Source organism: Furipterus horrens, unplaced genomic scaffold (assembly GCF_987537825.1).
Source record: "Furipterus horrens unplaced genomic scaffold, mFurHor1.1.pri manual_scaffold_13, whole genome shotgun sequence".
Lineage (NCBI taxonomy): Eukaryota > Metazoa > Chordata > Mammalia > Chiroptera > Furipteridae > Furipterus > Furipterus horrens.
In genome coordinates, this window is record NW_028327183.1 from 16,380,619 (window position 1) to 16,452,707 (window position 72,089).

At 38.2% G+C, this 72,089-nt stretch overlaps 2 pseudogenes; one reads left to right on the top strand and one right to left on the bottom strand.

The window, feature by feature from the left end:
* Nucleotides 1-29,488: 29,488 nt before the first annotated feature.
* Nucleotides 29,489-30,392, bottom strand: LOC149994146 (large ribosomal subunit protein eL20 pseudogene; annotated as a pseudogene).
* A 6,312-nt stretch (nt 30,393-36,704) lies between these two features.
* Nucleotides 36,705-38,293, top strand: LOC149994147 (tubulin alpha-1A chain-like; annotated as a pseudogene).
* Nucleotides 38,294-72,089: the final 33,796 nt, after the last annotated feature.

Sequence of the window (72,089 nt, forward strand, 5' to 3'; positions counted from 1 at the left end):
GAAGCAAGGGTCTGCAGGCGGGCAAGAGCGACCCGGGCGAATACTTTGCCGACGACGCTGAGGAGAGAGATGCCCCGGTAGTTGTTGCAGTCGCTGCGGTCTCCTTTGTTCTTGTACATGGTGATAATGTTGGCGTCTCTCATATCCTGGGGGATGTAACCCTCCTTCCAGCAGCGACAGAGTAGATGGTGGAGCGGCTGTAGCAGGACTGGTTTCCCGCTCTTTAGGATTTCTGGAGGGATTCCGTCGCTTCCTGGTGCTTTCCCGCAAGCGAGGCAGTCGATGGCTTTGCCGAGCTCTGCCGCAGTAGGTGGGGTGTCTAGCTCCTCCATGACTGGTAGGTCTGGGATGGCGTTAAGAGCAGTGTCTGTTACGGTGTTCCTTGTCGCGTACAGCTCGAGGTAGTGCTCGGTCCACCGCCGCATTTGCTGTTCCTGGTCAGTGATGACCTCACCTGTCTTGGACTTAAGGGGGGCGATCTTGGAGGGGATTGGGCCTGTTGCCTTCTTGATACCCTCATACATTCCTCGTGCGTTGCCTATATCAGTGGCTTCCTGGATGCTTCTGCACAGGTTTAGCCAATAGGTGTTGGCACAGTGGCGGGCGGTCTTCTGGACTTTGTTCCTGGCAGCCCGTAGAGCTTGAAGTGTACTGGGAGTGGGCGTGGCCTTGTAAGCCAGTAGGGCCTTCCTCTTAGCCTCGATCACGGGTTCCATTTCTTCCCAGTGAGCCTCGGACCAGTCAGCGTTCTTCCACTCTTTCTTCCCGTACGCAATAATGGCGGAGTTGTATATGGCGTCGCGGAGACGTGGCCAATTGGATTCGATAATGGCCTATCATATGCAATATTACAGGTCTCCTATGATTTTTTTATGGAGAAGGTTGAGGCAATTCATACTAAATGAAGGACAGGTAGAAGCCTTTGGTCAGTATTTATTAGATACAACACCGTAAAAATGCAGGGTAAAACAGAGTGGTAAATGGCATTATCTTTGTATCTCCATAGGTCATAGGATCAAATCTTTACATTGATATGTTTCCCAATTGACACTGCTAATTCAGACTTTCCTTCTTTGTCTTTTTTCCCCTCCTCACTCAAAGATATGTTTATTGATTTGAGAGAGAGAGAGAGAGAGAGAGAGAGAGAGAGAGAGAGAGAGAGAGAGAGAGAGAGAAAGAGAGAGAGAAAGAAAGATAGATAGATAAACATTGATGTGATAGAGAAACATTGTACCCTGACTGGGGATCAGACCTGCAACCTAAGTATGTGCCCTGACTGGAGATCGAACCCATCTTTTTTTCATCAGATGATGCTCCAACCAATGGAGCCACCTGGAGAGGGCTATTTCTGTGTTTCATACAGCATTTCCAACAAAATTAAAGTAAAGATGCTCTAGTATGTTCTACTGTCTTTCTCAAAGAGTAAGTAAAATATCTATGAACAAAGATATCCCTTGGTGTTAGATCTCCATAGTACAATATTATGTCCTCTATCTGTTACCTGTCCAAAAAAGAGGAGGAGGAAAAGCCAAATGTGTATATTTGTATATGGGAGAGTGTTTTGGCTTATTAACAACCCCATATGAGGAGGATTTTGAATGAGTAATTTCAAGTGAATGGAAAATAGAAACCATAAAAAATAAAAGGACAGAGAGCACTTTCTTGAAAAGGACATAGAACATTTATATTATTCTTTGTGCTTTTTCTTGGTATTCTTTTCTGCTTACTTTTTAGAATCATTCCTACTGAGTTCAAGTATTTCTTTATAGCTTGTGTGTGATTTTTGTGACTTCAGTTATTTTTTCTGTCCTCTCATTGTCTAGAAATTATCTGAAATGACAATTTCTCCCATTGCCCTATAAAATAGTTATTTTATGGTTAGTTTTAATTTTGGGTTAATTCTCCAGTTACCTAATTTGTGAAATTTTGTGAGTGAGGGCAAGGGGATGAGGTTTTGGTAGTTGTTTTATTCTTTCTTTATCTATTTGTTTGTGTTTCACCTGGGCAGTTGCATAGCATTTTACTTTATTTTGTGTATGTAGCCTTGTCCTTAACTACAAGAAAAGCAGTTGTCTAGCTTTCCCTTTATATTAAAAGAAAGCCTATGTATTATTTTTCTGTTTCTATTATGTCCTTGATCCAAATGTTATCATTGAGTTGAGCTGACTTGAATGGTGATAGTCCACAGAAATATAATTAATGCCAGTGGTATTTCCAGTATATTCAATCTCATGTAAAAAAACCCCAACACATTACTGTTAAAATTTTTCAAGGCATGTGAGTTTATGAAGGATGATGACTACATGCTCTGTATCTTAATAGAATATAGGATCAGAGAATGTGGAATTCATCAGGAGTAATAAGATTTGGATCACAAATTGTTGGAGTCCCTTGTCTCTGGTTGGTGGGTAAAATCAGTTGTGTGGTGGTGGGCAGGCAAAGGAGAGAATAAAGGTTTTGAGAATGCTAAGCTGGCTTTTGGGACATCCATAAGAGTAAGGATAACAGGCAGATTCTCTGTTACCCACAAAGCAGTGGGTGATGCTAAAATCAGAGGTGTGATTAGTAAGAGTTGATCAGAAATCCAAGGCCCATTGGCCAAAGCCAGAAGGCCAAAAAGATCACTTAATCAATGAACAAGTCAGATTTAGTTATCAAATTCTGAAATATGAAATCAGGATATGAAAACAGGTAGCAAAAAGGCTGAGTCTGGGTCCTGGGTCATCTGGATGGTCCTAGTATAGATGTAAGTTCATTTGGCCTAAATTGTCTTATTGGCTTTTCCAATGCCAGGTAGTATGTGGGAAGTTTAAAGGACAAGAGGCAAAGCTGAGAAATAATATCAACTTCTCTAATAGTGGGAACTGTTGAAACACTGAACCAGCAATGGAAGATCAAATATCTCATTCCCTGGTACTTGCTGAACAACTGACTTTAAATGAGATTCTACTCATGGGTAGGAATTTGAATTAATACCTTACTGAGATTTCTTTTGGCTTTAAGAATTCTATGATTTTTCTTCTATTATTGGGGTATAGATGTCCACTTTTTCAGGAAGCATATGTGAAATACTCTTTTCAATAGAAAGTGTGTTTAAGCAGCTGTAGAGATAAGAAATGCTTTTGCTCTAGAACGGACAGTTCTAGTCATAAGTAGCTCAGGTTTCAATGTGTCAAACAACACAGCAAGGATAAGTTTCCTTAAATTGACAAATAGGGTTCCCCCCACCCTTTCAGAAACAGATGATGTTGGTCTGGCTACATTTAAACAGTGTGGTATACATCTCGAAAGGAGGAAAAATTTGCTGGGTCTATTGGTTTGTCATTTCACTTCAGAAGTTACAAGTGGCAGTGCCTGAGCCTGCTCTCAGTTCTCACCAGCTTCTGAGAATGCACATTATGAATACATGGCGCATATGCTCACGTGCTACAAAATAGCCCTGGTAGAATCACAAACCCACTTTCTCTTGAGATCCATGACAAGGCAGACATGTAGATGTCTGTATTAGTGAGTGGTCCGATCAGATTTTATAATCATTATAGTGTCCTGCTAATTAAACATAAAGGCTTGACTGGGACTATCAGAATGGCCAGATCCTGCAGTGTTTTGTAAGAAAGCAATGGAAAACCAGTGAAGGATTTCAAGCAAGGGGGGCGCTTATTTGTTCAAGAAATATTTATGAAGTGAGTAATAGTCTCAGGCATAGTGTTAAGATCTGGGGAATGATTCAAAAGTGAAACAGCAGTTATGGTTCCTGTTGTCCATGGAATTATAAGATAGGAATATCAAAGCAAGGAAAATAACCTGTGTTTGGAGAAGGTAGTCAAGAAAGGCATCTTGGAGACTTCTGGCCAAGATGGAGGCCTAGACTGACATGCTCCATCTTCCTCCACAACTAAGAATGAATACAGCTACCACAAAACCAGAAAAAAAACAGAAGTTCTAGAAAATAAAGCTACATGGAAGTCCAACGTACGAAGTTATAAAGAAGTGGTGCTTGTCCAGACGGGGAGGAGAGGCAAAGCCAGGGTGGAGAGGTCAAACTGAGCTGGCAGCGGCAGTAGTGGCAATGGCAGTGAGATGGCGGTAAGCACAGACATCCGTATTTAAGGGGAGGTGAGAAGCGCCTGGGGAACACCCCTGGCTGCAAACCAAACCCGTAAGCTCATGATTCCAATGCCGGAGAGGGAAGACCCCCATTGCCTTGGACTGTGAAGGCCAGAGGGAATGGGGATGGAGGAGGAGGCTCCCAGTCTCTCAGTGGAGAATGAATGGCAAGAATCCATCTTGGACTCCTGCCTCTACACAAAGCACCACAGTGCGGTGAGAAGGGTCGCCTGGTAGTGATGAGTGCACAGGGCTCCGCCCCCTTTAGCGTTGGAGCTGTGATAGCCCTACCCAGGAAGCAAAGGTAAACACAAAACTGTCAGGAGGCAGAGATCATGATAGAGATCCCAGTGATGCAGCTGACCAACCAGCAAATATCTGATCTAATGGCTCAGCAAAGAGCTTTGGTTATACAAATGCTTACAGACCTAACAGCAGATCTTAAACAAGATGGGAAAGGAATGAAGGCTAGTCCTGCTGAAATGAACAAAAACACATACAAAACTAGTGGTGAGGGAAAGAAAACCAGGGATCAATTCAACAAATCAGAACATAGGGAAGGAACAAACAGTCAACCAGTGCAGAAAGAGGAAATGAAGAGTGAGGAAAATGAGGAGAGGCTCAGAAACCTATGGGACAGCTATAAGTGGGCCAACATCCAAATCATAGGGTTGCCAGAAGGTGAAGAAGAAGGAGAAATTGAAAAATTATGTGAAAAAATAATGAAGCAGAACTTCCCTAACTTGGGGAAGGAAATAGACTTATAGGTCCAGGAAGCACAGAGAGTTCCAAAACAACTGGACCCAGGGAGAACCACATCAAGACACATTACAATCAAAATGTCAAAAATTAAGGATAAAGAGAGAATCTTAAAAGCAGCAAGAGAGTAGAAGAGAATTACATACAAAGGGGTCCCAATAAGACTATTAGCTGATTTCTCAAAAGAAATTCTGCAGGCAAGAAGAGACTGGTAAGAAATATTTAAAGTAATGAAAAGCAAAAACCTCCAACCATGATTACTCTATCCGGCGAAGCTTTCATTCAGAATAGAAGGGCAGAGAAAGTACTTCTAGGAGAAAGTAAAACTGAAGGAGTTCATCAGATTCAAACCACTGTTATATGAAATGTTAAAGGGACTTGTTTAGGAGAAAGAGGATCACAACTATGAACATTAAAATGAAAACTGTATCTCAACAACCAACAACAGAAGCTAGGGAATTGAAACAAAGGTAAACTAAGTAGGCAACAAGAGTGGGAGAAGAATTATGGGTATGGAGAACATTTTGGGGGAGGTCAGTGGGGAGGGGGGAGAGGGGAAAGGGAGGGAGATGGTACAAGTATTAAGAAACATAGTAGGAGGGAGTGGAGTAGATAGGAAGATGTTGAAAAGGACTATATGCACAACCAATGGGCATGGACTAAGGGGGAGGGACAACTGGAGGGGGAAGTGTGTCACTGGGTGGAGGGGAGCAAAGGGAAAAGAAATTGGGACAACTGTAACAACATAATCCATAAAGCAAATTAAAAATAATAAAAAATAAAAACTAATATTTAAATACTTAAAAAAAAAGCATATTGGAGATGATGATATATAAGTAAAAGAAGCCAGATGCCAAATAAGGAAGTGTATACCAGGCAAAGGATGAATGATTGCAAAAGATCAGAGGAGGTGGAACATGGAACACTGTGATAAATGAAGGTAGTTGAGGGTAGTTAGAAAGCCAAGTGCTTTGATCAGAGAGATCCATTTGGACTCACAAGTCAATATTCATAGGCTTTTGTAGAATGAATTTATACTATATGGGTTTGAAAAAACTTCACTCTAAGTATATCCACTTCTCAATCTATGATGGGGTTATGTCCTGTTAAACAAACCCATTGTAAATTGAAAATATTGTAAGATGAAAATGCATTTAGTACACCTAACTTACCAAAAATCATGGCTTAGCCTACCTTAAATGTGCTCAAAACACAATATCCACAAAACGCTGGTGCCCTGGCCAGTGTTTGGTAGAGCATTGTCCCAATACACCAAGGCTGTAGTTTGACCTGGGTCAGAGTACATGAAAAATCTCCCCACTTCTCTCTCTAAAATCAATAGAAATATAACAATTAAAAGAAAATACAAAACACTGGTAGCACAGTACACTGTAGAGTATTGGTTGTTTACTCTTGTGATCACATGCCTGACTGGGAGCTGTGATTTGCTGTTGCTGCCCAGTACCATGAGAGAGTATTGTACCACATATCACTAGCCTGGGAAAGATCAAAATACAGAATTCGAGGTATGGTTTTCTACTGAATGCATATTGCTTTGCACCATTGTAAAGCTGAAAAATCCTAAGTTGAACCATTCTAAGTTGGGGACAATTTGCATTTATAAGTCAGGAGTGGGTGACAAAAAGTAAAGTGTTCTAATGTCCTCATGTTGTTTTCAGGAAGCAAGGATATTGATGAACTTTTGCCTTTGTTAAGTGTATATACATATTGTATTTGTAGGGTAACCTCTAAAAGAATGAAAACAAATGTATAATTTCTAAAGTACTAAAAAAGCAAAGTAGTAAAGTAATGAAAACAGAAATAACAACCCAAAATAAGTAAAAAAAGAGAAAGAAAGAAAGAAAAGATGACATGAATAGAAAACCTGAAATGAGATGATAGATATAAATATAAACATGTGAGTATAGTAAAAATAAGCAGACTAAATTACAGGGCAAAAATTACCAGATTGAACCAAAAAAAGAACACAAAATCTAACCATGTGCTATTGATAAAAAGCACGTCTAAAACATAAGCATACAGAAGGGTTGAAAATAAAAACATGGAAGACATTACACCAGGAAGGTTCCAAATTAAACTGTGTAGTCATATTAATATCAGATAAAATTTAAACAAATCACATTACTGGAGTCAAAGAAGACCTTAACTATAAAGTGTCTTTGCCAGGAAAATGTAACAATTGAAATGTTATGCTCGTAATAACAAGGCCTCAAAATACATTAAGCAAAAATTGGGAAAACTACAGGGAGAATTAGATAAAAACACAATAATCTCTCTTAGTAATCGGTAGATCAAGTAGATAAAAATTCTACATGTGTATATATTTGATCAGCACAACAAACTTGACCTAAGAGACCCATGTAAAATACTCTGCCTGACAACTGCAGAATATATATATTTGCAATCATGCATGGAATATTTATGTAAATCAATTATATTCTGGGCTTTAAAGCAAGTTGCAATATATTTCAAGGCATTCACAGCATATAGTCTGTATTCTCTATCTCATTGCAATAAAGAAAAACAACTAGAAGGATTCCCCTATAAGTTTGTCAGTGTTTAATAACGAATCAGAAACCATTTTGTGTATTTCAAACTGAGGATTTAGAGAATTTGTTGCAAAGGTGTTAGAAAGGCTGGAAGAACAAAATGAGAACTATGGTTACATAGACTTGATGATTGCTTTGCTTCTAGGATGCCACTGTCATGCCTTTGTGGCTGCTGCCACCATTAAAATGCACAGCCCAAAGCTCTGCTAATAGGCAGGAAAGAGTGGTGTCTTCCTTCCTTCTGTCTCCGAATTTCTTATTAGTGCCTCCCTCTGAGAAAACCTAACAGAAGAGTATTATGCTCAGTGAAATAAGTCAGTCAGAGAAAGACAAAACCATATAAGTTCACTTATATGTGGAATCTAATAAACAAAATAAACTAACAAAATAGAAACAAACTCATAGATACAGAAAACAGACTGACAGCTGTCAGCGGGGCGGAGGGGTTGAGGGAATGGGTGAAAAAGGTGAAGGGATTAAGCAAAACAAAACAAAACAAAACACCTCATAGATACAGACAGCTGTACAGCAGTTACCAGAGAGAAAGGGGGCAGGAGTGGTTAGAAGAGGGAAAACGGAGGATTAATCGTAGTGGAAGGAGACGTAACTTTGGGTGGTGAACACAGCATATAATTTACAGATGTATTATAGAATTGTACAACTGAAACGTATATAATTTATTAACCAATGTCACCCCAATAAATTCAATAAAAATTAAAAAAAGAAAATCCCATGGAATACAACTAAATTTAAATTATATTAAGAAATAAAGCAGGAAGGAATTATATCTACACTGGACTTAATGAGAATCAAGTCTTCCCTCTAAATCTTCTAAAGTTAAAATAAATTTAAAACACTATTTTGTAATTCCATGTATTGTATAGTATTTATGGGGAAAACTCATGCTTGTCTATATATTAAAAAAAAAAGAAGACAGATGGGAAGGGAGTCTGGGAAATGTAATTGCAGGCTCCCAGCTCTGTCATTAAGGAGGAGATAATTGAAGAATAAATAGAGGACAACATGTACTATTCAGGACTGTACATCCTTTTAACTACTCAGCACCCACATACACTCTTATCTTGAAACACCCATACAACTACAATAAACGTAACATTGTGCTTCTGCCTAACAGGTTGAAACTATCTCTTGTATCAAACAAAGAAACCCTTCCCTTTTCCCCCAAATGGACGTTATAGTATCCTATCATTGAATCCATGTCTGGATGATGTTAATTTCTCTTCTAACTTAGTAACAATCCCACTTGGATATTCTGAATCTAAAGACTAAATTATAAATTTAGGCACTACTAAAATGCAATAAAATGATAAAGAAAAGGGGGGGAAGATTAAAATATGCAAATATAGAGAAAGAAGTAAAAAATATACTTGACTGCTATAATGCAATTAACTTAGAAATCAATAACAAAAATAAAACTGGAAAAGTATATGCTGGAAATTAAAAAAGAGCTTATAAACAGAGTCAATAAAGAAATCAATGAGAATTAGAAAATTCTTAGAACTGATTTATAATAAAAATATTAAATGTCAAAGCTGGTAGAAAGCTATAACAGAATTTAGAGGGATTTTTATGGCATTAAATGCTGTAATAGAAAAGAAGAAAAGGTAAAAACTAATACAATAAACTTCTGTCTTAATTAAATACAAAAAAGTAGAAGAAAGTAATAAACATAAGAGCAGAAATCAATATAGTTAGAATTAAGCTTTTAATGAAGAGTTTCTACAAAGCTAAGTTACTTATTTGAAAAGATTAATATAATTGACAAACCACTAGTGAAATTGATTATGAAATAATAGTCATTATCAGGATTGAAAAAGGAAACAACAAAAATGTTCTAGATATTACACTGATAAGAAAAGGCTATAGTGATAAACTTTAGCCTATAACTGAATATTGGCAAGAAATGGCTAAAGAATCATTAGCAAGTAGTATTTGTCCCAGGAGTATTAGGTTGGTTTAACTTTAGAAAGTTAATGTTATTTATATTATTAATACATTAAAAGAGAAAAATTATATCAAGTGATACAGACATAACATTTGATGAAATTTACCATAATATTAATGCCCTGGCTGGTTTGGCTCAGTGGATTGAGCGTCGGCCTGCGAGCTAAGTGTCGCTGGTTCGATCTTCCAGTCAGGGCACATCAGAGAAGGAAAACTCTGACTCCAAAAAACCTCTGCTGCCTTGCGGCATACCTCTTCAGGGGAAAGGCTAAGGGAGTAAACCCCGACAGAAAATCCGGAGCCGGAGTCCCTAAGGCGGTTTGACATTGTAGTCAACACCGGCAACTCCTGCGGCGCACCTGAAGCCAAGCTGTATTGACTCCGTCTTTCCCTTGGACCCTTCAGCTGCGAAGAGAGGGGGGGTCTGCTGCATGGGCAACAGCAGACCCTCCATATCACCCTGCCCAGGCTCTGTAGCTTCAGCTTCGCTGGAGAGGACACTCCAGCGTCATCGCAAGATGTCGATTCAACACGGGAGGAGACAGATACCGTGTCACTCCCGAGTCGGACTGCACAGCCATTCTCGGCGGTGCAGATAGACTCTTAAGAAGCTACACCATCGTCTCTCGAGACGGACGGCTGCCAACGACAACGACCATAATATTAGAAAATACTCTTAGCAAACCGAGAACAGAAGGGAAATTCCTGGCCAAGGGTTTCTAAAATTAGTAACTGTCATAATTAACAGTGAGACTTTGAAGCCTTATATTTGAGATTAGCAAGAGACAAGCATGTCCCTAGAAGCACCATGAAGAACAATAAATAAAAAATATCAGGTGTGGATGGGAATAAAGAAAACTGTCACTCTTTACAGAAGATATGATTGTGTAAATATAAAGAAAATACAAAGAACTCTACAGATAATTTATTAGAATTAATAAGTTGGTTTAGAAAGGTAGTTGATTTTTGTATATTGATTTTATATTCAATTTTATTTCTTCATGCCAGTAACAAACATTCAGAAAATGGATTTAAAAAGATGCTTATCGTAGCACAAAGATATGAGAAATAAATCTAACAAAAGAGGTGTAAGAGCTTTATGGAAAAAGTTGTAAAATTTTATTGAAAGGTATTAAAGAGGACCTAACCAAATGGAGAGATAAGCCATGCTTATGGATAAGAAGATTTAATATTGTAAAGGTGCCGATTCTCCTGTAATTGATTTAGATTCAATGCAATTCTGTTTAGGATCCACACAGGATTTGTTTTTCTTTTGTGAAATTTGACAAGATACTTATATAACAATGCAAGGGACTGAGAGTACCCACATTACTTTTTAAAGACAAAGAACAAAGTTCAGGAAATTGCCTAGTAAGATCAAGATTTATAAAACCATAGTAACTGAGAAAATTTGCTGTTGATACAGGGACAGAACTATAGGAGAGCATAAGGGAATCCTGATAGAGATTCACACACATAATAGCACCTGACATGTGACAGAAGCAAAAGAGGCAAGGAGTTTGGTGGCCCAAGGGGTGTGTCTATTTGGAGCCTCTTCTACCTGTCCTTGGATGGTTAATACTGAACTGTGACATTCTCTTTGCGAAGTGCTCTGGGTCCTTCCTTCCAAGGGTGGGCCATTCCTCTAGTGTGTACATCTTGCTTGAAGGGAGTGGCTGTTAGTATATAATTTCTTGTGTATGGGGGTGAAGGAGCTTGGCTATGTGGGCTTGGGTGATCACATGTATGTACTTGAGATCCCTAATGGAGCAGAATGGAGCTTGGTGAGAAAGAGCTGGTTCATGGACTTTGAGGATAGATTATGGCTCTCTGGACATCGTGGAGGGTGCTACTATGTTCTGTTCAGAAATTTGAGAAATTAAAAAGTTTAAATCAGTGAGTCTTAAAATGTGATAAGAATCTGGTTTTTTAAAAATTTCAAGTACTTCTGTTAAATACAATAAAAATAAATTGCAACAAAATGAAATTTAAAAAGTATGCAACCTGTGTAACATTGCTCTGTTATAATTGCTAGAAAAACTAAACACTCTCAAATTCTATACTTAATTCTATACTTAATTTGTCATGGACCAATAACAAATAATTTGTAGACTTGCATTGTGGGCCATACTTTTGGAGTACCATTTACCCAAATTCAGCCTGGCCTTGCAGTACATTATGAAGATATATTTGTTGAAATGTGATGATAGCACATAATTTGTTATTTTTTTAAGTTTTGATTTATTTATTGTTTTTCTATTACATTTGTCCCATTTTCCCCCCATTGCTCCCCACCCCACCCTGCCCAACCCTTCTCCCACAGTCAATTCCCACCCCATTGTCCATGTCCATGAGTCATTTATTATATTATAGTTCCTTAGCTGGACCCTTTCCCGCCTTCCCTTCCTTCACCCCCGCCCCTCTCCCCACTGGTCACTGTTAGTCTGCTCCTTGTTTACATACCTCTGATTCAATTTTGCTTGTTTGTTTGTGTTGTTCATTAGTTTCCTGTGTTAGGTGGTATCATATAGTATTTGTCTTTTGTTCTCTAGTTCCACCCATGTTGTTGCAAATGGTAGGAATTCCTTCTTTCTTTCTGCTGCACAGTATTCCATTGTGCAAATGTACCAGTTTTTTGATCCACTCATCCGCTGATGGACACTTAGGCTGCTTCCAGCACTTGGCTATTGTAAATAGCGCTACTATGAACATAAGGGTGCCTAAGTTCTTCTGAATTGGTGTTTCAGGATTCTTCATAAAATCCTAGCAGTGGAATTGCTGGATCAAAAGGCAGTCCCATTTTTAGTTTTTTGAGGAAATTCTATACTGTTTTCCATAGTGACTGCACCAGTCTGCATTCTCACCAACAGTTCAACAGGGTTCTCTTTTTTCCACTTCTTGTAGTTTGTTGATTTGTTGATGATGGCCATTCTGACCAGTGTGAAGTGGTATCTCATTGTGGTTTTTATTTGCAACTCTCTGATGGTTAGTGATGTTGAGCATTCTTTCATATGCCTATGGACCCTCTGTATGTCCTCTTTGGAGAAGTGTTTGTTCAGGTCCTCCCCCCCCCTTTTTTATATGCTTTATTGATTATGCTGTTACAGTTGTTCCAATTTCTTTTCCATTTGTTCCCCTCCACACAGTGACCCCTTTCCTTCCAGTTGTCCCCCTTAGTTCATGCCCATTGATTGTGCATATAGTCCTTCTCAACATCTTCCGATCTACTCCACTCCCTCCTACTATGCTTCTTAATTCCTGTATCATCTCACTCCCTTTACCCTCTCCCTTCTCCCCACTGACCTCCCCCCAATATGTTCCCCACACTTATAATTCTTTTTCCACTTTCATTGCCTACTTAGGTTGCCTTTGTTTCAATTCCCTAGCTTCTGTTGTTGGTTGTCGTGATACAGTTTTCATTTTAATGTTCATAGTTGTGATCCTTTTTCTCCTAAACAAGTCCCTTTAACATTTCATATAACAGTGGTTTGGATGTGATGAACTCCTTCAGTTTTACTTTGTCCTGGAAGTACTTTCTCTGCCCTTCTATTCTGAATGAAAGCTTCGCTGGATAGAGTAATCATGGTTGGAGGTTTTTGCTTTTCATTACTTTAAATATTTCTTACCAGTCCCTTCTTTTGAGAAATCAACTGATAGTCTTGTTGGGACCCCTTTGTATGTAATTCTCTTCTACTCTCTTGCTGCTTTTAAGATTCTCTCTTTATCCTTAATTTTTGACATTTTGATTGTAATGTGTCTTGATGTGGTTCTCCCTGGGTCCAGTTGTTTTGAAACTCTCTGTGCTTCCTGGACCTGTAAGTCTATTTCCTTCCCCAAGTTAGGGAAGTTCTGCTTCATTATTTTTTCACATAATTTTTCAATTTCTAGTTCTTCTTCATCTCTTGGCAGCCCTATGATTCGAATGTTGGCCCACTTATAGCTGTCCCATAGGTTTCTGAGCCTCTCCTCATTTTCCTCACTCTTCGTTTCCTCTTTCTGCACTGGTTGACTGTTTGTTCCTTCCCTATGTTCCAATTTGTTGATTTGATCCTTGGTTTTCTTTCCCTCACCACTAGTTTCATATGTGTTTTTGTTCATTTCAGCAGGACTAGCCTTCATTCCTTTCCTGTCTTGTTTAAGATCTGCTGTTAGGTCTGTAAGCATTTGTATAACCAAAGCTCTGAACTGTGCCTCAGAAAGATTTCCTCTTTGCTGAGCCATTAGATCAGATATTTGCTGGTTGGTCAGCTGCATCACTGGGATTTCTATCATGATCTCTGCCATCCTGACAGTTTTGTGTTTACCTTTGCTTCCTGGGCAGGGCTATCACACTTCCTATGCTATAGGGGGCAGAGCCCCACGCACTCATCACTACCAGGCGACCCTTCTTACCACGCTGTGGTGTTTTGTGTGGGGACTGGGATCCAAGATGTATTCTTGCCATTTACTCTCCGCTGAGAGACTGGGAGCTTCTTCCTCCATCCTCACCCCCTTTGGCCTTCGCAGTCTAAGGCAATGGGGGTATTCCCTGCTTGGCATTGGAATTGGGGGCTGACAGGTCTGGTCTGCAGCTAGGGGTGCTCCCCAGGTTTCTCTATCCTCTTTTTAGAGAGGTAGCTGTGTGCTCAGATCACGAAGAGCTCCATTGACATCTTGCTTTTACTGAGTTGAGCAGCCATGGCAGGATTGTGAGCAGAGGCAGTGCCCCACCTTGACTCCTCACTTTGGCTGCCATGGTGCAGATAGTCTTGGAGAATAAGCCATAGTGAGCCAAAGAAGCACATGGCTGAAAGAATGCATACAGTATGTGTTTATATAAAGATCCAAAGTAGCCAATCGAAACAATATCCTGTCTGGGAATACACACACAGGGGGTAAAACTATAAAGCAAACAAAGAGTAAAAGAAAGTTAGTATAGAGGTTAGCTCTGGGGGGAAGAGCAGGTGATTCAGTGGGGGAAGGGCACACAGGGCTTCTGAGTGACCATGTTCTCTTTCTTCATATAGGTGGAACTTCTACTGGTAGTCACTTTAGTAATACTTTAACTTCTAAGCATATGTTTAAGACATATAATTCATACACAAAAGTAAAAATAAAAGAGAAATAAAAGGGAAAAAGAGAACCCTCCTATTAATAATTGCCTAAACTGTTTTAGTATTCACTTACATAACAAGTTGATGTTTTTCCAGAGTAAGACAAAATTTTTAAGTTTTGCTCAAATATCTGGGAAATATAAATTTAAAAAGTGTGGATGCATTATTTGGGTATTGTTCATGACATGTAGATATTAACTTTTGGCTATTAAAATAACACAATAAAACAGAGAATTAGCTGTCAGCCATGTATTTATAGGCTAGAAACCTCCAATTTAGATAAACATGCTTATCAGTTATAAAGAATTTTTGAGCACATGTGTAAGGAAATTGAGAGTACAGAGGAATATTTAATCTTGTTAGCAAGATGAGATCAATATACCAAACAATTAATTACCTAAGACATTGTATTATTAATTGCTGAATTGTGTGGCACTAGATAAGAAGTGCTGACAAAAACATCTGAGAATCCCAGATGTAAAGCACAGATACAGTCCATGTCTTTATTTTAGAATCAATAGTAACCTGAATACAGGATTTTATAGTCAATTTTTATTATCACATTAACAGAATAGATTATGAAAAATAATTTGCTATTGTGCACTTATGTGAATACTGGGTATCTTTGATGTTTATAATTTTACAAACACTTCAGCCAATGTGCTCAGCTTTCTTTTCTTGATTCTTTATCTGTCTAGGATATTCCCGTGTTTCTCTTTCCATGGTAAATAGGTATAAATAACCTTAGAAAAGTGGACCATTCTTTCTGCTCTTGTGTTTCAAATATTCTTCAATGTGAATGAAATTAATGAGTATTTTAGCTTAAAACACCCCCTGCTGGGCTGTACAAAGTATAAGTAATGAAGAGGTAATAAATACAACAACTTAATTTTGTTTGGTTAATTATTTCAATAAGAACTTGAAAACAAAGTAAACTGGTAATTGGGAACTTGATTTCATTAAACAAATAAAAAAAAACTATTTAAAGTACTTTTGGGGAAAATTTTATGTAGTACTTTGTTATGTTTAAGATATTGATGAAATACATTAACATAGCTTAATATCTAATTACTATTTTATATATTATAAAGTTAATATAGTTGCCAATTCACGCACATATATCATCAAGTGATAATTTTCCTCTGGAGCTCTGGAAAGGAAAATTAGTTTAGTCTTGTACTCAAGTGTACTCTCCCTTTGGTTGTCCATGGTTTCAAGATCCAAGAATAGAATTGTTTATGTCGACGGCTTGACATAGCTCTACTTTTCATAAATACATATTGAGAAGTAAAAAGATTAGTCTTTGTGCTGTGCTTTGATGTATGTCTAGAGTTCAAAATAAATGGTACATTTCAGTAAACTATTGAAAAGTCTGACTTTACTCTAGTGGTGACTTAGGTCTTTGTTATGTATAGATTTGCCTTGAAATATTTTATCTTTAGAAACATTTGCGTATGCTTGCAATGGATTAGTAGGACCATTTGCTTCATTTGTGCCAAATTATATTTATTGCCTTTTCCCAATTCACTCTCAAGCTGTGTTAATATTGAGAATTTTCCAGGAAAAAAGGTGGAAATGAGGAAAGTATGGCCTTAGAGGTATGTGTTTATCTTTTGCTCTATTTTATTTGACATTGTTTTGGCCTTAGGCAAAAATAGGATTTTTTTTTTTTTTTTTACAAGCAGTCCACTTGCTTATATAAAGGAAGAAGAACCGTCTGTCTTTTTTTTTTTTTTTTTTTTTTTTTAAGAAAGACATCTTTAATAATTCTGTTTTAGGATTTCTTCAAGGTATGACATGTAACCTGTATTAAAGGCCTTCATATACTCAGCAGGAACCTAGCCTCAGTTCAAATTAATGCGCTTAAGAGTCAATTCTCCAACATTATTTCTAGGGATAAAATTAACAGCAAGGTGCAACAGCTCATAGATGTCAGAATAATAACTGGACACCTGAGTGTCAAGAGTTGGTTGGAACCATATCTGCTTGGGAATTTTAATTATCCTAAAGGGTTTATAGAAATTTGGGTCAGTCTCAATTTGACTTTGTCCTCACCACTACCCTGCCCCAATCCTGCTGTTCTCTTTGGGAAGTCCTGTGTTTTAGTGGGTATTCCTTGCAATATACCAAAGTGAGCAGCAATTATGTTGGAAATGGATGTGTGGGAACATAGTTTAAGAAGACTGCTGTGTGCCTGAGGTAATGATGTTTAGATAGATTGAAATTCAGTGAGAATGGAGGGTTCTTTGGCAACCTTCCAAAAGCTGCCCTTCTAGTTTCAAGCTCTTCGCGATATTTTATAGGAAGGTGCTTTTAAAATTTACATATTAAACACTTCCCATTCTATTATGATTCCTGAGTTTCCAGGCCTAGTTAATATTTTTCCTTTCCATAGACTGAGAGTTCCTTAATGATCTACTTGAGGGCAAGGATAGTGTCACTTGAACTATGTATCCCTAGGATGTTCAGTAATATATGTGAAGTGTAAAGCCAGATGAGCATGCCTGTTTGGCTTAAGGTAACACTTGCTTTTCCATTTTAATGTTAACTACTACTGAAATTATTGTTCCTTTCCTCCTTCATTTATTTATCCCCCCAGAACATTCATTGAATGTTTATGTTAGGTTTTCACAAATAACACTACTCATCTTATTGGCTAGGTTATATTAATAATCTCAACTGGGAAGAATTTCATGTTTAAAGCAATAGGGTCCTATGCAAGGCATTTGCTTGTTTGTTTTCCAACACATTCCCTGCCCTTTCCCGCTCTTTGTATTATGGGCAAAGACCTGCAGCCTGTGTTTCTCAGGTTCCCTTGCTTACTGGTTTTCAGATAGGTTTGGCCAATGGTAAGAGAATGATGGACAGTAGGAAGGGAGAATCCAGGGCTTCTGTCTTTCTGTCTCCTTAGCTTCAGGATGAGTTCCTGGGTCTCCTCCCTGGTTCCAGCTTCCATCCCATAGTCCCTTCTGTACTGGCCCCAGTTTCTGCTGGGTCCCTGGTTCCCGAGCCCTGGTAACATACTTCATTCCTTTGTCCCTCTTGCCCAACGTGAGACAAGGCTCCTTTCTGACTTCCTTCCTCCTTTCTTTCCTCTCTTCTTCCCTTTTTTCTCTTCTTCCTTTTAATTGGAACATAATTCAGATACCACAACATTTACCCTTTTAAAAAGTGTACAGTTCAGTGGTTTTAAAGTCTATTCACAGATTTCTACAACTATCATCACTATCTAATTCTAGAACATGTTCACCACCCCAGAAAGAAACCTTGTACCCATTAGCAGTCACTTCCAATTCTCTTTTCCTCACAACCCTTAGCAACCATACATCTACCTTTGTCTGTATATATCTGCCTATTCTGCACAGTTCATACAAATGAAATTATATAATATATGGCCTTTGTGACTGGCTTTGTCCACCTAGCATAATGTCTTCAAGGTTCATCTGTTGTAGCTTATATCAGTACTTCAATTTTCTGGCTGAATGATATTCTATTCTATGGATATACCACATTTTGTTTATTCATTTATTCATGAACATTTGGTTGCTTCCATTTTTTTTGCTATTATTAATACTGCTGTAAATATTCATGTACCTGTGAACCTGTGTTTTCAATTCTTAGATTGAAATTCTCAATTCTCTTAAGCAAAAAGAGATATCCAGGGGTGGACAAAAGTAGGCTTACAGTTGTAATACAAATAAATAATACAATAACAAATAAGTAATAGTTCAAGAATAAACTAAACTGTGCTTCCCATATTCATGACTGTAAACCTCTTCTTGTCCACCCCTGTATTTAAGAAGAGAATGACTGGATCGTATAGTAACGCTACTTTTAACTTTTTGAGGAACTGGATAGTGGCTTATTTATGTTGCAAACCTCTGCATTGTCTCATTGTCCTTTCTTTGTCATTTGGCCTGTTAATAACTAGTCATGGTATAAAATATCCTCTATCAAAATACCTGGCATGGGCTTGATTTCCTTGATTGAACCTTGACTGAGATGTTTTCATTTCTGTTATACATGAAAATCAAGGCTGTTTTTCTTCTCAAGTTTCTTCATTTTTTTTTTCATACCTGGGAAACCACAGTTATGCAGAAGAAGAAAGGAAATCACAAAGTTTTTGGCATTGTAAGGAACAGAGTTTCTGATTGATTAGATTTTTCATCTTTATTTGGTAGTTTGCTGGCATCTCTAACATGGTGATAATTCTTTTGAGTGTGTGTTGGTTCCGCAATAGTCCCCAACTTTGAGTGTGAGTAGCTTATTTAGAAAGTATTCCAGGAAGCTCTAGAAGGGCAGTGGGGAAGTGACACAAGGTGCACTAGTGATCAAGTGACTTGAAGGGATCAATTCTGCTGGGGATTTTGGAGAAACTGTACATGCATGTCTGCATGTTGCAGAGTTGTCCCACCTGAAGGCACGGAAGCTGGAGTAGCTCTTCACTGTATTTCATTTGTCACATTGGAGCAAGAGACCTGAGGGCTGCTCTCCAGGGAATTAATTCCATAAGAACTTTAGACCTGGTCCTTTGGCAAGGAAAAGCCTGCAGGCTGGGTCCCAGGTGCTTGCAGGAAAAGCCAGTGAAATGTGTGTGCACGCTGGCGTGTGTATGTTGATGGGGAGATGGGGGAAGAGGGTAAACTCCTTGGGGGTAGAGTCCTTGCATTTGTGTGTTTAAATTTTACTGATGAATGATTTAAAGTAGTTGATTTTGTGCATTCATGAAGGAAACTTCCCAAGGAAAGAATCTCTCTGAATCATATATAGGAGCCGTCGCCTTCTGTTCACACTGGAACTCTCCTTTCAGGTAGTGGTTGGTCTGGAAGTTGGGTTTTTATAAAGAACCACAAATTCTCAATTTTGTAACCAGACCATCATCTGTGCTGTCAACAAGCCTTGAAAGAAGCCTCATAGAAATACCAAGTTAAAACTTCCTTGATGCCATTAGCTGCCGAGAATAAAATCTGGAGGGGAAAATAAAATCTCACCCCTAAACTTTTCACAGCCACAAAGCAGAATGCTTCAGAAGTCCATGAGAAGTGATGGGTATTAAACAAAAAAAAAAGTATTGATTAAAAACCAGGAAGCTAGATGATTTTCTTAAAACAATGGCCCAATAGACAGAATATGTTTAAATCAAATTTAAAAGGCAGTGATAAAAATGTAAATTAGTAGTTGCCTCCGGATCTCTTAACCAGTAGAATAAATTTTGATGCAATTAATTCTCCCTCCCTCAGATTAGGTTGAAAGCAAAGTGATAGGAAAATGGTGAGTTTTAAAAGTTATTGAGAAATGAAAAAAAAAAAAAAGAGAGAAATGACATGTAAATGTGGTTAAAGCCACTGGCATTAGGGAAGCATCTCTCCCATTCTTGAATCTAGCCCGAGGTTCCCTTGGGGCAGGACTATGCCACATGAAAACTATTTTAAAGACTTTCCAGTTTCCCCAGGTCATCCAAACAGTTCATGGCAATCACTGTTATACAAGTTAATAACAGGAACTTTGCTATCTGTGCCTTGACCCCTACCGTCTGAAGCAGGAAGTGGTGTTTAATCATATGTGGCAGGGTTTGTCTTCCCATTCAGAAAGCAACAGCAGTTTATACTTTGCATGTAACATCCTCCACCTTCTATTTCATGCCTTCCACTCCTCTCCATAATCCAGCCTCTTTTCTTATGACCAGTGTAAACTTCAGTAAATCGCATCACCTCAGATTCCCCAGCCGTAGACAACAAACAGGTAACAGTAGCTACGTGGTAGCTGTTGTGAGAGTTAAATGAGAGAATTCATACTGAGAGCTTCATGCAGTGGCTGACCATAGTAGTGCTGAATAATAAATGACGGCCGTTACAATTATACCCAGGGCCCTTCAGCCCCACTCCTCTGCCTGTCTTCTTTAGTTACCCCATTACCTGCTGCCTCAACCTGCCACTCATCCTCTTTTACATTCTTGGGATCTCTTTCTAGATATTGATCTTTTCTTGTTTTCAGTCTCTCCTTCATTTTTGTGGCTCTTTCTCCCCTCCCGTGAATTAAATGTAACCCTAAATTTAAAATGTAACTAAAAAACAATGCCTAGTCCCACCTGGTTGGCTCCAGCTGAAATTACGGTTCTGTTTTTCCCCTTTTTACTGTTAAATTTCTTGGAACAGTTGTCTGTACTAGCCACATTCACTTGGCTTCGTAGCTACTCTGCATCCCCGTGCCATTGACATCGCCGATGCTGATGGCTTTGACGTTGTTTTCTCATGGATGTTATCCTTCTCAACGGTCACAAACAAGCCCCTGCTGGCTACATTCCAGGTCTTCTTTTAATTCTTTATTCTCCTTCACTTCTTGGATATATTTCACATTGGTGCTTACCTCCTCCTTAGAGATGTTTGTGCTTTTGGCCTTTGTGGCCTTGTTCTCCAGATCCCCTTTCTTTCTGACCACTCACCTTCATTTGTCCTTTTCCTCTCATATTCCTTAAGGCTGGCAAATTCCACATTTTCTGCCCCAAGGAATCTTACTCTTCTTGAGATTGTTGTCTGATTGGATCCATATCCAAGGCTTTGGTTATCATAATCTCAGGGTCAGGGCTTTTCCTGATTATTTCTAAAAGGCTGAGCACTGCCTCCAAACTAAACCAATTATCTTCTCACACACATCTCTTCCTTTCTTCCTTCTTACCTTTTAATTTATTTGTATATTTTAATTTATTGACTTTTGAGGGGGAGGGAGAAAGAAAGAAACATTGATTTGTTGTTCCACTTATTTATGCATTCATGATTGATTCTTGTATGTGCTCTGACCAGGGATGGAACACACAACCTTGGTGTATCGGGACATTGCTCTAACTGTCTGAGCTACCCGGTCTGGGGCATCCTTCTTACCTTTAATGGAACCGGTGTCCACCCAGTTGCTCAATCTGTAAACCTTTTAACTTTGACTCTTCAGCCCTTCACACCAACTTCCATCTCACCATTTTACCTCTTGGCTTTTAGATCTGCTCTCTCTCTATTCTCCCTGCCACTTCCCTACACTAAGTCTTGGTGATCTCCTGAACGGATTGTTCTGGGAACAACTTCAGTGATCTCTAGGCCTAAAGGTCCCAAGGATTGCAGCCACAATCAGAAGCTAGGAGACAGGCCAAGAGCAGATTTTCCCATAGAGCCTCCAGAATGAACCAACCTTGCTGAAAACTTGATTTCTAACTTCCGGCCTCCTGAGCCATGAGAGAATTATTTTTGTTATTTTAAGGCATCCAGTTTGTGGTAATTTGTTATGGCAGCTTGTAGGAATACCACATTTCTTCCCACGCCTGCCCATTATACTCTCTCTTAATATTTCTTGGTGCATGGTGCTTCCAGGTGTCTGTTCTGGTCTTCACCTCTGTCTGGAATGTGCTTTATTTTCTACTTCTCCAGCTCCTTTCCCACCATCAAGTAAACTGAGACCCTGCTCAAATTTACTGTCTCAGAATCCTTTCCCCCTTACTCTGCCATGTCATTTCCTTTGTATCATATTGTTCTATTTTCTATTCATAAGATGTCATTCGGTGTCTGTGTCACTGTTAACCCATGAACTTCTTTGGAGTTGGGACTCTTTTATCTCTATGTTCCCATAGCTCAAGATGTGATGGACACGTGATTGACTTTCATTAAATAGTTATTTAGTTAATGAAAGTTTCTCTTTTTGTTTTCATTTTTTAAAACCGAAGCCTATTCCTTTCAGTCTCTTTGAAAGATGTGTGTAAAAATGAATGGAACTTTGTAGGTCCAAACAGGCCATACTGAGATCAAAAGTTAAGTCTTCCTGGCCTTGCTATTAGAAACTGCTATTTAAAAATTATTTAATTTAGAACTTATTTTATTTTATGAAGATAAATGGTAGAATAAAAGGAATAAACCAGTAAATAACTGTCTTGAAATTCTGGAAAGTGAAAGCTGGGTGACCTCATTGACGGCTATTAAGAGTAAGGTCACTGTCAGCAAATTAGAGAAATATTTCACTTAATTAATTGAGGTGAGTTCATGGTATTAAAGACCTGAAAAGCTTTTATGCCCAGAATTATTCTTCATGCCATCTCCTGCCATAGTGTGTGGGAAATGGGTTAGGGAGAAAATTTGTGGGAAGAGGTGGGAAACTTCTTTTATTCCTCTTTTTAAAATTTCATAATCAGTTGAAGGTGATAATAAGACAACCATCATTTAAAGAGCAAGAAAGGGGTTTACTCTAAAGAAAGAAATTACAAAGAAGAAGACCAAGCATTTCAAGAATTCTCATTTGTTGAATTACTTTGTGTTTTTAGAACTATGTTCTGGCATCACAGATTGATCGCTTGTTAGGATAATCAATTTATTATTTCCAAAAGGGGGAAAACCCTGAGTCCAAAAGGTTCTGAAACCATAAATCAAATCCCAATGAGGTTATGAATTTGAAAAGGCTGATTGTGGTTGTGTTCTTCAATATCAGTTCTAGGTAGGGAAAGAAAAATATTAGCAAAATGACTTTTGGTAATAAATTCGGGTCTCCCAAAATGACATGTAATCGCAAGTTGTTTTTCTATGGGCTCTGTTAGAAAAAGTTTTTTAAAATACTTTTTATCTGTAGGTAATTATCACCCCGCTATCAGAGGCATTCTGGCTGCCTTCACTGGCTGGGTCCCTTTTGTAGCTCTTACCCAGTGAATCCTGGGTTGTCCCGCAAAGAGAATGCTTCTGGAATTATGGCTCTCTCTCTTCTACTTCTGTGCACAAAGCTCATTTTCAGCATTCTCTGAAATTTGTAGTGCATACACCTCGATAAAAGTTTGTTAAGAGAGGAAATTTGATATGCAGCTTCTGACAGTCTCAGTTTACAGATAAAGGTAGTTAATGGTTGGCAGCATTAGACTCTGTTTCAGTTGTTTATTGCCCAAAACTGAAAAAAAAAAAAAAAAAGAATTTTTTTTCATCATGATTCTGCTGGATGGTTTTTCTGCCTTATATGATGTGAACAAAAGTTACTCAGTTGGTTGCACTCAGTTGACATCTTGGCAAGAAATCTTCACTCAAATGTCTCATGCTTTGTGTTTCTCGTGTTCTTTTCCTGGGGCTAGCTTAGGCCTCCTTACAGCATTGGTGGTCTCAGGTTGGTCACCGTCCTACTCTGCAACTGACTTCAAGAGAGAAAGCAGCAGTTGCCAAGGTTCTTACAGGCTAGGACTGGATCTGGCACAGTGTCATTTCTGCCCAAGTTAGAAGACCAACCCAAATTCAAGGGGGGGGAAGTAGATGCCACTTTTCATTGAGAGAGTGGCTTGCGCATATAGGGAAGAAGAGAATTGAAGGCAGCTACCTTTGGAGAAGACCTACCTCTGCCTCATGACTCACTTTAAATGAGCTCTTCTTTATTTTATAAAGTAGATTTTCTCATGTATCTTCAGTTCCCTTTATTGGAACAATATTATATTCATTTGCCACTTTCTGCCAGCAGTTTCCGGTCCTTTAAAAAAAAGATGATCCGAATTATTCTTAGTATAATTAGTTAGTTAGGCTTTACCGTATGCTCAGGACTGAGTGTAGTTCTTTATGTTATGTGATCAAGTCCTTACAACAAGTCCATGAGCAGGACATTATTATTTCTATTTTCTTGATTAAAAAAAAAAAACCCGAAAACTGAGACTGCATGAACAAAATTGCCCAAGTTCTCAGTTTATAAAGTGTTAGAGCCAGCTTTGGAAACTAGAGATTTCTGATTTCCAAGTTGGTGCTTTTGCACTAAAACATGATAGTTTGTTATTATTATTATTATTTTTGGTCCATTATTAAGCTTCTATTTGAAACTGCTGTCAAATCTATCTGCACTAGACTTGTTGACGTCCCTGAATTGTGCTCACAGAATCTCTGAAATAGATGTTCCTGTTCTTGGTATGTATACCAGGACAAAGGTCTGTGAGATGCTTCCGTTAATAGGAACTCCTGCAAGCCTTTTGATTTATGGATTCTCTAAAACCAGAAACATTTTGGGGGGACTTCTGCTGTTCCTCCACACTACCCCAGGAAACCTCCTTTCCTTGTTCAGCTACTACCCACCTGAGTGGTATGGAAGACATTTCCACATCCCCAGGTCTTTTTGTTTTCTTGTCCAACATTACTGTGTCTTAATTGCATTGTCATTGCTGAAGCCTTAGACTGTGGCTGCCCAAAATACAGAGAATTTTCAATAGGTTAAACAAATATAAAATTCGCTTTTACTATTTTGAACATTAGATTCTTGTCATGTTCTCTTGTGAACTTTATAGTCTGTTAAACTCTACTACATTCCTTTGGGCCATTAGTACTTTCTGAGCCTTTCTATATTTCACTTTGATGTTAATATTTTTTGTTTCTGGTCATGTATTTACTGTTCACCATCATTAAATATAGTTAAATTGTTCAATCACAGGCTTTGGACTTTTATTATAACTCTTTTAATTTCCTGAAACATGTTCCTGTGATAAAAATGACAACTACATTCAGAAATTGGTCAGATTTGGATCTTTATATAAATATTGCAATTCCATTATAAATTTTTTGTTATTTCTTCAGAGAGAACAAAGATATAAAACTAAAAAGGCCATAAAAAGATTGACTTCTACCCTCTTATACCATGAGCACAAGAGTTGGGCAGTGATGATGACACCATCTTCTTATTTTAATGCGAGGATGAAGATTTTAATTCAAGCTTGAAATTGGTGCTGCATTAGACCTAAAATACAGAATGCTCTTCTTAAATATAACCCTTGTTACACACATTGTTTTAGAAGTTTTTGATTCTAAGAAATACAGTGCAAAAGTAGAGCCAAAATTTTTGATATGTTGAGTTTTCATTTTTACTCAGTTCAACTACTTTGTGATTTATGTTTTATGTCTTCCTTTACCTTTGGATTATATAGAAGTATTTTATTTAGTTTCTAAATGCTTGGGGATTTTCCCAGAGCTCTTTCTGTTACTGGTTTATAATTTAATTCCAGTGTGGTCAGAAAATATACTTTGTGTGACTTGAATGATTTTTAATTTTTTAAAAGAGTTCTTTTATAGCCCCAATATAGTCTATCTTTATATAAGATAAGCATGTGAAATAAACTATAGGCAAGTGAAATAAATATTATTTTGCTGTTGGGTGGAATATTCTATGAATGTCAGTTAAATCGGGTTGGTTAATAGTATTTTTTATATCTTCTTTATCCTTACTAACTTTATGTTTAATCATCCTATTAATTAATGAGATATCTGGAAATATTAGGGTATAATCATGGATTTGTTGATTTCTCTTTGCAGTTCTTTATGTATTTGGAAGTTCTGTTATTAGGTGCATAAATGTTTATGACTTTTATGGCCTCTTGATGAATCAACCCCTTTAGCATTGTGAAATGACTTTTTTAATCCCTGACAATCTTTGTTCTAAAATCTACTTTGTTTGATGTTAATATAGCTGCTTCCACTGTCTTTCAATTTGTTAGTGCAGAATATCTTTTTTCCATTTTTTTACCTTTAATTAAAAAAAAAAATTGCAGCAGCATAGAGTTTGGTGTTGCCTTTTCTCCCTCCTAATGTGATAGTTTTTGTCTTTTAATTGGATTTTTAGATGATTTACATTAAATATTATTAATATAACTGCATTTAAATCTATCATTTTGCTATTTGTTTTTTATATATACCTTCTGTTCTCAGTTCCCTTTCTCTTCTTTTTCTGCTTTCTCTGAGATTAATGTTTTTGTGATTCTCCTTTGTCTCCTTTGTTGTCTTATTAATTATAACTGTTGTGTGATTTTATTTGTTACTATGGAGTTTATATTATACATCTGTAACATATCAAAATCTACCTCCAGTGATATTGTACACTTATAGTATAAGAACCTTCCAACAGTATTTTTTTCATTCACTCACCATTCATTTCTTGAACCATTATTTTTCTTTTTTTAATCATTTTTAATTTTTTAATTATAGTTGACATACAATATTATGTTAATTTCAAGTGTACACCCCAGTGATTAGACATCGTATAACTTACGAAGTCATTATCCCAATAAATCTGACACCCATTGACACCACACATAGTTATTAAAATATTATTGACTATATTTCCTGTCCTGTACTTTATATCCCCATGGCTTTTCTGTAACAACCAATTTGAACTTCTTAATCCCTTCACCTTTTTTATCCATCTTTCCAATGCCCCTACCACCTGGGAACTGTCAAAATGTTCTCTGCATCTACAAGTCTGTTTCTGTTATGTTTGTTCATTTATTTTGATTTAGATTTAATTGTTGATAGATATATATTTATTGCCACTTTATTGTTCTTATTATCCTTTTCTCTCCTTCTTCAAGAAGTCCCTTTAACATTTCATATAATACTGGTTTGGTAGTGATGAACTCCTTTAGCTTTTTCTTTTCTGGAAAGCTCTTTATATGTCCTTTGATTCTAAATGATAGCTTTGCTGGGTAGAGTCATCTTGGTTGTAGGTCCTTGCTTTTCATCACTTTGAATATTTCTTGACAATCCTTTCTGGCCTGCAAAGTTTCTGTTGAGAAATCAGCTGACAGTTTTATGGGTGCTCCATTGTAGGTAACTGCTTTCCTCTTGCTGCTTTTAAGATTCTCCCTTTATCTTTACCTTTGGCATTTTAATTATGATGTGTTTTTGTGTGGGCCTCTTTGGATGCATCTTGTTTGGGGTTCTCTGTGCTTCCTGGATTTGTATGCATGTTTCCTTCACCAGGTTAGGGAAGTTCTCTGCCATTATTTTTGCAGATAGGTTTTCAATTTCTTGCTCTCCTCTTCTCCTTTTAGCACTCCCATGAGGTGAATGTTGGTACACTGAAGTAGTCCCACTGCTCCTTACACTATCTTCATTTTATAATATTCTTTTTTCTTTTTGCTGTTTGGATTTTTTTGCTTCCTTATATTCCAAATCATTTAGTTGATTCTATTGTTGATTCTCTGTAAATTATTCTCATTTCAGTTAGTGTATACTTCATTTCTGACTGCTTTTATTTTTTTATGGTGTCTATATCCCTTTTCGTACTGTTGGAATTCTCACTAAGTTCCTTGAGCATCCTTATAACCATTATTTTGAACTCTGTATCTGGTCGTTTGCTTGCTTCCATTTCATTTAATTCTTTTTCTGGAGATTTCTCCTTTTGTTGTTGCTTTTTTTTCATTTGAGACCAGTTTCTTTGTCTCTGTATTTTGGCTGCTTCCCTGTCTTTTTTTCTGTGTATTTGGTAGAGCTGGAATGTCTCCCAGGCTTGGTATAGTGGCCTTGTATAGTAGGTGTTCTGTGGGGCTCAGTGGCATAGCCTCCCCAGTCACTGGAGCTGGGTACTCCAGGTGCACCCCTGTGTAGGCTGTGTGCACTTGTCCTGTTGTAGTTAAGCCTCGATTGCTGTTGGCATCACTGGGCTGATTGCCCGTGAGGGCCATCTGTGACTACAGTGGAGGAGGTGCTATGCAGCAGTTGACTCTATGAAGCAGGACTTGCTTCAGTAGGGCTTTGCTGCTCACTGAGTTCACCCTTTGAGTGTGTTGCTTGTGGAAGTGGTAGGATTGTAATGTAGCATGGTGTGAAGTTGTCCACCAGGTACACTGACTCTGGGGCCTTTCAGGAGGTTCAAGGTCAGCCATCACCTATGCCCTGCCTGGGGTCATCCAGCACAAGCTACAGAGCAAACTGAAGATGGCTGCCACTTGTGCTGGGCTTGGAGGTACCCAGGAGAGACCAAGCCACGAACCAAGGAAGGCTGCCACTAGCAAGTTGTAGTGGGTACACAGAGGCCAGATGCTGCTTTTTTTGAGAGATTTTAGGAAACTCCGAAGCATGAGGAAAGAGAGGCCAGTTGTATGGAGAAGCTGCTATAGATGGCTTGCATAGGCTCACAGCTGGGTGGGGCAGGGTCTTAGGGAATCACATAGGTGGGGCAAACAGTGTGAGCCAGGTTGATGGAGACTCAGATATGGCAGCTTTATGGTGGTTGTGGTCTCAGAAAATGAACAATGGCTTCTGACAGCACTTTTGTCTGTCAGAAAGGTGTCCCCCTAGCTTTTGCCCTTATGCCAGACATTTCAGTTTCTCCCCATGTGTCCCTGGTTTCTTCTAAGCTGCTGCTCCAGCACTGGAGCTCAGAGGGAGTGAGTCCTGCATAGGTCCTTTATGAGGAACTGCCTGGGACTCCAGGAGCCCTCCATCTCACTCGGCCACAATCCCTACTAGTTTTTGCAGCCAGAGGTTGTGGGGACTTCTCTTCCTGGCACTGGAACCCTGAGTTGGGGGACCTGGTGTGGGCTGGGACCCCTTGCTCCTCATGGGGGACATCTGCAGCTGAGATATTCCTGCCTGTTTTTATCTGCCACACTTAGGTGTGGGACCAGCCTATTCTGTATCCCTGCCCCTCTTACCAGTCTTGATATGGCTTCTTTTTTAAATCCTTAGTTGTAGGATTCTATTCAGCTAGGTTTCAGGCAGTTCCTAATGATGTTTGTGTGTTTAGTTGTACTTTTGATGTGGTTGTGGGAGGATTTGAGTATTTCATTTACCTATGCCACCATCTTGACTTGACCCAACAGTATTTTTTTCATTTCTTTTCATCTCCTGGCCTTTAAGATATTGTCATATGTTTCCTTTTCACGTATGTTAAAATTCCTATAATACATTGTCATTATTTTTGCTTTAAACCATTATCTTTTAAAGAAGTTTAAAGAAAAAAAGATTTTTTATATTTACCTTTGTAGTTTCTGTTTCCAGTGTCCTTTCTTCCTTTGTGTACATCCATGTTTTCTTCTGGTATCATTTTCATTCTGTTTGAGGCACTTACTTTGCTATTTCTTTTAGTGTAAATCTACTGGTGGTGATTAATTCTTTAAGTTTTTGATGTCTGGAAAAGGTCTTTATTTCATCTTGATTTTTATATCTGTTTTTGTACTTTTACCCAAATGAGTACTTTAAAGATGTTGTTACACTATTTTCTAACTTACGCTGTCTCCAGTTAGAAATCTGCTGTCTTCATCATTATTCCTCTGTTCATAATGTGTCTACTTCTCCCCTGTGGTTCTTTTTCACATTTTTCTTCATCACTGATTTTAAGCAAGTTGATTATGATATGCCTTAGTTTTCTTGTTTTTTGAGCTTGGGGTTCCTTGAGTTTCTTGGATTTTTTTTTCTCTCCAAGGAGTTTAATTTGGCAGACCTGGGTGTGGGGTGGGCCATGCATGTAAAAGAAGGTATTGGGTCTTTCGGTGGTAAAGCTTGGCTTGTGCTGGCAATGCAAGACCCAGTGGGGCAGTGGGAACTTGATCTTAGAGTTGTGGGACTGCTTGACCACTGTTGGTGGCACCGGCTAGCCATGATCTCTTCCACCTTCATGATTTAAACTGAGTGGGCCTGGGCATGGTTCTGGACAACCATGTCATCATAGCACTGAGTGACAGTGTCCACAATGGTCACATCCTGATATACTTGGTACATGTGGGTGCCACTCTTGAGAGTTGCTTTTCAGCCAGATGCCCAAGTTCTTCAGTTGCATGGAGGATTTCTTAAACACCTCTTCCCAGGAGACACAGTAGACTGAAGATTTCTTCAGCTGAGACACAAAATGTCAGAAGCTAGACCTGGTAATAAGATTAGGTGCAGATATTCACATCTGTTGCAAAGATGACGTTTGGGGGTGGGCCGGCAAAGCCCCACTGCTTTGTACTTTTGCTGGAGGCTTTCATGGTCTCTCTATGCTTATCTCTTTCCACAAAAGGGCTTATAGTTTTCATCAAATTTGAAATATTTCAGCCATCACTTCTTCAAATATTTGTTACCTCTCCATCCTTTCAAGAATGCCGTTACATTATATGTACCTGCCCATTTGAGGTTGTCTCATGGTTCACTGATGCTTTGTTCATTTTTTCCTGTCTTAAAAATTTTTTTTTGGTTTCATTTTGGATAGTTTCTATTATGTTTTTTACTTTACTAATCTTTTCTTCTGCTTTTCTAATCCTCTGTTAATCTCATGTAGTATTTCTTCATCTCACATTTTAGTTTTTATCTCAAGAAGTTCAGTTGTAGCTTCTTTTTACATATATATGAGCATATCTTCCATGTCTATATTTACCATGTTCAATCTTCCTTTAACTTTTTCCTCATAATACTGTGAGATTTTGATTTTTACATTTGAAGCTATTTTGTATTAGCGGTATACAAGTTAATATTTTGTGTGTATGTGGTCACATGTGTGCATGTGTATATATGTGTATAATTACATACATATACATACACATATAATCTTGTAGATTTTTTATTTTAAAGCTTTTTGCTTTAATTTTTACTTTGACACTAAAATTACTAAAAATCACTAAAATTATTACACTACCAGTTTTCTTCTGGTTAGTGTTTGCCTGGCATATCTTTTTTCATATTTTTATCTTAAAATTTTGAAGGTCCATATTTTTTAGCTTTATCCTCTTACAGGCACCAGATAGTTGAATTTTACTTTGTTTAATCTTAACATCAGTCTTTGAAAGTTAAATCTGTTTACAGAATTAGTCATCAAAAAGGATCAGACAGGGAGTTATAAAAAACAGCTAACATGGGGTCAAGAACAGATGCTTAAGAACTCTTACAAAGGCTTTGGGCACGAGTCCCAAGTTAATGGTTTCTGACTCCTTTTCTCAAATAGATGCTGGAATTCTATTGGCTCCCATCAAATAGTCTTTTTGGCATATAGGCCTCAAGATGCTGATAGAAAAAGATGATTTTACTTTCCTAGTGTAGGAGTTTATACTTAAGGTGTTCTCCTGGTCTCTTGTCCCACATGAGAATGGGTCTTTTAAAGCATTTATGCACAGTATTATTTTGTATTTTGCTTGAAAGTTAATTTTAAGCAATGTCAACTTCTTTTTTTTTTTTTTTCTTTTTAAGAAAACTTAGTGTATAGATTTTTAATTCTTTAGTTTATGAAGTTGCTCCTTTGGTCATTACTTTTTAGATGGTTATACACTAAGTTTATTTGATCACAGTTAGGGCGAATTTTAAAAATTTTAATAGACTATATACTGTTCAGAGTCATTTATGATGAAGAAAAAGTAACATTCCTATTACATAAAAATAAAATAATTGTTTTTGTGAAATGAATTGGAAGATGTGGCATAATTAGACAGAGGGCATTTGTATTCTCCTATTATTACTCTAGAGCTGCAAAAAATGGAAGTAATTTATTTCATCTTGGTAATGCTCCTTCTTTCTGGTCCAACAATTTATCAGAAATGTTAATCCAGCAAGCAGTAAGTGGGAGGGGGGTGGAGAGAAGAGAGGGGGATTTAAAATTAGCCTGGAAATATTGCACATCTCATTAAAAATGTAATCATGTGTAAAATGAGATCAATGAAAATTTATCTAAAAGTACAGAAAAAAGGCATTTTCTAGTATGATACTGGATTTAATAGACTGGATTTTAATTTAGTCAGTTTGCTACAAAAAAAATCTCTCCAGGCTAAATAAAACAGTTTTCCCTCCCAGTTATTGTACCGACAGCTAATTTCAGACCCTTTCCTTCTGATATTCAATCTTATCTCTTGCTGGATATGGGTTCTGTATATTGCAGAATTTGTTTTCTTTACATTTTCCATTACTGCTTTCATTTGCATGATAAATGATTAGAAGTAGGAACAGGAAAAAAACCCATGCAGAACATTTCTTTATTAATTTTGTTTAAATTAGAGTAACTTTTGTATTCATCCTTCCTCTCCCCATTTAACAACCAGGGTATCTGAGTTATTTTAATATTTTGTTGTACAGCTAGAAAAATGGGTTACACATTTTTCTTTTTTCTTTTTTTGCACTTCCTTTAAGTAACATTTTATTTTATTCTCATGTTTGTAGTTTATATTTTGGATTTTGTCTTGCACTGTTAATGACACTGATGTTTTTTCCTTAAAAGAGACCCTTGTGCTTTAGGAGTTTAAGGTACTGGGGTTTAAAATATTTTGAAATTGATGAGCTTGAGAACTTTAAAGATTTATTCTGTAGATGATATTATCACAATTCTTAAATAATAAATAAGGTTTGTAAAATTGGGCTTCATTTATGTCTTCCGTCCTTTTGCTCTTAGCTATTTTTCTAGTCTGATAACTTAGAAATGTGAAATGATGTAATAGAACACATTAATGAAAATCATCTAATGCCTTCCTTTCCCCAAGGTTCTAAATGAGAAGAAACCAGCTTTACCAATAAAAACTTGCCTGGGCAAAATTTGCCTGAGCAAAATTATTGTACAAGCTGAAGGAATGGCTCCTGCAAAATTGGTCTACAAGAGAAGAATCCTACATGATCATTTCAGGATCATTCACATAGAAAGCTTTTCTAATTTTCACACATGGATTTTAGGTAAATACTTTCCTGTTGTAAAAAAAAAAATTAAACAGTACAGTTAACTGAATATTCTCTTGGTCATTCCTCCTATCCTACTCCCCTAAAAGTAACACACTGGTCAGCAGCCATCCTTCCTGACATTTTTCTCTGTAAAATAGATATATACCTGCAGAAATATGTTAAATTTTTGTTAAATTATTCTATGGTGCAAGGTATTATACCATTTTATTTTTGTTATTTTAATTAACATTATATCTTTGAAAAACTTCCATTTTAGTACACATAAGTCTATTTTTTTTCTGTCGAACTGTTGCATAATATTCTATAACCTGGGCCTTGAAAGATCTGGAAAGAACCTAAATATTCATCAATAAGGGAATGTTGACCAGACAAAAAAGGTGCTGTAATAACCTTGGTTTATACCTCTGGGAACAGTGGAAGTACTTCTTTGAGATACCGTGAAGTAAGAGAACAGGGTCAATGAGTGCACTTAAATTTTCCTCTGAGTACCATTTTACCTAGGTCCCACACATTTTACAATGCTTGGATTGTCATTTATTTCTAAATAGTTTGTAAGATCTGTATTGATTTTTCTCTTAAACATAAGAGTTATTACCATGGGGTTTTAAGATTTCTAAGTCTAGATTTTTCTGGCTATCTTTTTGATGATGAATCTAATTTTATTTTATTGTGATCAATCAATACAGTTTATGTGATTTCTGCTTTACGGGAGTCAATAGGATTTTTCTTCATGACCTAATACGTGATCAATTCTTTTTTGTGAGTGTCCCTTTTGAAAAGAATGATCTTTATTATATTCAATGTTCTCTTTTATATCTATTAGATCAAACTTGCTAATTAGCTTATTCAAATATTCTATGTTCTTACTTTTTGTCCATATATTTTATCTGCTGGTTCATAAAAGCTATGTTGTTATATATGCACAAAAGTTCATGAGTTACATCTTCTTGGAAAATATCTTTTTTTGTCCTTTTAGTGTATTTCCCTAAAATTCTTTTTTTTTCTGCTACTAAGAATTGTTTAGTATATCTTTTATTATACTGTTATCTCTACTCTTTATGTGATATCTTATTTTAGATATGTCTTTTAAATATAGCCTGTGGTTTTTTATTACAATATGAAAGTCTCAATTTTTTAAAAGATTTTACTTATTTAGTTTTAGAGAGTCGGGAAGGGAAGGAGGAGTAGTGGGAGAGAAACATCTATGTTTGAGTGAAACATCCATTAGTTGCCTCTCGCACACCCCCAGCCGGGGAGCTGGACCGCAACCCAGGCATCTGCTGTGACTGGGCATCAAATTGGCGACCTTTTGGTTTGTGAATGACGCTCAACCCTCTGAGCCACCACCAGTTAGGGTGAAATTTTCTATTTTTAGTAGACAGTTGGTCCTTCACCCAAATTATTATTACCATTGTGTTTGACATATTTATATTTTTTGTTTATTTTTGTTATACTATGCCTTTTCCCTCCTCCCTTCCTATCTATTTTTGGTTGATTGGGTTATTTTATTCCATTTTTTTTTCTTCTGTGGTGGTTTGTAAGTTATACTGCTTATTACTATTCTTCTAGTAATTGCACTTACATTTTTAACATAACGTATGTATTGATCACATCTTTCTGCTATCATGTAGACTATCTTGTTCCCAAATAAGGTGAAAACATTGATGTATTTTTATATCTGTCACTTTCCAGCTTCTCTGACACTTCTCAAGTCTTTAGTTCCAAATGTTAAATATTTTTGTTTGGTTCAACATTTGTTTAAATTTAGTTTTACTGTTTTTTGTTTGGTTGAGTTTTTTTTGTTCACCCTTGTCTTTATATCCTCTCCTCTCTTCTCTCTCTTCCTCTCTTTGTTTTTTTTCTGGAGTACATTCTTGAGAAATTCTTGTTAGAGAGTTTATATATGAATGCTTGCATATCTGAAAATGTCCTTATTTTGAAAAATAATTAGAACGTCTTTAAAATATTAGGTTCAAATCCTTTGCTCTTACAGTATTAGTGATAATGTTCTGTTAGAAATCTAAAGACAATTTTATTATTTTCTTTTAGGTCATATGTTCATATGTTTTTCTTCCCTCTCTGGATCATTTCAAAAAATTTTAAATTATAAATTATACTTCAATTCACAAATAAAAATCATAAAATGTTATACTCAGAATTCTTGCTCCCATTCCTGTTCCCTCCTTCCTGTTCTCCTTTCCACAAGTAAAAATTTCCTGTTAGATTTCTGTTTATCATTTCTGTGTATCTGTATTCAAAGGAAGGAAAGTGCATATTTCTATTTCCCCCTCATTGTTATAGAAAAGGTAGCATAGTACATAACTTGCTTTGCATCTTCCTTTTTTTTTTCAACAATGTATAAAGATCTTTCCACATCAGTAAGTAGATATTCTTGAGCCTTTTCAATTGCATAGTATTTTATTTTTATTTTTAATTTTTAATCCTCATCTGAGGATATGTTTATATTGATTTTAGAGAGAGGGTAAGAGAGAATAAAACATTGATGTGAGAAAGAAACCTTGATTGGTTGCCTCCCTACACTCCCTGGCTGGGCATCAAACCCACCACCTTTTGGTGTTTGGATGACGTTCCAACCAGCTGAGCCACCTGGCCATGGCCAGTTATGTAGTTTTTAATTGGATGGATGTAGCCATAGTTTCTTCAACCAGTACCTGAAAATGGACTTCTGGATCCTTTTTAATATTTTCTTGTAACAAAAAAATGCTGTAACGAATAATTTTCCATACGTGCTATTTTATGAATGGAGACAATATCTGTGGGATAGATTCCCAGGTGTAGGATTGTTAGGTCAAAGAGTAAATGGATTTGTATTTGTTGTAGAGAGAGCCAGAGTCCCCTCCTTAGTGATTGTACCATTACTTTCTCACTAGCAATGTACTGTTTACCTCCAGACTTAAGAGTGTTGTCAAAATTTTAATTTTTGCCAAACTGATAGGTGATAAATGGTATCTCAGCATAGTTTTGATTTACATTTAATTTACTGTAAGCAAGGGTGAGACTTTTTATATGCTTAATGACCATTTGTATATGTGAGTATGTATGTATGTATGCATGTATGCATGTATTTACTTATGCTGAGGATTGTTTATGCCCTTTGTCCGTTTTTCATTTTGGATTGTTGGTCATTTTCCTTCAGAATTCTATTTAATCTTTATAAATTAGGGAAATTAGTCTTTATAATATAAATCCTAGTTCCTCCCCCCAAATTAGTCAGTTGACTTTTAATTTTGCTAATGATGTTTATATTTTTTATTTTTGGTGTGATGAAGGTTTTGATTTTTATTTGGGCAATTTTACTAATCTTGTATTCCTTCTGGATTTTGAAATCTCACTTATAAAGGACTTCCTCACTCCATTTTAAAGGCATTTCTAGTATTTTATTTTTTACCTTTAAGCTTTAATCCTTTTGAAGTTTATACTTGTATACAATATGAAGTAGGGAACCACTTCATGTTTTTCCCAGGCTGTTAACCCAGCTGTTCTGATATTTATTAAAATGTCTTTCTTCATCTCAGTAATTTGAGATGTCATTTTAATAATATAATATAATAAATTCCTATATACATTTCGATTTATTTCTGGACTTTCTTTTTTCTTCCACTGGCTTGTCTGTCTCTTCAGTCACTATTTTTTACTTTTAACTGGTATATTTTGATAGCTAGTTGGTTTATTCTTCCATAATTTTTCTTCTTTTTCAGAGTTTTCATGGCTATTTAAAATTTTAGCAGGTTCTCTTACATCGGCCGCTTAAGAGTCGTGCTGTAAGAAGCAACAACCTCTCTTCTTCCTCTCCGTCATCAATTAGGCAGCCGCAAAGCAGCAACCATGCGTGAATGTATCTCCATCTACGTTGGCCAGGCTGGTGTCCAGATTGGCAACGCCTGCTGGGAGCTCTACCGCCTAGAACATGGCATCCAGCCTGATGGCCAGATGCCAAGCGACAAGACCATTGGGGGGGGGGGGGGAGATGACTCCTTCAACACCTTCTTCAGTGAGACAGGTGCTGGCAAGCACGTGCCCAGGGCAGTGTTTGTAGACCTGGAACCCACAGTCATTGATGAAGTTCGCACTGGTACCTACCGCCAGCTCTTCCACCCTGAGCAGCTGATCACAGGCAAGGAAGATGCTGCCAATACCTATGCCCGTGGACACTACACCATTGGCAAGGAGATCATTGACTTGTCCTGGACCGAATTTGGAAACTGCCTGACCAGTGCACAGGTCTTCAGGGCTTCTTGGTTTTCCACAGCTTTGGTGGGGGAACTGGTTCTGGGTTCACCTCCCTGCTGATGGAGCGTCTCTCTGTCGATTATGGCAAGAAGTCCAAGCTGGAGTTCTCCATTTACCCAACCCCCCAGGTTTCCACAGCTGTAGTTGAACCCTACAACTCCATCCTCACCACCCACACCATCCTGGAGCACTCTGATTGTGCCTTCATGGTTGACAATGAGGCCATCTATGACATCTGTCGTAGAAACCTCGATATTGAGCGCCCAATCTACACTGACCTGAATAGGTTGATAGGTCAAATTGTGTCCTCCATCACTGCTTCCCTCAGGTTTGATGGAGCCCTGAATGTCGATCTGACTGAATTCCAGACCAACCTGGTGCCCTATCCCGGCATCCACTTCCCTTTTGCCACATATGCCCCTGTCATCTCTGCTGAGAAAGCCTACCATGAACAGCTTTCTGTAGCAGAGATCACCAATGCGTGCTTTGAGCCAGCAAACCAGATGGTGAAATGTGACCCTCGCCATGGTAAATACATGGCTTGCTGCCTGTTGTACCGTGGTGGTGTGGTTCCCAAAGATGTCAATGCTGCCATTGCCACTATCAAGACCAAGCGTACCATCCAGTTTGTGGACTGGTGCCCCACTGGCTTCAAAGTTGGCATTAATTACCAGCCTCCCACTGTGGTGCCTGGTGGAGACCTGGCCAAAGTACAGCGAGCTGTGTGCATGCTGAGCAACACCACAGCTATTGCTGAGGCCTGGGCTCGCCTGGACCACAAGTTTGACCTGATGTACGCCAAGCGTGCTTTTGTCCACTGGTACGTGGGTGAGGGCATGGAGGAAGGAGAGTTTTCTGAGGCCCGTGAGGACATGGCTGCCCTAGAGAAGGATTATGAGGAGGTTGGTGTGGATTCTGTTGAAGGAGAGGGTGAGGAAGAAGGAGAGGAATACTAAAGTTAAAACGTCAACGGTGCTGCTTTTACAGGGAAGCTTATTCTGTTTCAAACATGAAAAGTTGTGGTCTGATCAGTTAACTTGTATGTAGCAGTGTATAGTCATACAATTACTGGCCTATGCTTTAAAACATGAAGCTTTGTTACAGACCCAGCTAGTCCACTTCTCTGAAGGGTTTGAATAAAGTATTCCCTGTCTTAAATGAAAAAAAAAAAATTTTTTTTCCATGTGAAACTTATGATCACTTTGTCTAGTTCTAAAGAAAAAAAACCATTGGTATTTTATTGTATTGCATTAAATTAACTGAACGAAAATTGACTTTGGGTCTTCCTTTCCAAGAATATAGTGTCTCTTTCTTATACTGCTTTTATCCTTTGGTAATAGTTTAGTTTTCCTTCTATCGTTTGGGTTTGTGCTTTTCTTGTTAAGGTTGGTGCTAGCTGTAAGTAAGGTCTTCCTTTCCATTGTATCTTCTGTTGTTTTATTATGTAAAGGGTATCGATTTCTTTTAAATTAATTTTACATACTGCTATCTTGCGGAATTATCTTATAGTTTCAGTGGTTTTTCAGTTGATTTATTGGATTTATTACTACAAAATATTACCTGTAAATAGAGATAGCTTTGCCTTTCTCCAATATTATGCTTTTAATTTCTTTTTCTGTTCTAGTTGTATTGGTCCAATACAGGGCTAAATATAGCGATGACTGTGAGCATCTTTGTGCCTAATTTTGACATGAATCCTTCCAGTCTTTCTCCATTGTATCAGAAGCTGACATCTGGGCTGACTTTGTGTGTGTTTGTGTGTTTGAACACTTATGCCTACTCTTGCCCATTCAGATCCCCACAGCTGCCCCAGAGGTCATCTGCAGAAGTTACCATCCATACTGCGAATTTCCTGCCTTTCTCTGCTTGAGCACATTTTCTAGGGAGAGAATGCTGTTGCCCTGTGCAGGTCAGACTGGGTTTCCTGTAGAGCTGCTGTCCCCAGGAGTACCCCCAACCAATGAGATTTGGAAGTCAATGGATAAAGATTCCAGCTTCTTCACCTTTCTGGGAAGTAATTCAGAGGTGTGCTCCATATAGTCTCTCAGAATACTATACTCCAAAAGGTTTGGAAAAGAGGATGGGGTGCGTGGGGAACCATCATTGTTGCCCAGAGTCTGGGATATGGCAGGTACCCTGCATATTCATTTTGTGGAGAGGCTGCATAGGGAAGAGAGGGCTCTAATCTTACCCCAAATAGCCCTCAGTGCCTACCTGTGATGAGCCTTGGATGGTCTTCTCTGAAACAATCTACCTCAGAAAAGAAAGAGTGAACCTCAAGAGCTGCTCTCAAATCAAGGCATCCATTTTAAATGGAAGCAGAACTGCCCTGGAGTCTTGTAGGATTTCTTTGTATCTTTGACATTCTGAAAACTTGCCACAATTGTGTGTGTGTGTGTGTGTGTGTGTGTGTGTGTGTGTGTGTGTGTGATTATCTCCCCTGCACATCCCTCTTTGTATTTTTCTTTCACTGCTATTACACAAATTTAGAATTTCTGGATCTGTTCTTTAAATCCCTACTTTTATTTCTTAATTTATGTAACTTCGGTGCCATGCTTTGAGAAAACCCCCTTTTTTGTATGTTTTATTGATTACACTGTTGAGAAAATTCTTCAGCTTTGTTTTCCAGTTGAATATTTATTTTTAAAAATATTTATATATTTTTAGAGAGAGGGAAGGGAGAGAGAAGAGAGGGAGAGAAACATCAATGTGTGGTTGCCTCTGGTGCACCCCTCAACTGGGGACCTGACCTGTAAGCCAGGCATGCGCCCTGACTGGGAATCAAACCTGCGACCCTTTGGTTTGCAGGCCAGTGCTCAATCCACTGAGCCGCACCAGCTAGGGCCGATTAGTCTAATTTTCAGCTTTGTCTGTTTTGCTTTTTAGATCATGTACTGAAAATTCAGTTTTAGTGACTTTAAAAGACTTCTTAAAAAGAGCAGTTTTAGGTTCACAGTAAAATTGAAAGAAAGGTACAGAGATTTCTTATATTTCCACTCCCCACCCCACATGCATAATCTCCTTATTATCATCATCACTGACCGACATTGACACATCATAATCCCCTAAAGTCCATAGTTTCCATTAGTTCTTTCTCAGTGTTGTGCATTCTGTGAATTTGGACAAGTGTATCCATCATTATAGTATCACATAGAGTATTTTTTTCTGCCCTAAAAATCTTCCATATTCATACCCCTTTCTCCCAACTTTTGGCAACCATGAATCTTTTTACTATCTCCACAATTCAGCCTTTTCTAGAATGTCATATACTGTGAGTAGCCTTTTCAAGTTAGTAGTTTTCACTTAGTAATATGTATGTAAGCTTCCTCCATGTCTTTTTAAAATAGAATTTTAAAAAAATCCAGGGTATTTCTTTCATTGCTTGAGAGAGAGAGATTGGTTGCCCTCTCACACATGCCCTAACAGGATTGAACCCACAACCTGAGCATGTGTCCTGACTGGAATTGAACCTGTGACCCTGTGGCCCCTGGGACAATGCTCCAACCAGCTGAGCCACACCAGCAAAAGCAGTTCCTCCATGTCTTTTCATGGGTTAATAGCTCATTTATTTTTAGTGCTGAATAATCCATTGTCTGGATATACACAGTTTATCCATTTGCCTACCCAAGGACATCTTGGTTGCTTCCAAGTTGTGGCAATTATGAATAAAACTTCTATAAACATTGTATGTAGGTTTTCCTGTGGACATGTTTTCAAATCTTTTGGGTATATACCAAGAAGTGCAATTGCTGGATTGTATGTTTAGTTTTGTAGGAAATCACCAAACTGTCTTCCAAAGCAGCTGCACCATCTGCGTTCCGACAGTAACTGGCAGTTCCCATTGTTCCACGTCCTTGTCAGCATTTGGTGCTGTGAGTGTTCTGGGTTTTAGCCATTTTTATAGGTGTATAGTGATATTTCATGGTTGTTTTATTTTGCATTTTCCTGATGGCTTATGATATGAGCATATTTTCCTAGGCTTATTTGCCATCTATATATCTTCTGGTGTTTAAGGTCTTTTGCCCACTTTTAAAATCAGGTTGTTTTCTTAATGTTGACTTTTAAGAGTTCTTTGTATATTTTGGATAACAGTTCTTTATCAAATGTGCTTTGCAAATATTTTCTCTCTGTGGCTTGTCTTCTCATTTTCTTGATACTGTCATTGGCAGCGCAGAAGTTTTTAATTTTAATGAAGTCCAGCTTATCAATTATTTCTTTCATGGATCATGTCTTTGCTGTTGTATCTAAAAAGCCATTGCATACCCAAAGTCACGTAGGTTTTCTCCTATGTTATTTTCTAGAAGTTTTATAACTTCTCATTTTACATTTAGGTCTATGATCCATTTTGAATTAATTTTGTGAAGGATGTAAGGTCTGTGACTCTTTTTTTTTTTTGTATGTGGGTGTCTAATTGTTTTAGCACCGTTTATTAAAGAGACTATCTTTGCTCTATTGTATTGCCTTTCTTCCTTCGTCAAAATCAGTTGACTATGTTGTGGGTCTATTTCAGAGCTCTGTATTCTGTTTTGTTAATCTATTTGTCTCGTCAACAGTTTTTTGTTTACTTTCTCTAATTTGTTTTCCTCATAGGTACCTGCTCTTGTTTTATGGATGCAATGTTCTACAAAAACAAATATTTATAAATGTATGTATATATGTTTATCATTGCTTTATTGACATATAATTAACATACCAAAAATGCACCCTTTCAAAGTCTACAACTCAATGGTTTTTAATATATTCATTGAACCATGCAATTATTACCACTGTGAGGACAGAGCTGACCTCATCTTCAAAAGCCAACTCCATTTTAAAATGAATCTGCCTGAACCCTTGTCCCCCTACCATGGACAGAGGCCCCAGGTTAATCATGCACTATCATTAATTCTTCCTCCACCATTTAGCTTTTTCTCTGGGGAAGGGCACCCTCAATGTTTAACTCCCCCTGGTGCCATAGCTCTTGGTATCTGATCCCTTTGTTCCTTATGAATACTCCTGTATTCCTTTCAGAATATGTAGGTCCATTTCTTAAAGGTGTATAAAAAAATTTGTCTGGGGGATGGTGAAAGGTGCAGGGTCCATTTTTGTACTGTTGCTGCTGCCCAAGACTGCCTTTCTGTGAGTAAGCTCCCTATTAAAACTCTTAAAAATGATAAGCTGGACTTATCTGTGTTATTCTTTGGCTTCTTGGCTCCTTCAGCATTTGGGGGTCCATTTTGCATACATGGCCTCTTTGTGAAACAACCATTATCTAATTTCAGAACATTTTCATTTCTTCAGAAAGAAGCCCTGTACCATTAGCAGTCACTTTCCAGTTTGCTCTTCCCCCAGCTCTTGGTGAACACAAATCTACTTTCTGTCTATATTTTTGCCTATTGTGGATATTTCCATATAAATGGGATCATACAATGTGTGGCCTTTTGTGACTCACTTCTTTCATTCAGAATAGTGTTTTCAAGGCTCACCCATATTTGTAGCATGTATCAGAATTTCATTCCTTTTTATTGTTTAATAGTATTCTATTATATACCACAATTTATCCATTCATCAGTTGATGGACATTTGGCTATTATGAGTAATGTTACTATGAGCATTCATGTATAAGTTGTTGTGTGAGCACATGTGTTCAGTTATATTGCTTATAGACCTCAGAGTGGCATTGCTGGGTCATATGGTACTTTAATGTTTAACATTTTGAGGAACTGTCAAAATATTTTATAGAATGTCCACACAATTTTATTATTCCACAGCAATATTTGAGGGTTTTAATTTTCTTCATGTGTCAGTTCTTCCTCTTTTTCATACTTTTCTCTTGTGGTGTTAGTTTTCCTAAATATTTACTTATTCTCCGTGGTATGTTCTTCTTTATATTGGAGATTGCCTTGTCGTTGTTGTACACAATTAAGTTTTTTTTTCTTTAAAGATTTTATTTATTTATTTTCAGAGAGAGGGGAAGGAAGGGAGGAAGAGGGGGAGAGAAACATCCATATGTGTTTGCCTCACGCACCCCCAAGTGGGGACCCAGCCTGCAACCCAGGCATGTGCCTCAACTGGGAACTGAACTGGTGACCCCTTGGATCACAGGTCAATGCTCAATCCACTGAGCCATCCCATCCAGGGCCAATTAAGTTTTTGATGTTTATTATTCAGTGATGGATAACTGTAATGCATACATCCTCTTTATATATGTGTGTGTATGTGTGTGTGTATGTATATACATATATATTTATTTATATTTTAGAGGAGGAGGGAGGGAGAAAGATATGGACAGAAGCATCGACATATTAGAGAAACATCTATTTGCTGCCTCCTGCATGCCCACAACCAGGGACCTGGCCTACAACCCAGGTATGTGCCCTGACTGGGAATTGAACTGGTGACCTTTCGGTTTGCAGAATGATGCCCAACCAGCTGAGCCACACCAGTCCAAGCCATGCATAGTCTTAAACCACAATTGACCAGAATGCTCAGAAAATGGAAGTGCATCTTCCTAATAAAAGCAACTATAACAACCAAAAACAAAAAAAGAAAATCAAGAATAAAACAGAACCCATTTTGCTTAAATTCTTATGGTTAAAGTTTTTTAAAAAACAAAACATACACGAGTTTATGTTCTTGCTTTAGAAAGCGTATTTATAATGTAGTATAATACTGGATTCTTGAGGATTTCAAACATTAAATCTTATTGTTAGATCTGTTAAGTATATATGGTGCACATTGGAAATTAGGTTTTTTTTTTAGATGTTGCCTTGCTGAATGGGCTATGTAATCTCTCAGCATCATTTTTTTTTTTTTTTTTTTTTTGAGCATGTCAAACCCCTTCCATGTCCAAGCATCTTCCATGCTGATCTCTCTGTTTAGAATGCTCCTGGCCACTCTACATGTCTTGAGTTTAGGGAACCACCTTTGATGGAGAACCCAAGTCAGTGCTGGGAATATGGAAAGCAGGTCTAGGCTTTAGAGAGAGGCACTGTTGAGAACTAGTCATGGTGTCTGGGCCTCCAACAGACATTCTGGAGGCAAGGCTGTGCTCAGTGTGGAACACAGTTGTGCAAAGGCAGAAATCTAGTCTAATCACTGTGACAAACATGGCAAAACTTAGGGGTAAAGACCGTGGACATACCTGTGTCAAAGAATGACACCTTGCCCAAGAGGGCTGATGATTAGGAAAGCAAAGTGAATTAGAAACGTGAATGATTGTGGAGCTGGATCTAAGTTATGAATCCTGAATTGGCTATACCTGACTCATTGGATTTGTTTTACATATACGTAAGATGAAGGTGATGCCTTTTGGGGCATACAAGGGTGGCATTCCCTTTATCAAGGTCATCATAAAATAGAGAGGTATTGTAAGTTTGTTCTTTCTCCAACAGTATCCACAGGCTATTTGTTTAGCAATGATATAAAAATCTTCAGATAATGTGAGAATTCACGTACTAGAGTTGATGGTACCTTCTTTGAGTTTTCTATTTCTTTTCTATTTTTTTCCAGGTATTTTTCTTTTTTAAAGTATATTTTATTGATTATGTTGTTACAGCTGCCCCAATTTTTCCTCCTTTGTCCCCTCTGCCCAGTACCCCCTTCCCTCTAGCAATCTTCCCTCTTTAGTTCATGTCCATGGGTCATGCATGTAAGTTCTTTGGCTTCTCCATTTCCTATACTATTCTTAAAATCCCCCTGTCTATTTTGTTCCTACAAATTATGCATCTTAATTCCTGCACTGTTTCCCCCATTCTCCTCCTTCCCTTTCCCAGTTGATAACCCTGCATCTGATCTTCATGTCTATGATATTGTTCCTGTTCTGGTTGTTTGCTTAGTTTGTTTTTGTTTTTTAGGTTTAGTTGTTGATAGTTGTGTTTGTTTTCATTTTAATGTTTATAGTTTTGATCTTCTTTTTCTGAAATAAGTCCCTTTAACGTTTCATGTAATAATGGCTTGGTGATGATGAACTTCTTTAACTTTACATTGTCTAGGAAGCACTTTATCTGCCCTTCCATTCTAAATTATAGCTTTGCTGGATAGTGTAATCTAGGCTGTAAGTCCTTGCTTTTCATCACTTTGAGTACTTCTTGCCTGAAAAGTTTCTTTTGAGAAATCAACTAATAGTCTTATGGGAACTCCTTTGTAGGTAACTCTGTGCTTTTGTTTTGTTGCTTTTAGGATTCTCTCTTTATCTTTAACTTTTGGCATTTTAATTATGATATGTCTTGGTGTGGTCCTCTTTGGGTCCAACTTGTTTGGTACTCTTTGTGCTTCCTGGACTTCTATGTCTATTTCTTTCACCAAATTAGGGGACTTTGTTTTATTATCTTTTCACATAAGTTTTCAATTTCTTGCTCTTCTCTTCTTCTGGCTCCCCTATGATTTGGATGTTGGTAGAATTAAAGTTGTCTCAGAGGTTCCTAAGCCTCTCCTTAGTTTTTTGCATTCTTGTTTCTTCTTTCTTTGGTTAAATGCTTCTTTCTTTCTTTCTTTTTTTTTTTTTTTTGTTCCAAATTGTTGATTTGAATCCTGGCTTCCTTCCCTTCACTGTTGGTTCCCTGTATATTTTTCTTTATTTCACTTTGTGTAACCTTCATTTCTTCCTTTATTTTTTGCCATACTCTATGAGTTCACTGAGCATCCTTATATCCAGTATTTTGAACTCTGCATCTATTAGGTTGGTGATCTCTGTTTTATTTAGTTCTTTTTCTGGGGTTTTGCTCTATTCTTTCATTTGGGCCATATTTCTTTGTCTCCTCAATTTTGGCAGCCTCCCTGTGTCTGTTTATGTGTATTAGGTAGAGCTGCTCTGACTCCCTATCTTAGTAGTGTGGCCTGTGTAGCAAAGGCACCTGTAAATTTTGTGGGGTGGAGCCTTAGATAGTTGCCAGGGTGGGGCTAACCACTTCACAGCTTTGTAGCTCTGTTTGTGGTTGGGGGCTTGGAGAGGAGACAATGCCCCTGCTTGGCTTCTGGTGATTTACCCAGCTCTCACCCCATTTCCAGTCACTTCACCCACTTCTGTAGGCAATGGGCACCCTTCCAGTTGCTGCCCTATGGGTTGCATATGCTCTTAGACCATGCAGGCCCTTTAAGTGGTAAAAAATCCAGCAGTTTCTTCCACCACAGCAAACCTCCTGATTTTTAAAGCCAGAAGTAATGGGGATTTACCTTCCTGGTGCTGGGCTGTGCAGTTTGGCTTGGGGCTGGGATCACTAGCTCCCAGGTTATCCTTCCCGATTCTTATCCACTACATGTGAATGTGGGACCATCTTTTCTGCCGCTGCTGCTGCCACTGCAGTCTCTTGCCCAAACCATACTGCCTCTCCGTTTGTCTCTGCAACTCTGCCCTGCCACATCTGCATGAATGTGGCTTCTTTAGTCCTTGGTTTTTGGGCTTCCATACAGTTCACTTTTGTTTTCTTTTTAAAAAAAATAATTTATTTGTTTGTTTGTTTGTTTATTTGTTTATTTTTAGAGAAAGGGGAAAAGAGAAAGAGAGGGAGCGAAACATCACTGTGTGGTTGCCTCTCACTCGCTCCCCCAGCTGGGGACCTGATATGCAACCTAGTCATGTGCCCTGACTGGGAATTGAACCAGTGACACTTGGCTCGCAGGCTGACGCTCAATCCACTGAGCCACAGCAGCCAGGTCCTCAGTTCACTTTTCTGATGGTCCTGGTTGTTATTTGTTTCTGAAATCTGGTTGTAATTCTTTCTATGGTTGCGTGTGGAAGCAAAGTGTGTCTATCTCCACCTCTATCTTGACTGGAAATCTACTCTGAGATTTTGTTGCCCTTGAGAGTGTGTTCTTTATAGGTAGTAGTTTTTTAAAATACATTTTTGGTTTGCAGGCTGGCACTCAACCCACTGAGCCACACCAATCAGGGCTTAAAATATATTTTAAATAATGGAACTTAAGTATGTGCTTAGGCTTTGGGAATGTAATACATGTTTTCTAGGTTTCAAAGTTTAATCAAATAATTATAATAGGTGGTAGTCAAATCTAATGTGGTTTCTAAATTACATGGGACCCAGTGGTTTTAATTTCAGACTACTAACTTAAAATTTTTACTAAGTAATGCACAAGATAGTATTATAAAAATATTTCATGAAACTAAGTTGATTGACAAACTGTTAAAACCTAGGCTTTAGTGAACCATCTGAGCCCACTGAATTTGGTACTCATGCTATTTCAAACTTGGGCTGTTCCCACACATCGCCTTTTATGCCCCTAAAGGCCCTCCCTTTACTATCCTATTGCGCGTCTTAATAACCTCATATCTGTTTGGAACCATCTTTCCCCAGTGAGCATTATTTCCAGTCATCTCTTTAGCAGAAATATCAGGATTTCATCATTGCAATATTGCCACACAGCTTTTCCATTTCACTTTCTGTAAAGTGTTTCTAAGATGGATTCCAGAAAATTGGTGTGGAAGTAAACAGTTTCCTGCTGAGGAGTGCTACGTTTCTCTTCTACTCTGAACCACAGGATATATAAAGTAGCTCACATTTATTTCATGGAAGCTTGATCATATATCTTTATGCTAATTACATTTCTCACTATGAGGTTTTCTGCATAAATCCATGTTATTTTTTCCTCCAGAGTAAAATGATGGCAGGTCACTATAGGAATATGTGATTTCAGTGCACCCCCCCATTTTAGATCATTTATAAACCATAATTGTTGAACAAAATGGTTCCTCTGTTTTGTGAGCTAATACTTTCTTTTTCTCCTTGATTACATTTTGTTTCAGTAGTTGTTTTCTACTGTGTCATCAGAGATATTCCACAGCAAATACCTCTACGGAGCTGACTTCTCAGAATCTTGAGTGCTTCAGGTCTGTGATACAGGAAATATAGAAATGATGCCTTTCAATATCACTTATGACCATCAGCATTTGACCCAAGAGTTGGAAAAATGCTCTGGGATTTTTGGAGGATAGGCAATTCATAATAAATGCATGAAGTCATTATGTCAACTTTTGATCTATTTAATGTTACAGTGAACATCAACACAGATTATGTACACTGCTTTCCCATCTGTTCTCTGCATTATTTCCTCAAAAATTCCCCTGGTTGGGCTATGAGGGATTTGCCTTTATGATATTGTCTATTTGCTTTTATTTCTCTATCAGCCCATTTTTCTCCAGCTGGACTGTGATCTCACCTCTTTTTAAGGTCTCTAGATTCACATTGCTTTTATGGTTGGATTTACAAATGATTACTGATGTGTAACATTCTCATACCCTAGAAGAACAAAAAACAGTTATTTTTCCGTATAGTGTAATTATTTAAAGACAAAGCATACATAGCATATTGGGAAAGCTTTTTAGTTTTTACATGGGGCAATGTATTACATGTACATAGAATTTGGATATTTTTTAGAAAACATGCCTCTTACCTATTAAAAATGAAAATGAAGCTGGGGTCAAGGATAGAGGAACTTACTTGTTTATTTTTATCCTCACCTGAGTATATGTTTGTTTATTTTAGGGAGAGAGACAGAGACAGAGAGGTTGAGAAAGAGACAGACAGAGAGAGAGGGGGAGAGAGAGAGAGGTGCATCGATGTGAAAAAGAAACATTAATAGGTTGCTTCTTAAATGCACCCTGACCAGGGATCGAATGTGAAACCCAGGCATGTACCCTGACAGGAGATCGAACCTGGAATTGTTTGGTGTGCAGGACGACACTCCAACTAACTAAGCCACCTGGCAGGGTTTGTGGTCTCGTTTTTAACAGACCACTTGGATAATCCAGGATCATCTCTTTATTTTAAGGTTAGATGGCTTTTATTACCTTCAAAAGTCAATTCCAGTTCGTCAGGGCTTTTTGGTAACAACCAGAGCCCAAGCATGTCTCCTTTAGGCATGACATTCCAGTCAAAGTCTTGGTCAATAAAACCTCTATTAACAACTGGTCTTATTTGTTTTATGCAAAGAACCTTATGCCATTACTTCTTCAGAATGCCAAATTCTAGAGGGATCAGGTAGGGAGAAAAATATACAGTGTGAAGGAAAATCTTTGTCCTTCTAATATTCACTAAAATTGCATTTGCATACTTTACATTTTTACCCTGGCTGGTTTGGCTCAGTGGATTGAGCGTCGGCCTGCGAGCTAAGTGTCGCTGGTTCGATCTTCCAGTCAGGGCACATCAGAGAAGGAAAACTCTGACTTCAAAAAACCTCCGCTGCCTTGCGGCATACCTCTTCAGGGGAAAGGCTAAGGGAGTAAACCCCGACAGAAAATCCGGAGCCGGAGTCCCTAAGGTGGTTTGACGTTGTAGTCAACACCGGCAACTCCTGCGGCGCACCTGAAGCCAAGCTGTATTGACTCCGTCTTTCCCTTGGACCCTTCAGCTGCGAAGAAAGGGGGGGTCTGCTGCATGGGCAACAGCAGACCCTCCATATCACCCTGCCCAGGCTCTGTAGCTTCAGCTTCACTGGAGAGGACACTCCAGCGTCATCGCAAGATGTCGATTTAACACGGGAGGAGACAGATACCGTGTCACTCCCGAGACGGACTGCACAGCCATTCTCGGCGGTGCAGATAGACTCTTAAGAAGCTACACCATCGTCTCTCGAGACGGACGGCTGCCGCCGCCGCCGAGATGATTAGCAGCCTTAATTCCCCTTTGCCAGGTTATAGAACGTATTTACAGATTCTGGGAAATAAGCCACAGGCATCTTTGGGGAGGAGGCATTATCCTGTGAACCCCACACTACTTATGAGAAAGAAGAGTAATCCTAAAGAAAAACAAGTTCCAAGGCGTGTGCTGAAATGGAAACTTCGTATGTATTAATATGTGAGAATAGTCACATTCTTGTTTTAAGAAAAAAGGTGACAACACCTATTCTTTTGGTTTGTTGAAGAGCAGCTTCCATGTAGGGCAAGCTGGGTTTCCAATAGATGCCTAAAATACCCAGAATTGGGGATTCGTTTACCGGATTTCAGGAAACCATCTTGATCCTAGAATTCTCTCTTTTGTCCACAAAGCACCATCTTTAATGCATTGAGTTGGTGGAAAGTTGACACTCCTAGTTATATAGATATGTTGCCCACAGAATATGTTCGCAAATGTAGTTTGGTTGAAACCCCTTTGCCCTGCAACTCTGACCTCAAATGGTTTATGCACAAATCTACAAATATAACAAACCACGCAATAGAAACCTATAATATCCCTCTGTGGAACATCAAATGTAAATATCTGCTTTGCTTACCTGGTAGCAAGATTTACTGAGGAAGAAAAAGTTAACTTCTGGCCCTGATTCATCACTTTTATTGAAGTTAAATTCTTTTGTTTTAATGCACACTTGATTGAGCAAGCATTTATTGAGGCAGTTATGGTCTGTAGGAGAAAGACAGTTGAAGAAAGAACAAATGAATCTAATGTAAATCAAATACTTAGCCCTTTTATAGGAACTACAAAGACTTAAATGTGTGTTCGTGATGGTAATTTTTACAAAACTCCAATAGGAGGCTTTGACAGTGATTGTTTCGTTGGGGAGATGGGTTTTTCCTTTCACATGCTAATCCCTTGCTCCTGGTGATATTTCTCTCCTGACTGCAGTCATGGAATTGAATAATTTATGGAATAAATTTTGTTGTAAATTTATTGTGTCACAAGCAGGTTGTAATTTCACTAACAGTTCACTTAAGTTATTAAGTTTAAGAAAAATGTGGTTGATAGGATAGTGTATTTGAAGGGTTTTTTCCTCCCAGCAAGTTCACATTTTATATATTTTCAAAACAGAGTACTTGCCTAATTTTCATTCAGAATCTGATATGCGAGAAGGAAGCGCACATTAACATAAGTGGGATTGCATTTGCACACTGTTGTTGAATTTTGTAAGTTGTAAACAAATTACTGAAGATTTTCTAGACAGAAGTAGCATTAAACCCACAGTGCTGTGGTGCTGCTGCCATTGTTTCCTGAATTACTGTCCCCAGTTTGCTGATGAGGAACGAAGAGTTGGCAGAATAAAGGTGAAGATGCTCCTGGGAGGGGGAAAAAATGTCACATTAATCCTTTTAAATTGTTTTTCTACTGAGGTTAAAACAATGGCAAATTATTATTCCCCCAAATTTTATGCAATCCAAATGGACTACAAGGAGAATAGGAAATAAAAATCTTTAAAAATCTCTCTCAGGGGTATCTGATTGGCCTCCATCTGCATTCACAACATTCTCAGGCTTCTTTTTTTAATGGCTGTTCTGCTGTGATAAGAGGCAACATTTGGCCACTGCAGAAACCTTTACTTAGTTTCTGGCCCCAATGTTTCAGCATTCAGCAAACACACATTTAAGGTCTCCTGTTATTTACATTGAAATTTTTCTATTGACCCTGCCAGTGTGAACGAATTTCAAACCAGTTGTTTCTTTCTTTGTATAGATGATTTCCCTGGGTTCCTGGTGGGGGTCACTTTTAATTCCTCCAGGAGTCGCCTCTATTCTTGTTAACACCCTGAGGCTTTGCTTTCTGTTTTCCCCCCTGATGCCTGGTGTGTGGCCCCCTCTCCCCACAAACTACCCTGAGTATTCCAACCCTTGTGCAGGGACGCTGGATAATAGCCACTATTCTTAAACAGAAATACTTTTTAGGCCTTCAGAATAGACATTTTCACCATCTGTTACATAGAATCTAAAAATGTGATGTGAAAACAGGTTATAATTAACTAAAAATGGGCAAGACTCTGTGTGTCTTAATGCATTTAGATTGAGGAAATAGCCTCTCAAATTTCCATAAAAAGAAATGCAGCTTGTACATTAAAAAAAATTAATAGGCTTTACTTTTTGGAGCAGTTTTGTGTTTACGAAAAATTGAGGCTGAAGTACAGTTTCCATGTGCTCCCCCTCCTCCTGCCAGTTTCCCTTGTTAACATCTTGCCTTAGTGTAGTTCGTTTAGTACAACTGATGAGCCAATGTTGATACATCCTTATTCACTAAAGTCCATAGTTTACATTAGGGCTTACTCTTGGTATTGTACATGGAGGGGAGAAAGAAACTGTCTTTTACCCTTCAAGTACTTTCAGCCGGTCTACTGATCTAGTCTATATGAGAAGATTAACAAGAGAAAATAACCAAATGTACTTACATGTGTACATATGGGAACCCCAAATAACATGAGAAAGTCAGTGATTCCACATATATGAGAGGTTCGGAGACAGGGAAAATGAAGTATATATGACATTCTGAGTTAAGGATGAGGTAATGCACTTGGGGTTTCAGAGGGGAAGAAGGTCATTTGCAGGATGGTAAGAAGAGTAGATGTTCAGTAATTAGAAGTTTGTCTTGCCCTATAGATAAGTCATACAAAGTTATTCCTGGTGTTAACAGTTACTGCAGGCAAGTCCCATAATTTAAATTCTTTAAAAGAGAGGTAAAAGTTTCTTATGAGCCTGTAGGGTCTTGATTGCTTTCAACTCAAGATAATTCACATACCAAAGTGGCACATTTTGGGCAGGCCTGTTCTGAATCTTACATATATTCTATGGGTTTTGACAAATGTAGAATGATATGTATCCACCATTACAGTATCAAATTGAACAGTTTGACTGTCCCTGTGCTCCACCTATTCATCCTTACCACTCCCCCCCGCCCCCACCCCCATATCAACCCTCTGGCAACCACTCTTATTTTTACAGCCTCTATAGATTTGCCTTTTTCTGAATATCATATAGTTATGTCACCAGTGAAGAGGTTTTTGGCCTGCTCCCCCCAAGACAGCAATCAAGAGAGGAGGCAAAACAGATTCAAAAGAAGGGTTTACTGAAAACAAAGTGGAGGAAAAGGAGAAAGGGAGAGAGCTTGATGCATCAAAGGTACATACACTAATGAAGAATATGGTCCCCTGAACCTCTGCCAGGGTCTGGATTATGTAGGGCTGGGTTCTTCATACAGGTGCAGAGTAGATTTCTTTGCCTCCCAGGTTCCTGCAGTGAGCTGGTATGACTCGCGCAAGTACAGATACAGCGTGGGAGCTCTTTGTTTTGAGGTTCCCGTGTTGGCTGGTATGGGTCAGTTCAGGAGGCAGAGTGGAGCTCTTTGGGTAGTGACTGAAGAGAAAGTTTAAACTTATCTAGGAGAGGCTTAAAACAATAATTGAAGAGCATCCCTATTTGTTTAAGAGAGGCTCTGCCTGTCTCACTTGGAATCTTACCGTGGGTACCCTTTTTAGATTGGCTTCTTTCAATTAGCAATATGCATTTAGAATCCACCCATGTCTTTTGTAGGGGCCAAAAAACTTTCATATGCTCTCCTAGGGTCTTTTGGTCTAATAATTAAATTGACAAATTAACAGGAGGAAAACAAGCTTAATTTCCTTCATACAGGACTCTCACATAAACATGAGAGGCTCAAAGACAGGCAATTGAGGCTTGTATACCATCCTGAGGAAAGGAGAAAGGACAAGCGGGTACTGGTCTAAGGCTCCCAAAAGAAGGAAGACAATTGACAGGAAGATGGGAAGAGCAAATGTTTGGTAAACAAATGTGTGCCATGGGACCCAGAGGAAGCTGAGCAAACAGGCCCTGCTGAGCTCCCACAGCCTGCTGCATCTAGCCCATACTCTTTGTAATGGTCTTCGGTGGTAGCTCTTCCTGGATCAGGCCCTCTATCTAAATTCTTTTAGGCAGTTAAGGGGGAGTAGAAAAAATTATTCCTGCGTCTTTGGGGGCTTGATTGTCTTCAACTCAAAATAACCCATATGCCAAAGTGGCACATTTGGGGGGCTGCCTGTTATGTTCCCCTTCAATAGCTCATTTCTTTTTCATTGCTGAATAATTAGCTTTTCATTGGGTAACGCTGAGTGGGAGCTCAGGTTTTCTGATATGGAAGACAAGCTAAGGAAATTCGTTTTTGCTTTTCTGAATCCAGTCTAGCATCTTGTGTTTTCTTCATCCCTGATTATCAGTGGTTATTAGAGTTAAGTCACCAGCATAATGTATGTCCACAAAATAATGAGACTGATTTAACAGTCCACTTGGGAAAACCAGACTCATTAATCTGATCACATTTTATATATTCCTGTAGTGGTTTCCCTTGGTTAATTATATATGACATACTATGTCTATTCTCTGGTTCTCCGAGAAAAAGAGAATTGTTCTTAATACTTTAAATACTTTAAATATAGACTTGATCTGAAACCAGCTCAGGTAAGTAATAATTCTTTGTGTTTATATCTTTCTAATATCAGGCATATAGTCAATCCACAAAAACTTTTGAACACATACTGGATATTAGGTACCAATATATATATACTGGGAAGAGATTGGTGAATAAGATGGAGCTCATGACATTATATTGTAAACATTAGAGAGGTAATAAATAAACAGTCAATATAACAGTACTATGAAGAAAACAGTAATGTGGTAGAGAAGGAATGTGTGTGCACATGTGTGCATGCCTATTTTGTGTGCAGATGCACAAGTGCAGTGTGCATGCACATAGTGTGCACACATGTGGATGCACACATGCAATGTACATGGATGTAGTGTGCGTGTGTGTGTTAGGAGGCAGGTTGCAGCTGCTTTTGCTAGGGGGTTTAGGAAAGGCCCGAGGAGGAGGCATCTAGGCAGAAAAAACAGCAAGAGCAGTAGCCCTCAGTCGGAGCTGGGGGTGTCCCAGAAACTGCTAGAAGGCAGATATGGCTGGCCCAGATTAAGTGATGGGGCGATAGAGATTTAGGAAAGGCAGAGAGGGGCCAGATCTTATCTGACTTTGCAGGCTGTGATCAGGAATTTTTGTTCTAAGATGTTTTGGGAACGGTTAACCTTACTGAAAAGAGGACTGGCCTTTGCCCTCGGCTCCTGAGAGCTCCTTAGAGTGCCCTGCTTAACAATAGTGTTCTTTGTTTCCTTAGTGGTCTTGAGCCACCTGGGTAGTCTAACAATGTAGTTTATGGTGGTGACTTTGGGATACGTAGTACCAGTTCAACCTTCAGAGGGACTAGAGACTAAGGATCAGACACACGAGCAATCGGCCGTGTCTAGGCGACCAAACCCCACTAAAAACTCGAGATACCAAGTCCCAGATGCACCCTCTTGTTAAAACTCTGTAAGTGTTGTCAGCCATTATTGCTGGGAAAACTTAATGCTATACCTGACTCCACCAGGAAAGGACAACTGGAAGCTCTGTACTTCATGGGCCTCCCCTAGACTTTGCCCCATGTTTCTCTTCACTTGGCTGATTTCAGTCTGTATCTTTTCACTGTAACAAACCATAACCATGAGTATAAAAGCTTTTAGTGAGTTCTGTAATTCTTTTCAAAGCAAAATATCAAACTTGCAGGGGGTCTTGAAGACCTCCAAATTTGCAGTTGGTGTCACAGTGTAGGTGATCTTGAGGACCCCTGAACTTTATGGTTGGTGCCAAAAGTGAGAGTGATCTTGGAGAGTCCCTCTACCTGCAGAAGCCATTGGAGTTTAAGCAAGGGAAGAGCCAGGTTTGATTTCTACTTTAGGAAGATGACTTTGACTGCTCTGTTTCGGAGGCTGTTACAGTAGTCTGGAAAGGGAAGATGGAAGTTTAACCAGGTGGTTAGATATGGCACATGCTTTGTCAATAGAGTGACAGTACATATTAATGAATGGACGATCATATTTGCTATCACTGACAAGTGTTTGTGACTGGAAGATAAACTCCACTGTTAAATACCAGAATGTTTTTGGTTGCATTAGAGGAAGACTTTCTGAGAAGTCTAGAAAAACCTTCTTGGGTTTTTCAAGCAAGCCCTTTGAGCTCATTCTCTTCTTAGGACTGTATTCTTAAAGCATATCTAATACCATACTATTAGTGTTCACAAGCCTTCCAACAACATTTCTCTCTGTATGTAATTCAAAGGTTTATAGTTCAGGAAAATTGGAGACTACATGGGTTTTATGTGTATTGCATGTGCATTTGGAAGCAGGTGCTTTCTTTAAGGCTGTTAGGCTGTTGTGTTCTGCCTTGTGTCCAGGGCATTCAAGAATTTCATGAAACCTTCTTTTTTATTTTTGTATTGGATAGAGATCAAGTGTTAAGTTTGAAGTAATGTATTTAATGTCTAGCACTGCGTCTGGCATGTAAAAGGTACTAGGTAAGTATTAGCAGCATGAATGAATGAATGAAGGGCATTTGAGCCTTGTCTGTCATCCTTATAACAAGCACACAGCACTTACAGGTCTTCAACTGTTTAGCTTTAGAGACAACTAGGTGTCCTTCTTACTACAGTCTATGCTCAGTTGAAAAGGATATTATGTGAATTAATACCAACTCTTATTTGTCCTCATTTGTTCCCTTTATTGGATGAAAACATGATTTGCTTACTCCTTATACCTTCATTGAATTCCTCCTGGGTATCAAGCACTGGGCTGACCCCTGGGGTTATGAAAGCAAAAAATGACATCATTACCCCCAATGATTATATGTTCTCAGTAAGAAATACTTCCTTAGAGGGTAGGGATATAGAGAATGGGAATTATGTTTGTAGGACAAACATTTTCTTGGGTGTTGAGATGCTGGTGGCATGCCACGGTGACACAATAAAAGCTGGAGGCAAATGTGCTGGAGTTTGCTTCAATCTCTACATGGGACCCTTTTCCACACTGGATAGATGAGCAGGATCAAACATTCAAGGGAACAGAATGTCAGTTCTTTTCTACTCGTCGGCAGCCATCCGTCTCGAGAGACGATGGTGTAGCTTCTTAAGAGTCTATCTGCACCACCGAGAATGGCTGTGCAGTCCAACTCGGGAGTGACACGGTATCTGTCTCCTCCCGTGTTGAATCGACATCTTGCGATGACGCTGGAGTGTCCTCTCCAGTGAAGCTGAAGCTACAGAGCCTGGGCAGGGTGATATGGAGGGTCTGCTGTTGCCCATGCAGCAGACCCCCCCTCTCTTCGCAGCTGAAGGGTCCAAGGGAAAGACGGAGTCAATACAGCTTGGCTTCAGGTGCGCCGCAGGAGTTGCCGGTGTTGACTACAACGTCGAACCGCCTTAGGGACTCCGGCTCCGGATTTTCTGTCGGGGTTTACTCCCTTAGCCTTTCCCCTGAAGAGGTATGCCGCAAGGCAGCGGAGGTTTTTTGGAGTCAGAGTTTTCCTTCTCTGACTTCTTCTTCTTCCTTCTTTTCTACTAAAGGGATAAATTTCATACCATTTCTTCTGAGCAGGTAAAAACTCTTCCTGTACATTCTCTATGAACCCTTATTTTCCTGTTCCATCTTGCTGTGGGGCCTGGGAGGCTGATGTTTCAGAATTCTATCATCTTGGCCCCCTTGCTCAAATTCTGTAGGGGTTTTTAACAAGCAATCAAACAATGGACCTTCCCTAAAATACTTCTTACCTCACACCACAACAGGGAGATGAAGCAAATTCTTTAAGAAATACATAATGAAGTGGATAATGCAAGTTAAATACAAAGTGTTCTAAGGGGAGAGGCGGTTTGGGGAGCACAAATCGTATCTGGTGGGTGGATGGGGAAGCTGGGACGGGGAGGGGAGGATTAGGAAAGGTGGTTTGCTGCAATCAGCTTTATTGCCTCTGCAGCTCTCATTATATTTTCAGGAATTTTGCCTGCTGATTGATATCACCTTAATAACTTGAAATCTTCCAGAGTGGGAGTATTTACACCACAGAAATGGACAAACTTTGCAACTCAGGGTTCTCTCCACTCAGAGCTATTTGTTAAACACTTACTAGCACAGCACTGGAAACCTGGTGGGTAAAATGGCTCTTAGATGAATTTAGGATGGGAAAGAGAAAACTGTCTAGGTAGAGGACCTGGATCAAGTCTAGGCAGGGAGGTAGAAAGGATATGTGTGTGTGTGTGTGCGCGCACGTATAGAAAAATGCAAAGGTCAGCTTAATTAAGCGGTAGGAGAAACATAGGGGAGCATTAAGAATGAGGCTGGGATATCACAATATTTGGCTAAAGGATTTTGTACCTTTTTTTGGTACTTCATTTGATAGTTTGTAGAGAATCATGGAAAGTTTTTTAGCATGTAAGTGAGGTGGTCAGAGATGATGGTGTTGCTTAATCTGTCATACAAGATCAAGATCACAGAGTTTTCTGAAACTAAAAATTTTTTTAATTGAGAGAGAGAGAACAATTTGTTTTTCCACTTATTTATGCATTCATTGATTGGTTCTTGTATGTGCCTTCATAGGGGGTCAAACCTGAAACTTTGGCTTATTGAGGACAACACTCTAACCAAGTGAGCTACCCAGCCAAGGCTCCTCTGAAACTCTTTATCTCAGGCTTTCCATTGTTCAACTTTCACAATTTTTGTTCATTTTATCCCATCATTTCCATTGCAGGTGGGAAGCCTGGGAGCTGACCTTGGGATGTAGGAGTGAGGTTTCTTTCTTTAGGAGGCCTTTTCCATATAAAAATCATATGTTTGTCATTTGTAGGGGTGTGAGGTAAGAGATCTAATTTAATTGCTCCCCAAATGCCAAGCTCATTGCTCCAAATTATTGTCTAGTTATTCTTTCCTCACCAGTTTTAAAAGCCAATCCACAAGGATGATAAAGGTTAAGATCCAGAGATATCATTGGACTGTTTAATGCTTTTCCCAGTGAGTTCTAATTATACTAGCATTTTCATTGTGGAGTTTTCTAAGTTGTCATATTAACCGACTTGTTTTAATTTGGGTTGCCCTGGAAGCAGATTCTGAGGCAGAGTAGGGAATTAGGGGAGTGAAACAAGAAAGGGGAGGTAGTCAACAAGCATTCCTTTATGATGAAAATTACAATTGTGGGTAATTAGTTTTGATTGTAATCTGTCAAATAAAAATTGTAATAACTAACACTTACATAGTACTTATGTATTAGGCACTATTCTAAATCCTTTGAAAACTCATTTATTCTTTATAACAACTTAATAATTTTCTACTTTACAGATGGTGAAACTGAGGTAGGGAGTGATGAAGTCTGTATCCAGAGTCACATAACATGTAAGTGGTAGATCCAGGAATCTGCAGGACTTTATCATAGACTACAGGACTGATTATCCAGGGAAAAATACTCTTTATAGTTAAGTGGTTGAAAAGCCAGGGTTTCTGAAATTGCATCAGTGGTGAAAACTGGTGCAAAGTACTACCTTTGCCCTTTAGTAGTTAAATTTTTGTGAAAACCCAGGTATGACTTATATACGCCATTCTAATTTGAAACAAAGTAGATAATACTTTCCAAAAGAAAGCTCTTTAAAAAATAGTGATTAGAGTACTTGAATGACTTATTATAATATGTGTAGAATAAGGAACAAGGGAAAACATAAAACCAAAAACGTTTTGTTTTTGTTGGCATTGGTTTATATTTCCATCTCTTTCCCCATTACCATGTGTCAGAAATAAAAATAGAGAAAACATTTTTAGCTTTCATTTTTATTAAAAATACTGTTATGACTCTAATGTTGTCAGGATATGTTTAATTTTTAATTTGCATTTCATTTATCTGTCCCATTGATGTGATTGGTGCTCACTCACCCCAGGATACAGACTAATAACCTCCTAACCTGAGAGAAAAAAGAATGATAAAAAGAACACCCCATTGTTTAAGTGACCATTTAAGTCCCTGTCTCTTTTTAAAAAATAACCTCATGTATTTCTTGCTCTGTCAGTCCATGTCATTTTGTGCTTTGCAAAGCTCTTCTAGCTATTAAAAAAATAATTACTTTAAGGTATTATTTTCAAAATAATTATAAATAAATTACCTTAAAAATTAACCTTGGTTTGCACAACAATGGCAAGAAGATAAAGTATTTCTATTGTATGTACCTATATTGAAATTAGGGCATTGTTGTTTGTGATTTGAAATATACACTAAGTTATTTTTCTTATTCATATCTTAAAAACTGTGTTAGTCATGTGCTTCTTAAGCACATTAGCTAATTAATCTTGTGGAATGTTATGTAAAGACAATAACAGAGTTTTACAAAATGTACAAAACTTGTTGGGCAAAACTATGCCAAATCAATGTAGTTCTCATCATTACGTATTGTAAACAAAAACATTAGTATAATAGCTAACATTTTTGTTCCAGCTAACTTATCAGCTCAGTGTTTTGCACATTGTAGTGTTGAATAAAAGTCTGTTCAATGAACAGATGGATGAATGCATATGATGGTTAATTTTATATGTCAACTTAGCTAGGCAATGGTTCTCAAGTATTTGGTCAAACTTTATTCTAGATGTCTCTGTAAAGGTACTTTTTAGATGAGATTAACATTTAAATCAGTAGACTTTGAGTAAAGAGATCACCCTCCATAGTGTGGGTGGGCCTCATCTAATCAGTTGACAGCTTTATTTAATAGGGAAAACACTGACTTCCCCTTAGAAGAGGGAATTCTACCTCTAGACTTGAGATGAAATACTACCTTCTTTGAGCCTCTAGCCTGCTAGCTTATTCTGCAGACTTGGGATTTGCCAACCTTCACAACTGCATGAGCCAAATTCTTAAAATTTATTCCTTCCTTTCTTCCTTCTGTCCATCCATCTGTTCTCTCTGTGTGCACACACACACACAATTAATTAGTGTTGTCTTTATTTCTCTGGAGTACCATGAGTAATACAGGATGATAACCATGAACAAATATATTATATTATGGTTTATGCAATTAATTGTATTAGAATTGTGAAGATAAAAAATGTACTCTTCCCAAATCTTATTTTGAGGTGAACATCAACTTAGTTATTATCATTGAAATTATTTTGAAGACTTCTGGTCAAGATGGAGGCATAGGTAAACACAACCCTCACACACATGCATAGCAAAAATTACAACTAGACTACAAAACAATTATCACCCAGAATCATCAGAAAATTGAGCTGTATGGAAGTCCAACAACCAAGGAATTAAAGAAGTCACATTCATCTAGACAAGTAGGAAGTGAGGAGACATGGACTGAGTGGTCCATACCCACATATGGTGGATAAAAATCTGGAAGGATACCTTGGGAGCAAGGAATCCCAACACTACACCAGACCACCCAGCTCAGGGTTCCAGTGCCAGGAAGATAAGTCCCCATAACTTTTGGATGTAAAAAACAATGAGGGTTTGGGCAACAGAAGAACTGTGGGATTCTCAGGGACCTTGTCTTAAAGGGCCTGCAATGGACTTAGGATTTACGCAGACTCACTCCCTCTGGACACCAGCAAGGGGCAGAAGTGGTATACGGGGAGACATTAAAGTGTCTGGCTTTAGGGTGAGTGCCAGGGGACAGCTTCCTCCTGGATAAAACTTCAGAGGCCAGGCAGTGGCATTGTCTACTTTCTAAGCCTCCTCCACACAGAGCCACAGAGTGGCAACACCATATTGGAGACTCCCATCAACCTGGTTCACACAGGTTGCCCTGCCCAGACGATTACCTAAGGCTCTGCCCCACCCAACTTACAGGTGCCTTTTCTACAATAAGCCACACTACTACGACAGGGAGTCAAAGCAGCCCTTCCTAATACACAGAAACAAGCACAAGGAGGCTGCCCAAATGAGGAGACAAAGAAATATGGCCAAAATTAAAGAACAGAACAAAACTGGAAAAAGAACTAAACAAAATGGAGATAAGCAATCTAACAAAAGCTGAGTTCAAAACACTGGTTATTAGGATGCTCTAAGAACTCACTGGGTACTTCAACAACATAAAAAAGAATCGGGCAGAAATGAAGTTTACACTAAGTGAAATAAAGAAAAATTTACAGTGAACCAACAGTGGAGTAGATGAAGCCTAGAATCAAATCAGTGATTTGGAACATAGGAAGAAAACATTCAACCAGAAAAGCAAGAAGAAAAAAGAATCCAAAAAAACAAGGATAGGTTAAGGAGCCTCTGGGACAACATGAAGCATTGAACATCTGGCAATTTCTTCTGCCGCCCCAACCCCCACTGGTTTTTATAGCCAGAGGTAATGGGGGTTTATCTTCCTGGTGCTGGAACCCTGGGCTGTGTGGTCTGGCCTTGGGCTGGGATCACTTGCTCCCTGGATATCCCTCCCGATTTTTATCCACCACTAGCGAAGGTGGGCCTGTCCATTCTGCCTCAGCTTGACTGAGCCACACCGCCTCTCTGCCTCATCTCTGCTGCTCTGCCCCTCCCACCCTTCTGGATGAAAGTGGCTTCTTTATATCCTTTGTTTTTGGAATTCCATATAGCTCAGTTTTCTGATGGTTCTGGTTGTTATTTGTTTTTGTGATCTAGTTGTAATTCTTTCTATGGTTGTGCAAGGAGGCGAAGCATGTCTACCTATGCCTCCATCTTGATCGGAAGTGCTAAACCTCTCAGTCTTGTCTGATAAATGATGATCTCTGAAATGTGTTATAGCTTTAAAAGTTGACAATGTCACTAATTTATTCAGTTATCTTTCAAGAGTTATCACTGGTCTTTGTGGAATGTAGCTTAGTACCTAATTTTATTTGAAAACAATTATGGCAACAGTAATTCTCTTGGCATTGTAACCTTGAGTTCTAGCTGTCTAGGTGAGATTACAAATTAGACAAAGTAAGAGAAAAATAAAACTTTTAGGCATCAATGTTTATAGGCTAGGGAATGCAGATGGCACTGTAACAAAACTGTGAGCACCAGAGGACAGCCACACAGACAGCAGCCATGGAAGAACTGTAGAAAAATATTCAGGAGAGACCATTTCACTGTGAATTCTTCCACACGTCATTGGCTCAAGCCCTCTGTGAGACTATGGGAAGGGTTTTGGGTACAAGTAAGGATAAAGATTTAGGGCCAATCATTCTATCTATACTCTATATAGTATATATTCTGTACGTTTAAAAATTATTTAAAAAATCTTTATGATATATCTGGCAAAGCGGAAGAAATCTTTGTTTAGGGGATCCCCTTTTAGTTCAGCAAAACTTGATCTGTATAGATTAGCATTCCATTGGGTGGATAACAAATAAGAATATAAATTAAAGGGTTGGATGAAGAGCTCCTTTTTCATATTAAGCTATTGTGATTTCTGATGCCTAGTTTGATTAAATGTTTCACGGGAGTAAAACCTTCCTATTGGGAGTTTTACACATTACCTTAATTCTTTGAGCCAGTGGTTTCTTCTGATGTAGACATCTTTACAATGTTCTTGCATTTGAGGGAGTATTGATCAGTTTCTAGCATTATAGATTTTCATTCAGCAACAGGGCTCCTGAAACTAATGCAGAATTGCCTTTGAGAGAAACTCCTGTTCCATAAAAATTTTAAGAACTGGAGCAATGACTATCTGTTTTGATTATTTTAAGTATAGCCCTTTTTGGCAGTCTGGTACAGTAGGTGACCTTTCTTAAGCCCTTTCAGTAGTGTGATTTTAAGATTCTTTGCTGGAAAAACTGACTGAATCTTTTGCAGAAATAGGTCAACGGGGGACTCATAAGCGTTCATTGTTTTACATTTGAGAGTCTTTTGTTGCTCTGAGGATAAAGACTGGCTCACTGCTGGGGATTAAAGGGTTTCAAGGCAGGCCAAATAATAACCAGCTGGCCTCAAGTAAAGTTTATATTCTAAGACTTTCTTTTATATCCCCCAAAGATTTTATGTTTACAAGAGAATTCAGAATGAATTTACCATTGGTGCATGTTGGTATCCTCTAAGTCTTATCATATAGGAACCTGGAGAGGAAGTTTATGAAGACAAAAGGAAGGCGGTATAATATAACACACGTGAGATTTTATAGGCCTGAAAACTATTGTGGACCTAATAATGCTTTTGGAAATATTGAAGGCTAAACCTGTGAAAATTCTGTATTTTCACCAACCTAGACAAAAATCCAGAATAAAGAAAATGGAGCTTGATAATTTAACGTACGCACTTTATTTTCCCCAGTATCAATTCTCTGTGCTTCAGTGGGGGAAACATAATCTTAACAAAATGGCTTAAGCACATTCCTTCGGACATGGAGTTCTGTGATATTAGCTGAGAATCAAGAGGGCAATGGTTGAAAAAAACACCAATGACTCCATTTCTAGGCAAAAGCAAGGGTTGCTGTTGGTAATTTTCGGGAGGGATGTATTCACTGAGATACCAGGTCAGTCCCATTTTTATGAGAAAGTTTCACTTTGCTCTTTCCTTTTTGCCCCATCAGGATTCTGAACAATAGCATGCTCAGGCAAACCTTGCTTCCCTGTGAACATTTTCCTGCATTCTTCTCTGTAACAAACATGCATACATGAAATAGATAGTGATGCTTTGAGGCAGGGACAGATACAAGATTTGCAGGGCCAAAAGCTTATATAATTTTAGAACTTTCTTTAAGAAACCATGAACTGATGGGACCAATTATGTATGAAAGTCAATATTTAGATTTAAAAAATTACAAAGCTTAAAAAGTAGACGAATACAACAAAAGCTATATGAGTGGACAAGAATATGACATTTTTATTAATTAATTGTCCAGCACACCTCAGTTATGCTTCTTTCCTTATAGTTTTTGGCTGCATAGTCTTGACAACTAATTAAGTATTTTTTTCCAGATTTATTGAGACATAATTGACATTTAACATTGTATAAGTTTAAGATGTACATGATGATTTGGTAACATGTATTGACAATGATTTTGAAATTTTGCTTTCTAGTCAGAGGACAGAAAAATGATTCAGTCCTTTTATCTAACATGGTTGATTGGCATTATTGTTGATGTTTAGAAAAATTTTAGTGTCCTAAGTCTTTATTGGTAAAGCCAATAATTTTGGTAAATTTTAAAAACTGTTTAGTGTTAAAATATAGAAAACTCACCCTCAGGTTTCTTTTCTTTTTGGGCTAGGAGTTTGCAAGGCATTTCAAGTTTTCTCAGAATAGTATTGGTCTTTGAATTGACAACACTTATTGTTATCTATGTCCTGTACACTATAAGTTTTATATTATTTTCACCAATATCAGAACTTCCTGTCAAATCAGGAAGAAATATAATCTTCCCAGTGGATCCCTTCTCATTAGTTTAGTGATTGAACAATCCAAGAGTGTATTCATTATGACTAGTCAACATTTATCTCTTCCTTTAACGAAGTACTGCTTTTGGTGTGATTTAAACATTTTTGATGCAATTCTTTTCTTCACGTTAGAGTAATTTCTACTGATTTCAGCTCTCATTTTATCTCTTTTGTTACATATTCCATTAATTTTATCTGAATTTTTACTTATTTAATGAATAATTTTAAACCCAAAAGAAGATACCCTTTATATACATCCAAATCAGGAATTTAAAAATTTCTCTTATTTTATTAATAACTTATAAGACATCTTTCTAAATTATAGTTAAAATAGTATAGTTAAACTTTCCTATTAAAGTAAAGAAAGTATATGGTATATTTCAATTGTACACACTGTATCATTTCTGACTGGCGAGAGCTTCTATTTTGACTATGCATTAATGAGAACTGAATTCTCTCCCCTCAATTTTATATATCTGATGATTGGAAGAATTTTTTAGACTAACTTCTGACTTGATACCTTTCACACATTGTCATATCATAATACAACTCCTGAATCTGTCTCTTCCTGTCATCTAGTTGGATGAGTGGACACAGTGGGATGTATGGATATTGCCATTCCTCCGGGAAGATGAGCAACATCTTAACTACATGGAAGGGATAGCAAATACATTACTTTATCCCATAAAACCCCAAATCCATGTATTCCCAACTCAACTTCTCCTTTACCAAGCATCAAAAATGCCTGCAGTCTCTCTAATGCCACCTGGCATAGGTGAAATGTGACAGAGAAATCAGAGTGGAAAGAGAGAGTATCTTAACTAATTATGGTTAAAAACATATTGCCTTTGAAAATTTTATAAAAACATATTGCTAAGGTCTCTCCAGAGCTCGGAAAGGGGCTGTGCAAATGAGAGGCGCTAAAACTGAAACTTTATCAGCTTCCTGGTAAAGATGCCTTAGCTATAAAGATAAAACACAATTTTGTATGTTTTACAGAGGTCTTTTCTTAGTCATCAATATGCATCTTTCTGGGGCATACATTTTTCATATGATACCTAACGTAATTTTTGCATCTAAATATTTTCTAGAATTCTTACCTCCTTTTCCTGGTTTTTCCTCTTTCAGTTCTTTCTATCCATGTGTTGAAAGAAACATCTTTCTGGGCGTATGTAGCTTCAGGTACTTAGGCAATTTTAACAGGAGAGTGAAGCCAGCTGTTTCCCATGTCCCTCACAGTTGCTCTTGAATGTGGTTCCTCTTTACCTTGTTTTTGATTGTGTCTCAGAGGCTCGCTTAAAAGCTAGCTTAAGCATAATGTGCATACTGTTTTCTGATGATTTTTGTTTGTTTTAAAGATACTACTTCAAGTTTAACTTTGCCTTGTATTTTTGGTTATAGTTATTTACAAGTTTTATATACAAATGGCTTGCCTCCATCTGTATATGAGGATGATGGTCCCTCATCAAAGATTTGCCACATTATCATAAACAAATGCTCTTTCCCCCAGTAGTGTGTGCTTGCATAGGTGTAGTAAGGAATCTTCCAGGCGGGAATATGTGAGATGAGTCTGCCAGTCTTAACACTAAGCTAGATAGTAACTGGGTAATGTTCACTAGTAAAGAAAGTTTTTTTTTTTCAGTGTAGTGAAGCTGCTTTTTATAGAGATAACTTTCTCATGTTTATTTGTCCAAGGACATAATAGCTAAAGATTTTTAAAACATATTTCATAAGGAAAGCAACATCTGATTATGGAGATTTTTTGAGATTACCTTCTTAATTAAAAAACTAAAATTCTCATTTTCTAGGAAGTTCAATGCACTTCAAATGAGAGAAGCCACGTGAACAGTATATTTTCTCACTCTTACTCTAATCTCTTACTTTAGGTCAAGGTTAAGTGGATTTAGAAAAACAGACATCTGTGTTTGTAATGCACTAAAATGTAATGACTATGGCCACTTTTTCTAATTTACCTCAGCTGGATATGCAAATGAAATGATTAAACTTATAACCCATAACTCTGTGGGGGAACTGATGGGTAACTGAAGTGCACAGTATTTACTGTAGCTAATGGGAAAGTTGTTAGATGATAGGAATGTAATACGTTCTATTTGCAAATGTACTAAAGAGCTAGTTAGCAGTGTAAAGGAGGATTTGTTTATTTAAGAAAAACCTACAAATTGGCAAAATTAGTCCCAACAGCATGATTTAAATTTAAAAAATAAATCATTTATTTAATGGTGTTTGAATTTACCAGCCACAGCTTGTTATGTGTATTTAGAGATGTAGTTTTATAAATGGGGAGTCCGTAGTCTCAAATGGACATAATACACCGATGCAGTGTACTAGATTTTTTTTTAATGTTATATTTTTCTACAAGAAACTTAAATTCTTCATAATGTTCAACTAGTTAATGTCATAACTTACTTGTCAGGAAGGCAAGGGTCATGGTTATAATAACTTTATAGATATAAAAATTATAGATTCAGTCTTGTGCTCAAATTCTATTATTGAGGACATGGAGTAATATTTACATATTTGGTCTCAGCCAATATTTAAACAAAACAATTATTTTCTTTCTATAGCCAGTTACAAATTTTTCCATTTTGTAACCTGTGTGTGTATAAATTTTCCAGCCTTTACACTCAAATGGCCTGATCTGAAATATTCTATAGTCATAGGAATAAATGAGTAAGTAGTTGCAAAACAGTGAAAGAGGTAAATCCATCATGTGAAGAAGCAGAGAGAAGTCCCTCTTCAGACTAGCCTGAAAGAAGACTGTGCATAAACCATTCATGAAAACATGAACTCTTATGATTAGAAGGGGTTTTAGGACTGATTCAGTCCACGTTCTTCATAATGCTGCATAGATTGCTTTACTCTGTAAATCCTCCTTGACCAGGGATCATCTGACATGAGCCCTTGCAATTGCAGAAAGCTAGCAGGTATACAGAATTGCTGATATGTAACCATTTTTGACCTATAAAGTAGCAATTTCATATGGTTCATCCTTAATAAATTCCTTCTTATTAGAGGCCAAAATCTAACTCTCTGTCCTATTCCTACATAGGAATAGTTTAAAAACTCTTCAGGAAAGGAAATTTAAACTTAATCTTTGATACACTATTCTGATATTTCTGTCACATACCTTTTTTACCCTATTAAGTATTAAATAGAAGAAAAGTATTTTGAACCTATTTTACTTCAAAATTATGTCTTTAAAAATGATTTACATATCCTCAATAGAATTGATTTTTGCCTCCATTTGCCACTGTTTTATTTGTACTCTGTTGGTCTGTTTATTATTCTATTATGCTTATTGAAAATAAAATAAGGTAGGGTGGATAACAGTTGACAATCAACCCTTCCCTGAATTTCCCTAAATAAAAATGATGTTCCCTCAATAAAGCCGGAAAAAGTCATGTTCCTTCCTATAGCTCTATATTTCTTAAAACAACTTCTCAAAAATAATAAGATAGCATTATAAAATAATAAAGAAATCTCAATGGATATGATATGAAAAACAAGCCTCATCACTAGCATGACATTAGGATCAGCTGAAATCTTTCTTTAATGCTAAACCTGTTGGATGAATGAATGTTTGATGAAAAACAAGATACTTACATGGTCTTAAACTCTCTTTATACAAATTATAAAGGGATAAAGGGTAACTTTAGGGTGACAAAACCACTTTAACCAAGTCATCAAAGTTACTATTTCCACCAATGGTACAAAATGACAGCATGTGCCACCTGATATGATGAGATAAACTAATGACACAGTATCACTTCCGTGGTATTCTTGCCAAAAATGCGTTCAGTATAACCTGAATCTGATCTTGAGGAAGCATTATTAAACCCAAAGTGAGGGACATATTATGATATCTTTATAAATGTCAAGGGAATATTTTTGTTTTTAGGAAATACACTCTGAAGTACTTAAGTACTAATGGGAATGATGTCTCTAACTTACTCTCAAATGGTTAAGAAAAAAATGTTATGGAAGTTTTTTACACCAGTCTTGTGAATTTAAACTTAAATTATTTCAGAATAAAAAGTTCTAAAATGTTTTCCATTAAAAAAAATCTATAAATATGCTGGAATTTCTCCCTTTGATTTCAGAGGCCCATATAAGCATTAAAAGTATCAGGATGTTAGCTCCTATAAGGAAACATGGTCGGTCGTCGGTCGTCGGCAGCCGTCCGTCTCAAGAGACGATGGTGTAGCTTCTTAAGAGTCTATCTGCACCGCCGAGAATGGTTGTGCAGTCCAACTCGGGAGTGACACGGTATCTGTCTCCTCCCGTGTTGAATCGACATCTTGCGATGACACTGGAGTGTCCTCTCCAGTGAAGCTACAGAGCCTGGGCAGGGTGATATGGAGGGTCTGCTGTTGCCCATGCAGCAGAACCCCCCCTCTTCGCAGCTGAAGGGTCCAAGGGAAAGACGGAGTCAATACAGCTTGGCTTCAGGTGCGCCGCAGGAGTTGCCGGTGTTGACTACAACGTCAAACCGCCTTAGGGACTCCGGCTCCGGATTTTCTGTCGGGGTTTACTCCCTTAGCCTTTCCCCTGAATAGGTATGCCGCAAGGCAGCGGAGGTTTTTTGGAGTCAGAGTTTTCCTTCTCTGATGTGCCCTGACTGGAAGATCGAACCAGCAACACTTAGCTCGCAGGCCGACGCTCAATCCACTGAGCCAAACCAGCCAGGGCTAAGGAAATATGGTACCACATGAAGAAATGGTCCCAAATGTTACCAAGGCTAGGGCACATTTCTAAAATGCTGGGTTTTATTGATTCTAGAATTATATTTTAACATTTTGGAAAGGAAGGTGAATCCTACCATTGATGGTATGTACCATTCTTTGTAGCACATTTTTTTCTTTCTTGATGCTACTTAAAAGTGATCTGATGAATGTCAGATTTTGGTTCAAGTTTTTTTTTGTTTGTTTGTTTTTTTTTTCTCTTTTAATCCTCACCTGAGGATATGTTTATTGCTTTTGGAGAGAGAGAGAGACAGACAGACGGACAGACATTGATGTGAGAGAGAAACATTGTGGTTACCTACTACACATGTGTGCCCTGACTGAGGATTGAACCCACAACCTAAGTATGTCCCCTGCCCAGGAATTGAACCTGCCACCTTTTGGTGTAAGAGATGATGCTCTAACCAACTGAGCCACATGGCCAGGGCTGAATGTCAGATTTGATAAAATATGGTAGTTGTTGGTCCTATCAGTCCTTGGTTAATTTAAAAGAAGACAGTAAGTTGGCAGATATTATTTTGTTAATGAAACCTTTGAGAGAGTCTAACGCCTGTGTGGCACCTCATACTTTGTGCATGTTGAACCAGACTGGTGTATGTGTGTGTGTGTGTGTGTGTGTGTGTGATTACATTTTCCCAGTGAGCTTCTGGCCTGCTGTGACTCAACAAGACTACCAAAGATTATAGCTTTACATTTTGATGCTTGTGTCCCTCCTGCAAGTCCAGATTCAATAAATAAGAGATACTCCAGATATCTGGGGTAGTCATTCTCAAAGTGTGGTCCCCAGATCATCAGCATCATTGGGAACTTGTTAGATAGGCAAGTTATAGGGCCCTCCCTACCCCCACAGATCTACACATCAGAAACTGAGGCCGGTACCCAATCATCTGCGTTTTCACAGTCCTCCTAGGGATTGTGATGCACACTAGACAAAGTCTAAGAACCAGTCATCTGGAGGAAATGTGAAGCAAAAAGGGAAACGGGTTGTCATGGGTAGGTCTGTTTAATAGAGAAGGAGATGTGACCATGAGAAAGACCGTAAGATAGCTTATTTCTAAGCAGCTATGACTCCAGACCCCCTATGCTTAATTGGCTGCCTGTGACACATACCTTTTTCAGGAGGAGGAACAATCTTCACTTGTCTGCGTGAGTTGATGGCACAGCACAGGGGCTTCACTTAGGCGAGAAGAGTGGCCCGTGTCTCTGGAAGCACCTGCCCTTGTGTTTCCAGCATGTGCTGGTCGGCAGTATTTTGAAGCAGCTCTTTCAAGTTTTGCCATTTTGATCTTAACTGTCACTTTTTTGTGTGGTTTGTTTGTCCTTTTATTTGTTTTCTAAGGTATAAGGATGGTGTGTACATTATTACGTAAGGTTAATAGATTTGATTTTTTTGTGGTTTTAGCTTTTTTTTCAAATGAGAAAATTTTATACTATGCTCTTGTGTTGGCTGAGAGTTTAGTCTGAATTAGTCCCTCACTTGTTTCCATTGCCACACAGAGAGCATCTCGTACTGATTTTAGTTTGGGGTTGGTTTCAGTTGATTATAGTTTCCTCTTCATTGTGGATCTTGTTTTTCCTGTTTCTTTGCATGCCTGGGATTTTTAATTAGAAAAAACACTTTTAATGTAGACATTGTGAATTTTACTTTTTTGGGTGTTGGATATCTTTGTCTTCTATATATATTCTTGAGATTTACTTTGGGACACAGTTGAGTTACTCTGAAGTTGTTAAATTCTTTGGGTCTTGCTTTTAAGATTTGTGAGGCATGATCATAGTCATATTTAGTCTAGGCCTAACTATTTTGCACTACTGAGGTAAGACCCTCCGTGTTCTCTGCTCAAAGCCCATTTATTTATGAGGTTTCCTAGTTAGGCTGGTGGGAACAGGCGTTGTTCTTGGCCCTTTGTGAACTCCAAGTTTTGATCCGTCTAATCCTTCAGGTGTTTCTTTACTCAGTCATGGTGTGAGGGTAGTTTCAGTTCTCCTCTGAAAGCTTGAGGGGGCACCTCTATAGATCTCTGGAATTCTGTCTCTGTAGGACTCTGCCCTGAGAACTCTAGCTGCTTGGCCTCCCCAGGTTCTCAGCTCCATTTCTTCATCTCGGGACATCACTAGACTGTGTCTGGGTTCTCCTCTTCATGTGTTGTGTCCTGGAAACCTTTCAGGCCCCTAGCTGGGGCAATCGTAGACTCACCTTGTTTGTTTCCCATTTCTCATGGATCACTGTTCTTTGTTGTCTGATGTCCAGTGTCTTGAGCACTGTTTCATACCTTGTGTCCCAATTTATAATTGTTTCAGGTTGGGGAGTA